This window comes from Lytechinus variegatus, chromosome 11 (assembly GCF_018143015.1).
Source record: "Lytechinus variegatus isolate NC3 chromosome 11, Lvar_3.0, whole genome shotgun sequence".
Lineage (NCBI taxonomy): Eukaryota > Metazoa > Echinodermata > Echinoidea > Temnopleuroida > Toxopneustidae > Lytechinus > Lytechinus variegatus.
This window is the reverse complement of record NC_054750.1, coordinates 8,285,967-8,358,055: the sequence shown is the minus strand read 5'-3', so window position 1 is coordinate 8,358,055 and position 72,089 is coordinate 8,285,967. Positions and strand designations below refer to the sequence as shown.

At 36.4% G+C, this 72,089-nt stretch overlaps 1 protein-coding gene across 1 annotated transcript; it reads right to left on the bottom strand.

The window, feature by feature from the left end:
* Positions 1-13,674: 13,674 nt before the first annotated feature.
* On the bottom strand, positions 13,675-56,294 carry LOC121424307. Its single transcript, XM_041619940.1, has 14 exons — positions 56,139-56,294; positions 37,666-37,860; positions 33,801-33,911; positions 33,106-33,342; positions 28,919-29,158; positions 27,776-27,893; positions 25,651-25,802; positions 22,654-22,805; positions 21,742-21,907; positions 20,121-20,218; positions 17,513-17,681; positions 16,366-16,482; positions 15,839-15,957; positions 13,675-15,552 (listed from the first exon to the last, which is right to left on the bottom strand). The coding sequence occupies exons 1-14, from the start codon at positions 56,197-56,199 to the stop codon at positions 14,044-14,046; spliced, it is 3,444 nt and encodes a 1,147-aa protein (XP_041475874.1). The 5' UTR covers positions 56,200-56,294; the 3' UTR covers positions 13,675-14,043.
* Between the last annotated feature and the right edge of the window lie 15,795 nt (positions 56,295-72,089).

The window sequence follows — 72,089 nt, the reverse complement described above, 5'->3', positions numbered from 1 at the left end:
CCTACACTCTAAAAAAAAGTTGATATATCAGCACTTTTATGAGTGCGTGTATACACTCCAGGTGATGATTTGCAGCACTTGAAAAGCTTAAAACAGTTTGTGACATACGACACTGAGTACCCAAAGTGCTGGAAATCAGCACCCCAAACTGCCAAAGTGCAGTCACTATTTAACACTTTATTTTACACCAACAAATTCGACTCCAGACCGATCAAAACTATTATGGTATTTCGAATTGCATTTCATTGGTTCGTGGAGTCGGTCGCACGTAGCATTAAAAAAAGGAATATCACCTATCAAAATTTACACACAAAAAACACTCATTCAAACGAAATAACAGAAGATGAAGGAGGCATTCTGATGGAATATGTTGTTGTAACCTTGGTACCAGAGGATGATTGCTTACAAGATTAGAGGAAAGAGCGTGTCATTTTGAGTAACCTTTCTAAAAAGGATAATGGTTAGGAAAGAGAGAGTAGTCACGCACCGAGTAGCAATTCGGCCTGGGCCTATCCTTTAATTTGTGGAGACGCTCATGCAGTCAAAATTTCAGATTTGAATCTTGAATTTGTTGCAATAAAAAAAAATGTCAACTCTTTGTCCAATGTCATGATGGTTTTGTGCAAATGGTGATAGCTCTAATTTTGGTGTGCGACGCATGGTCGTAATAGAAAGCCAACGCGCCCTTAAGACACAGATCCCATTCGGGCATGCGGCAGCAAAGGGCGGGATCGAGGGGCATGGGTGAGACTCTTGCCCACTCCCCCGGAATATATTTCTTTCTTTTTTTCAGGTGAAAGGTCACCTCGGGATATTCATGTATAGGTATCCTTATACAAGGATTCTGTGATAGGCAAGATGCCTTATTTTCTAAATTGTAGGAGTTATAGAGTTACATTCTCTGTAAGTACCTCTCTTTTCTTATGTCTTTCCTCTGATCCCTTTTCTTCCAATTAGTCTTCTGTTCTTCCTTTTTCAAACTTGAAAAAAAATCAAGGGGTGATCACCCTTGCCCTGCCCTGTAGCGCTACCCATGTATATATACCTGGCGCTTTGTTAAGATAAATCGTCGGCAAAACCTTATGTGAAAAGAATACCAAACCTTTCATACACCCCAACTTTTCGATACAGGGGGGCCGAGTTCACGAGACGCCGGGCTATACTCGATTAAGCAATTATTGTTTGGAGAAAATCAAAATGTGTTCTGTAACGATATTGATTATTACGGTGTGCTTGCCTGGGGAACCACAGCCAAATCTTACTTAGAAAAAATCCTGCTCATTCAGAAGAGAGCAGTGAGAATTATCTCGGCGGCTGATATGCGCGCTCACACTGATAAGCTTTTTTACGAAAACAAAAATGCTGAAGGTCCAAGATATATATCGTCTATATCTCGGATGTCTCATGTATCAGTTGGAGAAAGCTGGTGTACCCATGGCTATAGCATCTATCTTTGTTAAGAATAACCAAATACACAAATACTCTACGAGGCAAGCTGCTTTATACCATGTATCATCAGTAAGAACTCAGCTCAGAATTAATTCACTTGCATATGCTGGACCAAAATATTGGAACTCTCTAGACAATTCTATCAGGCAGTGTGTCAGCTTATCTGTTTTTAAACATAAACTAAAATTTTGTATATTGTACACCTACATTGAAACGTGACATTTCGTGCTACATGTCGTGCTGCATTATTGATATTATTTTCCTTTTCTTCTGTTTCTATATCCTACTACAAGTATATGGATTATTTATAGACTGTTTTTTTTCTTTTCTTGGATTTATATATGTAATGTAAATAATGTATAATTTTAGACTTATATATATAACCTCTGTAGGCCTAAACTCCTCTTCAACTCTTGATTCTGTATAATGTATAATTTTAGACTTATATATATAACCTCTGTAGGCCTAAACTCCTCTTCAACTCTTGATTCTGAGTGTCTAACTAAAAAAATCCTCATAGCGATATTTAAGTATTAATGCTAGATCTGTTATTTATTCATTTATACTTACTACAGACAACTGGATTAGTACCCCCCCCCCCCGCCCCTGTTTTGTCGTGTGTACTTACCTTCCTCTACCCTACTCTAGTTAGTTGTTCTTTTTTATGTTATTACTGTATATATATGTATATATACTTTTTTTTTCTTGCTTCTTATCTGCTTTTTTTTCAATGCAGACGTTTAATTATATTGTATCATACATATTTTGTTGTTGTATCAAAGGTGATCTGTGCTTAACAAGCGTTGCTTCTATACAGACCACCTCTTTCCCATATTTTCGATATCTTTTTAGCTCATTGTCCATAAGCTTTTATTCCTGTTGTGTTTTTTCTTTTAACCTTATTGATATCGTACATGTATGCATTGTATTTTGGTTGTGGAAAGAAATAAATGAACTTGAACTTGACTTGATTTGTTTTCTGTTGTTCTGCTGACATATGGCTTTCGTAAAGAGGTGGCGTGATATGTTTTTTTTTCCATGCAGAATACGTCCCTGCTAGGATTTTTAATTTAGTCTCGCACTAAGATTTGTTTGGTAGGGAGATTGATCAATATTTCCAATCACTCAATCTCCCCAACCCTCCCCCATTCTACCCTGTAACAATCTTTTTCTCTCTCCCCTATTAACCCGCCTCCTCTTTCTCTCTCTTACCACCCATGTCCACACAATATCTTTGTTAATTATGGTTTGCGGACGTCAAAAATGAACAAAAAAAAAATCGTGATTGGCATTGGCCCTGATAAACGCAGACCTTGTATAAATTGCTCGCCCTTTTATAGAAGGTGCTGTATAAAACTTATCGGGTTTTCTCGCAGACATTTCCCCTCTATGTACAACAAATCCTGTTTATCGCCATGCATGCTAAAACCCATCATATCGCTTGATCGATCTCATGAGACGTTAGGTCCTTACATGGGAAGATCAATAAAAGTCATAAAATCAAATATTTGAGCGTGATCGTATCAGTGGCATTCAGATGGGGGCGCTTGTCCCCCCCCCAAAAAAAAACGACTAAAAAAGAAATAAAAGATAGAATGGTGAAATATGATATCATTTTTTTTTTATACTATGTCAAAACCTATTACAAAATTTGATATTTGCAATAAAAATGTCGATATTGTTGCTCGCTTGCACGTTTTCATAGATTGTGACCGATATGCCATATCTGACCGCCTCAATATTTTTGGCTCATTCCGCCACTGATCTTGTAAAGGGCAGTAGGCCTAAGTTCCATGAAGTGACAACCCCCATTTTTTGTTACAGTCTTGGCTATTTGTTAGAATTTTTAATAAGACTATTGATTGGTCTATTATCTCTAGTGTATTTCAAACGTTCCTCTCCCCCCCCCCCCCTCAAACTCCATCTCCTTCAATTTCTTCTTCTTCTATACACCTTGTTTCTTTTTCTACACCTTTCTTTTTCTACACCTTCTACTACACCTTTTCCTTTTCAACACCTTTCCTTTTCTACACCTTCTACACATTCTTCTTTATACCTTCTTCTACACCTTGTTTCTTTTTCTACACCTTCTTATACACCTTTCTTTTTCTACACCTTGTTTTTTTTCTACACCTTCTACACCTCCTTCTCCACCTTTTCTTTTTCAACACCTTCGTCTACACCTTTCTTTTTATTTACCTTCTTCTACACCTTTGTTTTTACACCGTCTTCTACACCTTGTTTCTTTTTCTACACCTTCTTCACCATCTTATCACTCTCCTCCACTTGTTTTGATTTCACCGTGAAATTCACTCACCCCTGTTCAGCCGCGATTTATCCAGCAATGTTTCACTTCTTTCAAGGTATAGACACCAAAAGGTCATCGCAGATACGCTAAATAAAAAAAAACCATAACAATCACTCCCATTCCCCTTCTTTCCTCCAGTTCCCATCAACCCACGAAACTGAAAAAACTAAGCTTAATTTCTTACAATAAAAAAACACCAACAAGTCGTATAAAGTGAATTTAGTTTAATAGATCGCCTTTGACAAAAAAACATCTTGTGACACTGCTTTCGGCTGCACGTGAACATACATGTAGATGAATCCACAACATATTCTACTTGAAAAGATACAGTCGTCCTCAAAATTATTCATACCCTTGTTGATAATTGTGATTTTTCATGTTTGTGATGAAATGAATGCATTTTATCAAGTTTCTCTATGATTTATATGTGACCTACTAGTGAAAGAATAACAACAATGCACAATTCAAGAAATTTCTCTTTTCAGGGGTATTTTATTCATAGATATTCAAACAATGTCATGTTCAAAATTATTCATACCCTAGGCTTTCTGAGTCCAATGTCTTTCATTAATAGTCAATAGCACAGCCTTTGTTCTTTACGACTGCTTCTAGACGATTCCTGTAAGTGTCCACAAGCTTCCTGCACGTCTCCTGTGGGATGTTGGCCCATTCTTCCTTGGCGTAGGCCTCAAGCTGGGTCAGGTTGGTCGGGTTCCTAGCCATCACTCTGACTTTCAGGTCTCGCCACAAGTTCTCGATCGGATTCAGGTCAGGACTCTGACTTGGCCTTTCTAGGACGTTGACATCATGGTCCTTGAACCATTTCTTCACCAGCTTGGCGGTATGCTTTGGGTCATTGTCTTGTTGGTATTTCCAGTTGGGGCGAAGCTGGAGTTTTTCGGCAGATTCCTTCAAGTTCTCATCAAGGATCTGGATGTAATCCTCCTTTTTCATGATTCCTTTGACTCTAGCGAGGTTCCCTGTGCCACTGGAAGAGAAACATCCCCATAGCATTATGTGCCCACCATCATGCTTGACGGTTGGCACAGTGTTCTTTGGATTGTATGCTTCCCCTTTCTTCCTCCAGACGTATTCAACATCCATATGGCCAAATAACTCCAACTTCGTCTTATCAGACCACAGGATGGTTGACCAAAAGCTTGGATTTTGCTTCAGATGACCTCTAACAAAGGCCAGTCGAGCCTTCAGGTGTTTCTTCCTGAGCAACGGTGTCTTCCGAGGCCTGCGTCCATGGAGACCTCCTTTGTGCAAGACTCTCTCGATGGTGGACTGGGACACCTTCATCCCTGACCGGTCAAGCGTTTCAAGTAGGGCCTAGGTTGTGGTCCGGGGGTTGTTGTTGACCTCTCTGCAGATTTTCCTGGCAAGTTTAGGGGACACCTTGCACTTCCTGCCACGCCCACTAAGGTTCGTAACGGTGTTGTACCTCTTGTGCTTCTTGATTACGCTCTGGACTGTTGCCACAGGGACGTCATACTGCTTTGAAATGGCCTTGTAACCTTTTACCTCAATGTGGGCATTCACAGGACGTTGCCGTAGGTCCTCACTGAGCTCCTTCTTCTTGGCCATGATTATCAGAGACTGAGAATTACCAGAATGCTTTCCTCTATTTATACCCTTTTAGAAAGATGCCATTTTCCATCATTGTTTAATGGCTTGTTTAACAAAGAGGGGTATTTAATTCATCGGAACATCTTAAAATAACTATAGAACAAAGAATAGCACATTCCCAGACAGTGAAAATGCGCATTGTCATAAAAGGACATTTTTGTTGAGGTATTGGCAAGGGTATGAATAATTCTGAACAAGTGCAAAAAATAACTTTCGACCCGATCTATTATTATGCTAATGAAGACTTGCCAGCTCATATGTCAAATCATGCATAGCAACAAGCAGACAAAAGATACAAAGAAAGTTACATCATAACAGCTTTTACAAGTAAAGAATCTACCAAAGAATGTTTTTCCACAAGGGGTATGAATAATTTTGAGAAAAACTGTATGTACAATTCATAAATCATTTGTTTCAAATACAAATTTCCCTTTGTTATAAAAAGTATAATCTCATTACACAATGCATTAATATTGACATCTTTACATTAAAACATGATTGATAAAATTGGAAAGAAATGTTAACATTACAATAATATATTAATATGAAATTATAATATTGCTTATTGCAGCTGCATGTATAAGCATATTTGGTAAGAAAGAAAAGTCGTCAGAAGAAACTTATTCCTCCTTAGCAGGGCATTATATCTGGGCGCCGGTGGGGCAAGACCAGAGACCAAGATAGGGGAGGAGCCAGTGACATACCCCTCCCCCTCACACAACATCACTGAAGGTGATCAATACCAGCCCTATTAAGACGGCCTGTTACGAGATACCAGGAGCATTACAGTAACACTATAAAATGGCATTATAATGGCAATGTCTCTCAGCTAGTTTTGCAAGTACATGTGGACCAACTAACCAACCATGTCAACTGTGCGCTGATTCCTATACGTAACCCCGTCAAACTTTATTTAGTGGTGTATTATAAAGTATGTCCCCCTCCCCATCACATCCCCTGTATAAAAGCTCCGACCAAAGCAATTGAGGGGTGGGGGTATTGTTTACACACACAACAATCTAGCCCCTCCAATCGCTTTGTTATCTAAGTAAGATGTTGACCTCCTAAAAATACTTCTACTTCATTCTTTACGAAACGTGCCCAAATTCAACTCAAATACTTTTCAAATAAATGATAGAGCTATTCAAGTGCATTTGAGGATTAATTGGCAACACTGATTACAAGTTCAGCTGTACATATATTTTTTTTAATATTTTTTTATAAAGTAAATGGCTTAAACCGTTATATATTTTGAAGCTCTGTGCTCAACTTCTTATTATCCTTTGGCAAGATATTAATATGTGTTTGGCAATCTCCAACTAGGTGAAACTCAAAGTCATTGTGGAGCATTGTGGCCCAGTGGATTAGTCTCCGGACTCTGAAACAGAGAGTTGTGGGTTCGAATTCCAACCATGACGTAATTTCCTTCAGCAAGAAATTGATCCACAATGTGGTGCACTCAACCCAGGTGAGGTAAATGGGTACCTGGCAGGAATTTATTCCTTGAAACGCAGCACGCGTAACAGCTGGACTGCTTAAGCCAGGGTAATTATGCTGCATACTGTAGAGTGCTTAGAGACTTCTGACAAAGTAAGTATTAAGTGCTATATAAGCAAGTATAATTATTATTGCAGATTGCATTAGCAACATGAGCGGCTCACACGATGATTGGCTGGGTTACTCCCACACTGTGTGCGGGCAGGGGCTTAATTGCCATTTTCCACCAGGTGATTGCTGGGCACCTAGCAAGATACAAAAGTGATTGTAGACTGCCCACTGTCTGAGCACCTCATATGGTGACTGCTCAGATCACTCCCCTGGGAGTGGACAATGTGCACAGTCATGCGCACATTGTGTGTGTTTAAGACTGAATGGCCCGAATTCACAAAGGTGATTTTGAAAACCCACGGTTGAGTCTATGGTTTATGCGGATTTCCTGTAAAAATTACAACAAAAAAAATGCCCAATGCTGATGCGCGCTTTTGTCACAGTGCCAAAAGTGACGCCTGTTACCATGGTTAGATATGCTATTTTATTCTTTAATCCACTGTTTTAAGTAATGAGTCTACTCTTCAAACAGTGGACTCATGAATAAAATAGCATGGATAACCACAGCAACAGGCATCAATTTGGCACACTGTTACAAAAGCGCGCATCAGCATTGGGCATTTTTTATACATTCGCCCAATACACGCTAAATTAAACGTAATTTATACAGGAAATCTTCATAAACCATGGACTCAGCCTTGGGTTTTCTAAAACGACCTTTGTGAATTTGGGCCATTAGATCTAATTACAAAACTTGAAGAGTGCTTATATAGATATAACACTGCAACTCATAACTGGATTAGTATCATTCCTAATTTTAAAAAATCACAAACAAATTTGAATTTACAAATAATCTAAATTCAAGAAATCAAGATAATTGTTCCAGGATGGCACTTAGAGCAGGGGTTCTCAAACTATGGCCCGCAAGACTCTGCTGGTTTTTTTTTTAATCACATTTAAGTCACAATATAAAACAGAGCTCAATATGATTACATCGGTATCCACGTAGACCTAACCGTAATAAAAGTAATGGCAGTCAAATTAATTTGACTTTTAAACAAAGTTTAGTTGAGTCTTTTCTGTCTGTTCGATCTACTTTTCTACTTTCTTATTAGATGACCAGCGCTGTTCTCACCATGTTTGGATCTACATACAGGTGCGAAAGTGCATTTTCCACAATGAACATTTGAAAGAACTATAACTCATACTGAAGTACCTTGACAGGGGCCGTGGAACAGTTTTCAAAGTGGGGGGGGGGGCTGGCCATGCAAAATATCACAATGATATGGTCAGTTTTACATTTTGTACATGGCTTTGGAAAAAAAGCCCCCCCCCCCTGCGGCCCCTGCCTGACCAGTGAATATTTGCACCAGTGTCTTTGTCTGGCAATTACACTTTTTGTGCCAAGGTTCAAGCAACTTGCTGCTAACAGACTCATTTTTCCCATATTGAAAGTGACTATGAGACTGACATCCTAGTTGGAGTCTACAACAGACATGCTCTATTATTCATTATATTTTGACTACAAAAAAATATTTATACTTCACAACATTATCTGTCTCCCCAATACCAGATATGTGGAGGTACAATCTAGATTCCTTTTAACAAAGTACTACAATTTTGTTATTAATATTGACTCTCGCTGTATTTTGAAATCTTTTCTAATTTTGCCTGCGTTCCATATCAAACTGTTAAAATTTTTTTTATCAAATGCTCTCAAAGGGCCAGATTGCACAATAGATCATCTAGGACCCCGACCGCAAGGGTCTTTGCACTTCGCGCACATTTTTTTTTATAAGTATCCACTTCACCCTGGCCCTTTCAGGCTTACATGGAGTCTCATCTGGCCCTTCAAGGAAAAAGTTTGAGAACCCCTGTTGTATAATGATGTCAAACAAGCTAATGTAATCTTAAAGATATAAATATATATATAAAAAGGAAACCATGATTCAGTATGATTTTTTACCTATCATGATCTTACATTTGCTTCATGAAATGTACATCAATGGAAAGATATGCTTCTTCTCTTTAATTTGAGAGCTATCTGAATGTTCATAATGCATGCATGATTGAGTTAGAACAATGGAAAGTGGTGCTGCCAAATTTTCATTTGCACCAGCAAATTACGATTTTGTGCGGGTTTTTTCTGGCATCTACTGCAACAAATTTCATAAATTGAATATCCATATGAGACATCATGCGAAACATAATTATGAATGTCACATGGTCGAGAGAAAGTTGCATGAAAACATGCTTAATTTCTACTAATTCGACGCATCGTTGAAAAACAAGCATTTGGTTTTTCCAACACAGCAGCAGACAATAGGCTAACCATGCTAACGGTGAATGTTGTTCAGGCCGGGGAATGAAAACCTTATTTTGTTGCGAGCTGGAGTCTATGACTGTGGTAATTAAATGTTACAATTGCAATAATTTTTTACAATTTTAATCTCAAACTTCTCTCAGTCATTTCACTCATTGCTACATTTCACAGGGGAGGAGGAGGATGTTTGACGGGGGCAGGTCGAAGCATATAAGGGGTACATCACTTTTTCTATGTGTAGAGGAGAAAACCATGTTTGGATCATCAGGTTTTTTTTTTTCTTTAAGTGGGGCGATCATCCCTTAATCCAATATTCTGCTGCCCCTGCCTCGTTTAGTCATTAATCAAGCAATATTTTTTACAAGTTTTACAGAAAGAATTCAAAATGATTATTATTCAAGCTAACCACAAAATCACACTCACCGCACATAGCCCATTGTCTGCCACTGATGGAAATGCTTATTTTTTAATGATTCTCTTTCTCCGCAACCATAAGTCACTTTTCAACCACATCTGGATGGTATATGGGCTTGGGGGACCTACATGCTAGGGTCATTGTCGCCATGATAATTGTACTTATTTCTCAAATTTCTGTGTGAGCTCTATAAATCGCTAAGAGGGGAAGCACATCATTCCATTGATGTACATCTCATGAAGCAAATTTATAATTAAGTCAAAAAATTACACTGAAATACGGTTTCCTTTTTGCTGGGACGCAATGTATATGTAAATGATTGATGGTCTTTGTTTTTGGCAAAGTACATTTCATTATACATCCATTATATGAATAGATTATCAGCCTCATTGTTTTTTATACATACAATGATATACGAGGATAAGGGTTATCATTAAAAATTATCATTAAAAAACTTTTGCTTAAAGTTGAACACATACAGTGTATTCCACTTACATTGTAATACAAACAATTTAACAAATATAGGAAACAAGGTATGTCATCAAGTTAAAACAATGAGGTAGAAAAATAAACAATTTTGTTGCACATCACATTGTATATCATACAAAATAAACAATCTGATGCATACAGTAGTACAAAATATTTACAAATACTCAGTCACAATTGGATCGAAGAAAATTTCACAATGCAAAATGCAATATGTAAAACAACCAACTTCACTTCAGTACTACACATGAAAAGACAAAAATCTCATATCACATAAAGACACTAACACAGTTACAAAGATACAACAAATTTCAAGAAATTTAACATACAATTTCAAAATCCTCTTAACTCAATATGCCTAATTGAAATTTATTTATAATTTTCTTTAATAACACAATATCATGCCAATCTTGTAAATATATAATTATATTGATATATTTCAACAAACAACACAAACAAATACTTCAAGAAATAAACTTGAATTGGTAAATTCTACATATTGTGAGATTGTATTTAATGGAATGTTAATAGAATTTCAGGTATTTGCAATGAAAGCTGACTTCCTTGGTCATTTCTTTTTTTTTCAACATGGTTAAGAATATATTTCAATATATATGTTTTATTTTCCAAACAGGGATTTTTCAAAGTATCCCTTCTTTCTGCAGTAATAAAACTTAATTCCAGACATAATTGAAAACACCTTTGAAAATGAAAATGTAATGACCACACAAAATACTTCAAAAACATCTAATTAGTTAAAGTATCAATTATTCATAGTGTTAATTATATATTATGTTTCAATGGCAAAGCACCATCTTCTTTTAATGTCTAACAATTCAAAAGTAATAAAAGAGTTTCACCCAAAAAAAATTGAATGTGGAAATATACAAAATACTGTTGCCAATTTCAGATGCAAAAAACGGGTCAGTTTCATAAAACCTGTTATCATTCCAAATTTACAATAACAGTTGAAAGCTACTAAAATCCTTCAATCTGATTGGCTGATCATAAATTTGTTGGTGAAATTGCACATTTGTAAACGGGACCCAGATTATACTAAACCAGAGGAAACTTTTAAACCTCTAGGAATAATATATACAGTGTCTTAAATGTGTAATGTGGCACCCGCAATGTAAATATATAAAACCTTTACCCATGGACCCTACCACAAATGCTCTACCCAAAAATCAAAAACTATTCATTAAAATCAGGGCAATTCCATATTATTCATTTTTTTTCACATCCAACCCATTTATCTCCATTCTTTCTTGACTTTATCCACTGCTCAGACCATGATAATGTCACATGTTATTATTTCATGCAGGTACCACATATGTACAGGGTTGGACATACTGTACATACTTCATGGAATTGCCCCTTAAGTCACAGGATCTTGCCTCTCAATCATGAAAACATGCAGTTTTTGGCAAGAACTTCCATGCTATTCAATTTTACTCAGCTTGATTATCCAAAGCCAATTTAATTTCTTGTATTTTCTTTCTTGGATGCAGAATTACTGTGATATATTTGACTCTCCACTTCACTCAGTACAAAAAATTTATGTAATTTGAATGATGATTCCAGCGAAATATAAGGCTAATGATGAATTTTTACGTGTGAAACCACACTAGAATCACAAATGCTAATCACAATCCCTAATTCAAATTCTACTCGGGAGGCGAATTACAGTTAAGTTCAAATTACAGTACAAATTTTACGTGTGAAAGGCTTGACCTCCAAACATTGGCGGCGGAAGCCAAAAATTTTAGGAGGGGACAACCAAAAAAAAATTGAGAAGCAAAAAAAAAAAAAAAAAAGCTTTTCAACCCAAAAATTTTAGGGGGGGCGTAGGAAAATAAATTGACAAGCAAAAAAAAAAAAAAAAAAAAGGTCATCAACAACCAATTTAGGGGGGGACCGTCCCCCCCTCCTCAAATTTAGGGGGGGACACGTCCCCCCTGTCCCCCCCGCTTCCGCCGCCTATGCCTCCAAAACATCTTTTGGGGGTGGAGCTTACATGTCCTTTCCAGCACCTCTGTAGATAATACAAATGTCACGCACTCATCTTACCCATGCAGGGCTTTGATTGACAAGTCACCGAGGACACGTTCGGAAATTCGAATTCAAATGACCGTTTTCGAGTGAGCGTGTGAAAGGTCCAATGATTCTTAAGACGAATTGCAATCATCAATAGCACGTTGATTCAAGATTCACATGAGAATTGCCCTCTGATTCACAGAAATAAACAATTATCTACTTCAAACCTTCTTCTATTACTACATGACTAATGGTCTATATACTTTCCGAGTCCGCGTTCTTTTCCTTGATCTGCTGTATCAATAGCTTTTTCTAATGAGACTTTCTCCAAGCCAACTAATTCTCCACATAAAAACTAGCAAGGCATTTCAAATACTTTAACTTTCACTCAAGTAAATACACTTACTTTCACTTTGTGGCATGAGTTCTCTCTAAATTAACAAAAAATATATATTTCAATAATATATACATATATGTACATATATTCCTAACATTTATACAGATACATTTAACAAACAGTATGGAACATAAAAATAAGACAATACACCATTTCTCAAACATATTAACTTTAAAGACGTTCCTGTCTGACAAAATTCGGGAAATGGCTGAAGGCAAGTGTGCTGTCAGTACTGAACATGAGAGCAAGAAGGCATGAAACAAGTGGAATTCATAATCTTATCAATTCAAACAATCGTGTAGTAAAGTGATTAGAAGCAATAAATGTACATAGATTCGTGAGCACATGGCACAAGGATGAAATGACAATAATATTCAATGTCAATAGTTGAACAGCAAATGCCTCTTGGCACTTTTTACACATTTATATTAGACTGCATGCAAATTACTTAGCGAATTTGCAGATAAGTAAAGACTACATATGAGACTATCTTTAAATCATCATTCTAGTGTAAACAGTTCTCTAACCAGATAATGCAAAACAATTTTATTCTTCAAAATTTACTTCGTCAGAAGTCAAAAAGATTTCAATGAGATCTGGCCGGCGTCAACTGAATATTCCCAGCTGTACATACAATAAAAAGCCTGAAAAAGCCTGAATTGTGAAAGTGTAAAGGCCACCGCGCACCTTACGACCCGACCAGTAGGCAATTGGCTTGCGACTGAGTGAGGGGAGATGAATCGCAAGGCAGTCATAAGCCTCGACACCACACACCTTGCGATCCGATCTGCGACTCACGCATGCGCTTTTTGGCATAGCATCTGAGAAATTGCGCTTACTACTGCGTATGCGCATTGTTTATCATAATACGTGTTATGCAACTCTGCTGTCTGATTGGCTGGAGGTTGGATTGAGCTTGTGATCCAGTCATAAGGATTCGACATGTCAAATCCTTCTGATTTTCCTTGCGACTTGTCTCTGACCGGTCTGCGACGCTCAAGCTGACAAGAGCTGTGACGTCACATCTCCCCTCACCCAGTCGCAAGCCAGTCGGCGACCGGTCGGGTCGTAAGGTGTGCGGTGGCCTTAAGAGCATGAAAATAAGCAAAGCCCTGAACGATGGCATCTCTGTTTAAAATACAATGTCAAAGGCCCGTGTTCTGATGAACAGTTAAAGTAAGGAAAAGATCCAACATTCTTGAAGTATGGAAAGCCCAAAAGATTCAAAATTATTTTTTACATCATGTGTTTCTTATCTTTACTTGGTTCTTGGCTCATGGTTTAATGATGAAGAGAACTGTTTCAGAAATGATTGCCCGTCGGTTCTAAAAGAGTGTCAAATGAGCTACACTGTTAGAGATAAGTGTCACAATGGGCTTTCCATTACCGTAACTTTAGACCAGAGCTTAAATTAAATCCAAGTACAGGATCAGGGCCAATGGAGATTGCTAAAGTCCTAGATTAGTACTGGATAAGTCATCCACTGATATGTACCCTGATGGATTTTTCCTGGAGATTGGTAGGCCTACATACCCACTTGCATTTTGAAAGGGTGTAGGAAGAACTGTCCTACCTATAGGATTCTGCAAGGGCTGGTTAGGCCGATGGGTGTCTTCAGCAGCAGAAGACAATTTGAGTGGCAAGAGTTGCTCAGCCTGGACATACCCAAAGTTTCCATTCAGTGAGGGAACAGGGCGAACCATCTCAACTGTAGGATTCTGCATGGGTTGTTTAGACTGATGGGTGTCTCCAGCGGCAGAAGACATCTGGAGTGGTGTTAGCTCCTCAGCAGTGACATACCCAGTGTTGCCATTTGGTCTGATTCTGGGTGAGGCAGAGGTGGGTGGACAGTCAACAAACCCATTATCCGAAGGTGTCTTTGAGTTACTCCTGGCTCCACATGAGACAAGATTATCAATTGCCGCTGACGATGGACCACTTCCGATGTTTACTGGGGCATTGGTTAAATCTGAAACGAATTCGTCATCTATGCATTCATGTGGAGATTTAATATTCTCAAGGGGTTTGGGGTGGATGATGACAGCATGTTCTGGGGATGACTGTGAAGAAGAAGAAGGGTCATCGTTATGACATGATTCATGTTGTGTGATAGCTGGCTTTCCCAAAAATACATCATCATGAGCCACGTAACCAGAGTTACAAGCGTCAGGGGATTTGGATTCAGATCCAGACGGGAGAACATACTGGTCTGGACCTTCTACAATCGTTGTTAGGTTCTCAGACATTGGCAAACCTGTGCAGGGATCAGAGTGTGCCAAGGAAGGATGTTGGCCTGCTGATTTGGAACGATCAGAAAGGGAGGAAAAATACGAACAATTAGGTAGGGCTGGGGTTGGAGGTTGACTAATCTCATCATCAGCGCAGTCATCGCATCCAACTGAGGAGCATTTCCGAATTCTAACGGATGCATATCCCGAATCTCTGGGTGAATCTGCAATTCTCACAGGAACCATACCAACCATAGCGTAGTAAGGATTTGGAAAGGACGTATCCCTGGTGCTCTCTAGCTGGTTGTAGTCAGAGGATCCTCCCAATGACAGACCCTCTTCAGAGAAAGAGTAATGTCCACCTACTGGCGACAAAGAATCCAAGTCTGTTTCCACAGCATCAGGTGCCATCTGAATAGGGGGTCGGGAAGGCATCAGTTGAGACAGTACGGAATATGGGTGATTCTTGTCGGTATTTCCACTGATGCATGGTATCTCCAGAAGGGGAACTTTTTCAACCATCCCACTGTGTGTGCCAGGAGGGTAGGTACCTCCCCTTGAAGCACTGCTGCCTGTGCTGGAAGTTCTGTAGCCTTTGTCTTCCAGTTGAGAGTCTTCGGACTCTATAGACATGCTCATCAGAAGCCGTCTCTGGGACTCCTTTAACACTGATGGGAGTTCATCAAATACCTCATTCTCGATGGTAGTCGGCTGTATGTTGCCCAGATTCTACAAGAAATAGGAAGAGAAGATTTGTGTTGATCAAGTATTTTCTTCCAAGCAATATTAAAAATGGCTCCCTGAGGATGTTTCAACTAAGATGTAAAGGTTGTACTATAGGGTTCTATTCTATTCAACTCGGATTAGAACATGTGGGATGAGACCAAGCGGAAAGTAGACAAAGCGAGTATAAACCAAGCACCAATTTAAAATTCAAATGACACTGCAGGTATTACTGCTACTCATTGTTCCTACTTCATTGTGGCAAATGGAAGACAAAATCTAATGAACTTACTCCATGATATACAGGCGCTGGCATAGGTTTTGAATTGTTCTTCAGTCTCTGGAATCCAAATGCAAGAAGGGCCATGATGAGAAAGATGACGAGAATGCATAACCCAGCAACAAGACCTCCTACAAGGCAAAATAAAGATATAATGATGATAGCAGTAATAATGAAAATAATGTTACAAATGAAAATAATAATAAAAATAATAATAACAATAACAACAATAATAAAAATGATAATAATAATATTAATGATAATAATGATAATAATAATAAATGATAATAATAATAACAATTATGATACAAATCATGATAATTTTACTACTACTACTACTATTACTACTACTACTACTACTACTACTAATAATAATAATAATAATAATAACAATATTAATAATAATAATAATAATAATGTTACCCTTTTAGCATGGCTAACCTGATTGGGAACTCATGTATTCAAGGAATTCCTTGATACCAATTCCTACAAAAGCACGTAAGAGGAAGGAATGCATAGTAATTAACACGATTCATTACCTGAGATTTTCACAGATTTCTCCTGTAAAGCAGACACTTTAATTTCCTGCGGGTTTGAATATCCATTGGAATTGACTGCTGTAACAGAGATTGTGTAGTTCTCATGCTTGGAAAGGCCTATTCAGACAAAAAGTGACAAATGTTCAAACAAGACAATAACTTTCATGACAAAGATATCTGATTGTGATTATTTTAAACTGAACATTCAAGACCCACCTTCCAATAATATGACCCAGAGTCAACTTTTGAGGATAAGTTAGAAATGTATATATCTTCAAGGCATGTTTGGAGACATTACTGTGTTTCTTTCCCTCAAAACCGCATAGGTGCCATGATGGATGTCTGTTTAGCACCATACCGGCCTTTTGTTTGGTTTAGGACATGGTGGGTGCTTGTCTAGCACCAACTCAAATGTCAGTCTTTTTGTTCAGTTTGGGTGTCATGACTGGTTTTGTCAACACCCTACACTAAACAGCTTTTCGTCAGTTTAGGTGCTATGGCTGGTGCAAATTTTGCCCCGACCCCTAACGCTAGCCTAATATTCACTTAAAGAGAAATGCCAGTAGTTGCAGTAAACACTGATTTTGTGAGTAAGTCTGTAAAACCAGGCTTAATTGTCAGAATATCATCGAGGATCTAGATCTGGTACAGTTACATAATCTGAACTTTGTGTAATCTTGAAATCTACGCTGAAAAATGTCCACACTGAAGATCACCAACACAGATAGGCACACGTGGGACGGTGTATATTATATTGCTGGAATAAAGATCCGACGGAAGTGACCGAATCCGCGCTTATTTTGCTTATTTCTCAGCAATTACACAATTTCTTCCAGAATCCTTTGGCACATAATTTTTTATTCATACAAACAGACACTTGGGTGGTCATATTATTAGATTCTGTCAAAAGTCATTTTGAGATCGTTACAAAAACTGGAATTTATCTTTAAAGTGGCAATGACTCATGTCAGTTTTACCCCAATCCCAATACCAGCTTTGTGTCCAGTTCAGGTGTCATGACTGGTGTGTTTTTCTCATTTTTCTCATAACCCCAACCAGCCCTCTATGAAGTTCACAGTGTCATATGACTGGTGTTTGCTAAGCCCTAACCTCAATACAAGCTCAAAGAGAGAATTAATGGTTGTACCTTTAATAGTGTAGTTGAACCTGTCTTCAGGCAGAAGGTAAAGATATCGATCATCAATGTTATAGGTAAACACAGAAGCGTTGGTTCCATTTTGGGTCTCATCATCCAGGCTCACTTCAATTTTAAAAGAACTTATTCCCTGGAAAGGCTGCTCGCTGTTTTTATTTTGCTATAAGGAAAAGAAAAGCAATGAACATTGGAGAAATTGAAGCCAAATAAGACCGTAAATCCACAAGCATGACAAGCTGTATTACAAGGTAAGTTGTGAATATATTATCTCCTGATTAGGAGAAACAAATTAAAGTTTTCATAATTTATAGAATGATTATCAAAGATCAGAGAAAGTGTATACATTACAAGCTTGCCAATCGGGATCTAATGACCAGGGTAATAATATATCTAGAGGATATGATTCAAAGTATCAAGTGATATACAAAAGCAGAACATTATTATCATATTGTGAGATATTAACATTGACCATGGAAAGTAAATCACCCCCCCCCCCCATGATAACGGTCATTGACTGCACGATGAAACCCTTGGCATAGTCTATAAACTATAAGCTCAAATTCTACAAAAAATCTCATTAATAATGAATTATTCTAATATATCCGTAAATTCAAAAATTTGTTCGAATTAACTAAATTTAGTACCCAAACAGCTACTTTTTATTCACTTATTCTTTGTATGATTTTGATCAAATGCACTTATAAAAAATCAAGTCACTATTACAAAATTTTCCTTCTGTATATTATTGTTTTGCATTGTTTTATTATTTCTTAATTTTCTTACTTTTATTTTTTCAATGTTTTTAAAGGAAATTATTGGTGATATAATTCTGACCATAAACACCATAAATTTAATTGAGTATAAACAGTTGAAGTAGAAATAATGATAAGTTTACAGTAAATATACAATTTGCATTGGATTTGTTTTTAAGCAATTTGGGTCGGACATGCACTTACATAATGTCTTGCAATTTTGGAATTGTGTATCCGTTGAACGCTTATTTGGTCTCACAAGTTACAAAATACTTAAAACAAAAACTCATCATGAAAATGTTGAGGGAGATGGCTGAATCAGCCCCCACCCCCTTCTTTGTCTTATTAGGGTTAAAAGTCGAGTCTACCCCTAGAGAAGACGATTGGAATATCAGTGTCAATTTTTTTTTTAAGAGGCAAAATAATGAAGAACCATTTATCATGAAAATGTCAAGGAAGGTGGCTGAATCAGCTCCCAGCCCCCCTGTCTTATTAGGGTTAAAGGTCAAGTCTGCCCCAAGAGAAAGTCAATGCAATATTAGTGTCAAATTGTAAAAAAAAGAGGCAAAATCCAAGAAAGGGCAATTTCCTGGAGTTAAATTGCAAAATACTGAAAGAAAAACTTTGAATGAAAAATGTCAAGGAATCACCCCAATCCCCTTCATCTTATGAGGGCTAATTTCACATAAATTAGCATAAAAATTGTTCTGGTCAAAATTTCAAAATTCTGTGTACAAGATTGGTGAACCTCATGAAGCTCTACCAGATGGAAGCAAAAAATTCAAAATCGGTCAACAAATAAAGAAGCATTTTATTGGAAATTTAAAAAATATGCATAAATTAGCATAAAAATTGTTCTGGTCAAAATTTCAAAATTCTGTGTACAAGATTGGTGAACCTCATGAAGCTCTACCAGATGGAAGCAAAAAATTCAAAATCGGTCAACAAATAAAGAAGAAGCATTTTATTGGAAATTAAAAAAATATGCATATTAGCATAAAAATTGTTCGAGCCAGAATTTCAAAATTCTGTGTAGAAGTTTGGTGAACCTCATGAAGCTCTACCAGATGGAAGCAAAAAAATCAAAATCGGTCAACAAATAAAGTAGCATTTTTTGTGAATTTTGAAAAATGTGAATAAATTAGCATATTTAATGAATTTCAAAATTTTGTGTAGAAGTTTTGAATGCCCCACCAAGTGCTATCATATAAAGCAAACAGAATTGAAATCGGACTTGAAATGGCGAAGTAGTAGCATTTTTAAATTGTGGACGGACGACAGACGACGGACGCCACGCCACGGCATAAGCTCATCTTGCCCTTCGGGCCGGATGAGCTAAAAATCCACGAAAGGGTGAATTACAGGAGTTTACTAACTAATGTTTAGGTGCGGAAATGCATAATTAGGGTATTCTTTTGACAAATGGGGCATGAACATATACTACTGGGGCTCATTTCATAAAGGACTTATAACTGTTGTAACTTTGCCATTATGGCAACTACCATAGTTACAGGGCTCGTCGGCCAATCAGAATCAAGGTCACCATGGTAGACAACAGTTCAGGGGTGTGAGTGGTCAAAAATAAAAAGATCTGAAAACAGCTGAAGAGTATTGAAAAAGTCTGAAATAGAAAGAGCTCCCATACTTTTTGTACAGAGGAAAGCCAAATATAGGCTGTAATTCAGCTGAAAATAAAAAAAAAATCTGAACAGTTGCAAGTCCTTTTTGACACGGGCCCCAAGGTGTCTTAAAAAAACTTGGGGTTACATGTGTGTGTGTGTGTGTGCATTGATAAAAGTGATTGTACTCCCCCACCAAGGAAATCTCCTCTCCTCGTAGAATCTTACATTAACACTCCATGTGATAGTGACATCTCTCTCATCCAGTCTTTCTTCATTTTGAACACTGGTGTAATTTTTTGCAATATTCAGTATCACATCTGGTGCTAGAAATCAAATAAATAGAGAAAAAAAATCACATCTACAAAACATATATTTTATATGGATAGAAAGATCTTCCGCATTACTGTTTCATTCACAAGAGATAGTACATGTAGGGTACTCAGCTTTCAAGTTAAATCTGATATTGCTCCTCAAATTGGCAACTGAGGTACACAGCTTTCAAGATGAATCTGCCTTTGTCTTCAAATTGGCAACAATTCTTCATTTTCATACGGATTGAATACAGACAATAAAATGAAATGTGGATACAAATCAAAACAAATGACAATCAACTTTTTAATCAGAGATTGCCAAATTTAGTTACAGAATTAGTCATTTTCATCAAATCAAATTCATTTTTAATCCAAGAAAAATCAGGAATAAGTCATAATTAGTCGCATATGCATCTTGAGTATTCAAGAGTCTACACACAGCTCTTCAACACAGGGAAGGCGTGTTTTCATGAGCATGATATTGCGAAAATCTGGCAATATCTTTATAATTATTAGTTCACTTGCCCCTGATGGATCAGATTGTGAAAATATAACTTAGTTCCATGAATTTGGTGTAAACATTATTATAATTAATGCATTTTCACTGTTCAAAGGGGTACTCCAGGCTTAGTTGCTTAGTTCTATGCCAACATATTTCATGGTTCCATTGTTTTGAATATTCTGTTTTAGTTCAAAATCTGAAGAAAACTTCAGTTTGAAAACTTCGCGCTTGTTTACTGTTCTCTATTTAAAATATGTTTAACAAGTCCGGTTTTCAGGTCCAATATCTCAAAAAATATCAGCTCGTGCTTTGTGCTTGGTCTATTTGATTAGTGAGAAATTTATTATATTCATGAGTCACTGCAACATGTCCTCTTTCAGAAAGATTAATTAAAAGTATCAGCTCGCACTCATTACTATAGATGCATATTATGTTCAATTTTCAGGGCTAAATATATACAATATCAAAACAAATTGAGTTCCCGCTTCGCACTTGCATGGTAATTTATATTCAGGCCATTGATCGATCGTCACTGAAAATGCATTTTTTTCAAATCTGGTAAAAACATGTTCAGCCCTTCCGCTTTGACTTAACCCTGAAGGGATAATATCTATTGTTCTCTTGATATTTTCTTTGAATTTTGCTTTCCTGCACAACAATGGATAATGATTGTTATTTTGTAGATGTTATTGAAGAATTATTGCTATCATTAAGTTTCAATCAGAGATGAAGGAGAAATCCATTGCTAAATTCAATTTTAGAAGTCCGCAAATTTACAACAGGATTAAAGGAAAAATATAAATAAAATCACAAAATCTGTCATGCGCAAATTATCAAAGTTTATGACTTCATTCTTTGTTTAATAATCAATAATCAGTTTTGATATATAAACTTGGAATAAAACATTTTAATAATGCAAAAAAAAGGCACAGCAGAGAAAGGGTTATACTGTTGCCGATTTGAAGAATCAATGATAATCAAAGTTTTAAATGATTCATTGTGTAAAATAAGTAAGAAAAAGAAAAGCACATACCTGTTGGCAAAGTTCTGTTACACACTTTATCAGACCAGTCTCCTAGGTTCATTGGACTTCCAAATTTTTTTACAAAAGCAACCATACTGATACAGTATTTTGTATTGCTTGTCATACTCCCTAATACTTTCGGATTGGGCTTATCATCAGTCGATGTCAATGTTATCTGAAACAGTTATAGTACAATGAGTAAATGAGTGATATCTTCAATTAAAGTTTGTATCCTGAAAATTCCCATGATTTTGACACTTAAACTGAAAGATACTTGATTACCCTTATATCCACATTTTATTAACTACATCTACAAACTTTGAAAGTTATATCATAATTACCTCCAAAATGGCCATAGTTCAATGACCTTAAATGACCTTTGACCTTTATCATATGACCTGAAACTCGCACAGGATGTTCAGTGATACTTGATTACTCTAGATGTCTCAAGTTTCATGAATCAGATCCATAAACTTTTTAAGTTATGATGGTAGTTCAACAGATACCCCCAACTTGGCCAAAGTTCATTGACCCTAAATGACCTTTAATTGTCATGTGACTTGAAACTCAGGCAGGATGTTAAGTAATACTTGATTAAACTTATGTCCAAGTTTCATGAACTTGGTCCATATATTTTTTTAACTTATGATGACATTTAAAAAAATTAACCTTAGGTTAAGATTTTGATGTTGATTCCCCAACATGGTCTAAAGTTCATTGACCCTAAATGACCTTTGACCTTAGTCATGTGACCTGAAACTCAGGCAGGATGATCAGTAATACTTGATTAACCTTACTCTGCTTCGCAGGTGAGACAAAAATGAATAGGTGGGATGGATTACAGACCACTGATTAAAATAGATAAATTTTCAACCATTTTCTGTAAAAATAATTTTTTTTAAAGAATGTTGATATGCTTACATTCTGTATTTGCCCTGTGGAGGGATTTTCATAACTGAATATAAATCCATATGAAGTTAATCTATGAATACCGCAGTCAGATAGCGTCCAATAAACATCCAATTTATTGGTGAATGAGGCGATCCTGATAATACGGGGTGCAGGAAACCTGGCTAAATGAGAAGAGACAAAAAGACTGTAAGAATATTATAACATTGCATTTCTGAAAAGTTCTCATATACATGCACATGACAATTAATAGGCAGTGTTTTCTTTTAAGTCTAAATATCAATAATTTTCAGCCCGCACTTCAGTCAGTCGGCAAGCCCTGAAAAAGTGGCTTCTTTTAACCAAGTGATATTCATGACTAGAGGGTTTTTGCATTGTTAATGAGCTTGGTGCGAACCAAAACGCCCCTTTTTATTCGGCCATTTCTGCTCTAAATATTGACCAAATTTCATGTTTTTGGTATCTTTGTAATGAAGAAGAATCATTCTTTTATGTCATGTGTTTGGACTTTTAAAAGAATATTGTAATATAGGGAAAACTTTTGATATAAAACATGAAACAAAATATTTTTTTCATGCAACAAAAGTTGTTGTTTTCACATTTAATTTCTGTTTGAGCACAAATGATTCTTAAATCATGATAAAGCTGAAGATCTAAGCTTTAATATGATATAATTTTTATAAGAAGATGTATTTTAGATGGGTCAGCAGCCAGCTTTTCATAGGCCAAGTACTTTTAGCAGCTAAAAAACAAGAATACTGCGCTCTGATTGGTCATAGAGACCACATACCCACACAAATTCCAATGTTCCCCACACTGGGCCTCTGCAAGGTCACACTCACCATGTGGTAATCTCTTCAAATTACCCGCGCCTGTTGTTGTGAAAACATTATTCAGCCAATCAGAACTCTGGATTTTATGTTACTCAGAAATTTTAGAAATCTCGTCTTGCATCTTTATGGAAAAAGCTGGCTGCTGACCCATCTAAAAGATGCCTCATATTAAGAGTGACATTGTAAGAAGGTATGGAGTTTGAGGTTTCTGATGATATAAATAATGTTGGTACCTAAAACACAAAATGTTGCACAATTTCCAAGTGAAAACAGAGGAAGAAAATTCTGTTTGATGCATCTTTTCAGGTAAAAAATTAACTTATTGATCAAAATATTTCATTCAAAAGAAATAGCCAATATATAAAAGTAACATTTACTCTTCCCCATGGTACAAAAATAATCAATTTTACTCAAGGAGAAAGTGGTTAAATTCTCTGAGAAAGAAAGTCTCACAATTCACGAGATTTTGCAGGGACATGAATTCAGCCACGAGAGGACTTGGATAAATCTTGCCCATTTGCTCATTATCTCAGGGGCTTGCCGACTGACTGGCACTTCACGCTCGCAATACTTGTTTAGATATACATCATGTTAATGACTACAAAAAGTGCCTGAATATCAATAATATTCAGCTCACGCTTCACGCTCACATTCATTGTAAGTTAGATAAGCATCATGTTTATCTTTACAAAAAAATCCAACATAGAATAAATACATATATATATATACATACATATATATATATATATATATATATACATATATATATAAATATACATATAGGCGTAAATAATTCAAGCATTGACGCTAGATGTAGCTTCCAAGTATCTATTTTATTGTGAGCTTTCGGCCAGTAGGGCCTTTATCAGGCCTATAATGCATTGAAACAAACAAAATAGAACAAAACCATACAAATAAAATTGTAATAAGAACAAAGTATATAATGTGTAACAAAGGGTACAGAACAGAAGGATTACACTAAGATAACAAAAAATAACAACAGAGAGGGTTGAGTACAGAATAGAAGGATTACAGGTTGTCATTTTTTGGTTATACTGTAATCCTTCTATTCTGTACTCAACCCCCTCTGTTATTTTTTGTTATCTCAGCGTACTCCTTCTGTTCTGTACCCTTTGTTACACATTATATACTTTGTTGTTATTACGATTTTATTTGTATGGTTTTGTTCTATTTTGTTTGTTTCAATGCTTCATAGGCCTGATGAAGGCCCTACTAGCCGAAAGCTCGCATAAAAGAGATACTTGGAAGCTACGTCTAGTGTTATTGCTTGAATTATTTACGCCTATACATAGAACATGACGCACTGCAATACACGTTGTGCAAAGGGCCCTCTTCTTTATATATAAATATATATATATATCACCATACATTACCCAACACAGTGCACAGTGGACCATATGTTGCCCAACATTTTAAGTGTGTGTATATAATCCCCTCAAAAAACGTTTGGAAATCTGTGTGTTGCCATTAATTTCTCTCAACTCCCAATTTTACACAATGCATATTTGACATCATTCAAAACGATCACAACGAAAATTTGCATGATGGTAGAGAATGACGTAATTTATGCAGTTGCATTGGTAAATTTCACTGAATTCATATATTTCTATTTTATATGAATTAATTATGCTAATCCATTCATGATATCATACTTTTTGCTCTGATTCACTAAATAAATCTAGTAGAATGCTATTTTTTGGTAAAAATATTCTTAATAGCATTCCTAACAATTGTGAATGAAAACAATTCATTATGTATTTTATTGTTTTTTAATTTCCTATGTATTTTTTTGTTTTTTTACTTTTTGTTTTTTATTGTTTTTTTCAATGGAAATCGTTCCAGACTTAATTCTGATCATTAACAAGGCAAAATTAATTACGTTTAATCAGTAAAATTAGAAATGATACATTTATGAAATTTGGCTAAATACACAATATGCATTGGATTTGTACATGAAATCACATTTATGAGCAATTTTGGGTCTGACATGCACTTACATTATGTTGCGTAATGCGGTAACGCGCAAAAATTTGCGCGAGACTTGAAAGTAAAAAGTCTGTGAGCGGCGAGGTCAAAAAATTTTGCGCAGCAGAAATATCGCGAATATTGTTGAGGAGGGGGTTAACATTTTCAACAAAAAGGTTTTCTCCCTTACCATGTAGGAATTTGTTATACTCGCCGTAGCTCGTCACTCTTGCTAAATCATTAGTGATGGTCAATCTGAGAGAATGGTCACCAGCCGTATGGACATCACATCCATTTCCATCAATTTCACATTCATACCATTTAGGATAGAGCAGATTGTAACTAAAGAACATTGAAATAAAAAAAAAGAAAGGGATCATTTGAATGTTATTATATATAGTTAAATTAAAAACTGAATCAGTAGACCATAAAACAATTGTGTTTATATGGATTAAAGCCCATCTTCAGTTTTTGGTAAATACCCCAAAATGCATGAAACTAATCCAATTTGAGATGAATGTGAGTCTTAAGAGGGTTATGATATGAATAATCGTTTTATCGGATAACTTTAAAGATTATATGTTTTAAAAAATGAATGCCTAATTAAAATCAAATATCTGCAGATAAAATATCTGCATCTGCATCTGGTCTGTATAAAAGGAAGTTGGAAGATGTATCTACCGGTTTTTGCTTGATTTCATAAACTAAGCTAATCAAATATATATATATATATATATATATATATATATATATATATATATATATATATATATATATACAAACATTCTTTGTGCATCAACAAACACACTTTCCCCAGGAGCAAGAATCAATATTCTTTGTTCCCTCCTTTTTCTCAAATAATATTTAGACTTTGTATAAATGTCAGGTACTCAGTTTTGCTATGTATGCAAAAAGCAAATTTCTAGAACCAGTACCATGTCTTACAAAGTTTTATGATTGATCAAATCAATTATAACTCTATGGAAATCCAATCAATTATAACTTTATGGAAATCCATCAGTGTCTTAATTTTTTCTACAGGAAATTTGCAAAATGTCCTTTGTAAACCAAGGAGAACACACCAAATTGTCAAGAAATCAATGAATTTATGGATATACATTCATATCTAGAATTAAAAAAAAAACAGGCATTTTATATGTTGACTTTGCTGGCTTTCCATAGTTGCGATTGATTGGATCAATTGCAACTCTTTTTTTAAGACGGGGCCCAGGAATGATAGAAGGTGCAATGGTAAAGATCCAGTTTATGAATCTATGAGGGCAATACAGCATAATTTTGTACATGACACTCATAACATCCTTCCACAGGACTTTGATGATAATGTTATGTGTAATTCATATGATTGCACCGTAAAAACGGTGGTGTTAAAACTGACACCTATTGGTGTTAATAGAGGACCACACCCTGAGGTGTTAAAATAACACCCTAGAGATTGAACATAACGCCAAAGAGTGTAAATGGAACAACCATAGATGTTGTAATAACACCTATAGGTGTAAAACTAACACCACCAATTTAACACTGGTGTAAAATAACTGGTGTGGTCCTCTATGTACACCGGTTAACACCACAGTTTTTGTTGTGTGTGGTAGTTTCATTCTTGATAATAATAAGAGTTCTTGGGCCCGTAACACAAAGCCTAGCAATGATCGTGGAACATTTTTCTACGATTGATTCCATAGACTACAATGTACAATCATTCGTAGAAATCAAGCGTACGACTAATCACTAACCTTTCTGTTACGGGACCCTGGCCATGATAATATTAACATTCATGTTATAAAAGTAGCAATTGTCTTGTTAGCGTAACCATTAAGTAAAATATTTAACCTCTTCATTCAGTCAGGTCTATACTCCTCTAGCATGAACATTGCTAGAGTTGTCCCAGTATTTAAAAAAGAAATAAGGATTTGTTGATCAATTACCACCAATTTCAGTATTATCAGTATTTTTTTTAATATTTGAAAAACTTCAAGAGGATGTATACTCGTTCTGTTACTTTTTTTAACTTAAACATAATATTCTTTAACTAAAACAATTTGTATTTAGAGAAGGTCATTCTTTATATATGGCTTTGCTTGAACTAACACTGGGCAATATAAGTTTTATCTGATATAAGTTCTATCTGTTTGTGCTTTAAATTTTTTCTTTTATCCAGGATAAATATCAGAGCATTTTAGTTTTTTTACAATTTCTATGATAATCACCAGCTAAAAACATGCACCTGCTTATTCCTGGTCTTGCGATTTTAGGAAAACCAGCATTTAACTTAAAAACATTTTGCTGATCCTTACTTTTTATATTCAAAGGTGACCTCAGTTGGCAAATGAGTGTCAAAAACCTCTGGCCATTCGCATCTGTATTCATACGTGTTGCATCCAGAACATACAAAATTGGGCACCCGTGGTTTAACTGCAGAGAAAACATGAGAAGAACATATAAGTGAATTTATATTATTGGAATGCTACTTTAAAGAAAACCAAAAACCCAAGAAGTGAAGTAATCTTATTGGAAAGAGTAAAATGAGAGGAACAATTAAAAAAAAGTTTCATAAAAATCGGTTATGAAATAAGCAAGTTATGGAAGTTTGAAAACTCTTGTTGTACTTTCTATGGGGATCCTCAAATTGGCATACGCGCTTCAAAATGGCTGATTTTGTGGACAACTCTCCATTTATTTTGCACACAAATTTTCAGATTTTACTCATTATCTTTCAAATTGCATCTTGCCTCCTCAGCACAACATATGTCATGGGAAAATAACATTCACATCACATATGTCAAGGTCAGGAGGATAATGTAAAATATATGTGAAATAAAGGGGAAAATCTTTACAGTAATTCAGGTATGAAAAACAAAAATTTTGATTTAAAAGATTTAGTTCCCCTGATTTTGTTCATTATGTCCTAATTTGTCTTTCTGTTTTTTAAACTTGTTCTTCTTATTTCTCATTTTTTGATAGTTTTTTTTTATTTAATTGCTTTCTTTTTCTCCTTTGACTTTATTTATTAGAACTTACTTCTAAAATAATGTAATACTGGTTGAAAGCTGTTCCTTCAAATGTTTATTTTGTTATCACAAGAGTAATATATTTCTATGCGTGTAAAGAGCCATGTAACCTAAAAAATACGATCTGGAAACCTAAAAAGTTCTGGCATGTTAAAGTTTTGTTTATTTTCATCAAACATACATTCACATATTATGCAGTATGAAAATTGAGAAGCTGATAGTGCATCTATTACATAAAATGAAAAATGTTTCAATATTTTGTAGATTTGATGATAAAGAAAATCATCGACGAATAAAAATGAATTATGATTTCTGAATATTGATTTGTTTAAGGAATTAAACAAAATTTTCAATATTCGAAGAATAAAAAGGGTACACAAGATAAAAGAAAACGAAGAGCTTTTTGATACCGTAACACCGGGTACTTACATCCTATTGAGATGTTAAAAACCTTAAGGACGTCTCCTTGTGAGGACAAGCATTTGTATACTCCAGTATCGTTTAGTGTCACTTCATGTATTATCAACTGTGATGTGACATTATCAAGTTTAGTGATGTTCCAGTCTGATTTAGGGCCGTTGACACTGTGTTTCCATTGGACATTGGTGGCAGCGGTGGGATCGAATGTACAATTCAGCTTCAGAGTTTCATTAACTGCCAAGACATTTACTAATGAACGAAAAAATGGGGGAAAATACAGAAAAGGCCTTTTGAGGAAAGGGTTCCAGTCTGTGAAGAATTGTAAATTTGTATCTTAATGCAAAAATAATGGTAAAGCTTGATTTCCACAAAAGCAATTCAATAATATGTGCACTCAACCTAATTGAGGTGAATAAGTACCTGGTGGGATCAATTCTGAAGTCAGGGTAATAATAGTTGTGCCTTGTATCCTCTGGAAAAAGTGGGAATAAGAACCATGCAAAAACTGTATTCTGCATTAGAATAAAGACCTGTCCTACATGGAATTGCCAGAGTGGTAATCAGAGCTATTTGCACAAGCACCTCTCAACATCTAGAAATTGAAAATCCTCTACTCTGATTAAGCGATTCCCATTACGGGTTTTTTTTCGGATTGGTCAAAAACTAGTAGGTCCAAAGTGGGGCCTAGGGGCGAAGCTCCCAGGCTTTATTAGATTTCAAAGTATTTCAGACCACTCCTTTTGTTAAAAACTCTGGATTAAAAAATTTTGTTTGCATTATGGTTTACAGATGATGATTAAAACCAGTTATCACAAGAAAATGTCCACTTTTTTATGTTACTCATCATTCTACCTTAAATCCTATTTATTCCAAAACCTAAGACAGAATTTAAGAAACAAACTTTTTCTTTCATTGCTCCAAGCATCTATAACAATCTACTGACTCATATATGCACGGCAACTTCACTCCAAATGTTTAACAAGTGGAATGCCTCTGGCCGTCTCACCTGCATCACGCGGTTCAATGTAGCAGCAGTGCTGACTTTGAATACTACTCTAACTCGCACAAGATGTTCAGTGATACATGGTTACTCTTATGTCCACTTTTAATGAACTAGACCAATAAACTTACAGAGATATGATGGTTATTCAACAAAAAACCCCAACATGGCCAAAGTTCATTGACCTTACATGACCTTTGACCTTGATCATGTGACCTGAAACTCAAACAGGATGTTCAGTGATACTTGATTACTCTTATGTACAAGTTTCATGAATCAGATCCATAAACTTTCAAAGTTATGGTGGTAATTCAACAGATACACCCGATGCGGCCAAAGTTCATTGACCTTTGACCTTGGTCATGTGACCTGAAACGTGCACAGGATGTTCAGTGATACTTGATTACTCTAATGTCCAAGTTTAATGAACTAGACCAATAAACTTTCAAAGTTATGATGGTAATTCAACAGATTTCCCCGATTCGGCCAAAGTTCATTGACCCTAAATGACCTTTGACCTTAATCATGAGACCTGAAACTTGCACAAAATTTTCAGTGATGCTTGATTACTATTATGTCCAAGTTTCATGAATCAGATCCATAAACTTTCAAAGTTATGATGGGAATTCAACAGATATCCCCAATTCGGCCAAAGTTCATTGACCCTAAATGACCTTTGACCTTGGTCATGTGACTTGAAACTCATGCAGGATGTTCAGTGATACTTGATTAACCTTATGTCCAAGTTTCATGAACTAGGTCCATATATTTTCTAAGTTATGATGACATTTCAAAAACTTAACCACAGGTTAAGATTTCGATGTTGATTCCTCCAACATGGTCTAAGTTCATTGACCCTAAATGACCTTTGACCTTGGTCATGTGACATGAAACTCTAATAGGATGTTCAGTAATACTTGATCAACCTAATGGCCAAGTTTCATGAACTAGGTCCATATACTTTCTAAGTTATGATGTCATTTCAAAAACTTAACCTCAGGTTAAGATTTGATGTTGACGCCGCCGCCGTCGCCGCCGCCGTCGGAAAAGCGGCGCCTATAGTCTCACTTTGCTTCGCAGGTGAGACAAAAACCAAATCAGGCCATCCACTCCCTCTGTCATTTTAATGCATACACTGCTGCCTATTAACAATGTCTTTTTGCCATAGAGTTTAGATTATATTTTTTGGCATGTTCATGATGTATTTTTCTGATTATCTTTGTATGTATTTGTAATAATATCTCAAGTCATGTTTGTTTACTTTTACAACTTACTTATTCATTTGAAATATTAAGATTTTTACTCATGTTTTGTGCATATTTCATATTATTCATTGCACAATATTGATTATTACTAATTATTATTACCAATATCATCCTACTAAAAAGGAGCAGTCATGCAAGCCTAGTCCAAACGTATGGCAAGCCTTTTTCCTCTTTCCTCCTGTTTATAGATATCAGCTTAGTAAATTTGTTTATCAAGAATGGCTTTATGTTAGCAACACAACATATCAATAATCATATTCTTCGTATCAAGAATTCACTTTGTGTTGTTAAAAGGGAAGTTCACCCTGAAGAAAAGTTTGTTGTAAAAAAAAGCAGAAAAAATAATGAAAAATATTGGCTAAAGTTTGAGAAAAATCCATTAAAGATAAAGATAGTTATTAGAATTTTAGGTTTTGGAATTGGGACATAATAAACAAGCAGCTGCCCCATGTAATATGCTTAAACATCAATGCTTCATGGTTTGTGATAATTCATTTTTGTTTTCTTTTTAGAAAAAATGTAGAATGATTAGTTTATTGATATACTGAAAGTACAGTAAATACCATTTTCAATTTTCTGTGAAAATGGCATTTAGTTGATTTTTCCCATACGATGTGTAAGGAAGCTGATCGCATATGTGGCATCACTAATCAAATAAGAAAATATCTAATAACTTTTTTATCTTTGATGGATACTTTTTCTGAAACCTCTGATAATTTTTCAATAATTTTTTTCTGCTACTTTTACAATAAACTTTTTGTCAGGTTAAACTTCCCCTCTAACAATTGTTAGCAAATCCTAATATCAAGAAATAGGATTTTGAAAGAAAAAATGGCTTGTCATACATACTGTATGTCACCATACACTTGCTATCCAGGTGGGTGTTTCATAAAGCTGTTTGTATGTTGAGAGCGACTTTTATGAACAAATGTTAAACATTTTTCATGTGCTTAATAATCACCAATTAACAATCAATGGTGAATATTTCCTGACAATATTTCATGGGAGAAAATACATTGCAATAACTTCAAATGTTCGATAGACACTAAAATTTGTTCCTTTTATTTCAAAGTTTTTCACAAATGCATTGCTTTTAATGATTTTCTTTTCAAGATTAAAAGGAAAGATTCCGCTTTGTGTGAATTTTGCAACAAATTCCCTGAAACATCTGTTCATATATTTTGTGTTTGTGAAAAGGTTTTACCCCTGTGGCAAGATTTATTGACTATTTTAATACAGAAGTTTGATTCAAATTTTACTTTATCTAATTTCAGTAAAATGTTTGGTGATCCAGATGACAAGTTCATTTCCTACTTATTTTTATTGTTGAAGTACTTCATTTTCATTTGTAAATTCAGCAAAGTTGATCCAAACTTTGGAGCCTTCAGATCATTTGTTAAAAAGCAAAGGGAAATTGAATATTGTGTGGCCAAAAAAAGACATAAACTCATGGCTCATTTTAAGAAATGGAAGTTTGAATTATAATTTTTGTCATCTTTACATGTATCACTATATGTACATGTATCATGTTTACCCTGTATATATGCATACAAATACTTGCCATCAAAGTTGTATAAGTTATCATGTCTGTGCCATTGCATAAATCTTTCCGCTCTTTTTTTCTTTATTATTTATTTTTTCTTATTTATTCTTTTTATAATTATATATGTTTTTTGTTTTTTGTTTTTTCTAATGATGTTATGATCACTTGTAAATATTTTAATTATGTTTGATTTGTTATTTTTGTTTATTTTTGGTCAGTGTGGACCCAATAAAACACATAAATACAAAAAAAAATCAATGGTGAATATTATTTACCACAAGACATGATCACAAATCGTTCTTAGTCACGTTTAACTTACGAACAGCTTCATGAAACGGCCCCCTGTGGAATCCCCTTAATATTTGATGAGGTGATTACTTCTACTCACCATGGTGATAATGAATGGTCCTTCTTTGCACCACAGTTGTCTTATTTACGCATTCAATGACACGTCCATGGTGAGTGTGATTCAGGTTGGGAATGCTTAACCTCGAGCCGTTAAACCTACGTGTACCATCAAAAAGCCAGTAAGTCTCCTCCCGCACTCCATTATCTTCCTCCAAATAGCAATCAAGGATAAGAACCTCTCCTTTTCGGATGACGACTATATCATTCTGATCAGCATCTAAAGTTAAATTCCATTAAAAGACCATCCAAGTGTCTGATTGCATAAATAGAAAATATGGGGCAATTAAATGATTCTGGAAGAAATTGATAATTGCCGAGAAAGAAGCAAAATAAGTATGGAATTCGAGCAAATTGTCTTTTTTTCCGAGCAACTATAATATACTGTCTATATGTCTTTTAATATCTGTGTTGGCGATCTACAGTGAACGTTTTTCAGCTGGGACTTTATGATTTCAGTTCAGTAACTGTACCGCCAGATTGAGATCCATGTTGATACAGTGATAATTAATCTTGGTTTACAAACTTTCTTGAGAAATCAGAGTTTACTGCAACTACTTCCATTTAATACAATTTATTTTCCATCATTAAATAATAAAAACGTATGCCCATAAATACAGGTAATTAACTAGCAATGCCAGATACCATCTCCTCAAGGGCAATCATTACAATGTATACCTGGAGTTCTTGTCACCATTGTAGGCCTAGTTGTGCTAGCTGTTCTTGTGGTAGTTGGAGTAAAAGTGGTTGCTGGCATGGTGGTCATGTCAACCCCAGTAGTTGTAACCTCTGTATTTGGGGGAAAAAATGAACCGACTTCTAGTTTTCCATCATCGAGAAAGACACATATGATCAACTGGTACAAAACGAAAAAGACCTTTCATTCTCAGTAGCCTATACTTTCTTGGATAGTTTCACTTATACCTTGTTCACATTTGCTCTACGGCGGCCGTACGGCAAGTCAGAAACAGCCGTTTTATAAATTTTTATTCAAACCACCTGTATGTAGTTGGACAAAAAATGTTAAAACGGCTGTTTACAACTCGCCGTACGGCCACCGTAGAACAAATGTGACCATGGTATTAATTAGTAAACCAGTTTTGAAGACTTCCTTGCTAGATTCTCATCACCATCTTCTGAACCACTTCATATTAAGCAGAATTGTTGCTAAGGGCGCACTCTCAGTGGGGTCACATGGCTCACACCAAATTTGAAACCACAGCATAAGGGCAATTCCACACTAGAACTTCAAAAATATCATAAATTTCAACATGCATTCAATAAGTCATAAGTAGTGTAATATTTTACTATGATACCTAAATTTTATGAAAATTATGAGTTTTAACCAAAAGTGAAGACAGATATAGTTTTTTGGGGGGAGAACAATGGAATTTTAAATTTTCAATAATTTTGCTCATTGAATAGTCAAGTACAAATTCCACCTGAAACAATTATTTGCAAAGCAAGAGAAGATTGAAAATATTGCAGGTCAATAGAATAATATATCATTGATGGTTCCAAATGATATCTACAACATTTTCATGATCCATAATAGGGGCAGCCCTGATTTTTCCGAACCTATTTTTGGCAATGTCCCGTACGACACATGACAATGCAAAAGTTTTTCCTACAATTTTATTTTTGATGATGCAATTTCATAAAATGAGTTTCTCTTTGTTTGACCCATGGGTGATCGATTTATCCGATAAGAATCTAATTACTGCCCTTCATTTTTCAATTATTGTCCTATTAAAAAATGTCCCGTACGACACACGCTGTGTCGTACGGGACATGTCCCGTACGACACACAATATAATAATGCATTTAATTGCAGGATTTGGATTCAGAAACCATAAATAGTAGGCATATTTAAATTCATTTAATTGATTTAACATAAAGTGAACTGAAAAAGTACTTTGTTTATCTCCACAGAACATGAAATAGGTGATTCTAAACATTTTAATTGATTTCATGTAGGCTTATTCTTTTGTGAATCCCCTCAGCTAAACTGGTGATTTTCACTGATCAGAGCAGGTAAATTTTTTTCATTGAGCATGAAAAGAAAACTTTTATAATTATTTCAACCTAGCCTGGAAGATGACTCCCTCTTGCATGCTAATGTGGAATTATTATAAGATGTAAAAAAATACATATCAATCATCATGATCATCTATTTGGACTTCCCTTGATGATCACTATTTTTTATATACAATATTGAAACTCCTTACTTTTTTCAAGTTGTAAAAAAAATCTGGAAATTAAGACAAACCATATGGTGTCATGAAGTGCAGATGGGTTTGAAAAAGTAGAACCGCTTTTCTTTAGAAAAAAAATTGTGACCCAAAAAATAAAAAAAAGTGACAGTTGTGACATATATCATGTACATATACATTTTATATAAAAAATCATAAGGGCAATTCCACAGGTTGGGACAAATCTGTAACGTGAGTAACCGACACATTCCAAAGATTTGCCAGGAGCATAATAGAATTTCCCAAGTTTTGTTTTTATACAAAGGATAGTCAGACTGTGTACTTTGTTGTGATACGGAGATGTTTAGTTCCTATCAATAATAATGGAGTTACAGCTCCAAGTATAAGTCAAGGTGTCTCCAAATGTAACGTGAGTAACCGTGGAATAGCCCATAACACCATCATTTTAGCCCCATAATTATATACAAAGTTTCATTCATTTATTGTTTAAATAGTGTTTGGAAATCATCAATTAGTTCCCTAAATATAACTTCACACAAAACCTGAAGTTTTTCAGCTCGTAAAAATGCTGTGAACACTTGTACATTTCCCATCATGAAAAAAATTATAACACATTGCTCCCAATTGTATATATTGAGGTTACTTAATTGTATTGTCCTGAATGACTGCTTATAAAAGATTATTCATAAATAAGCAAGAATTTAGGGGTATAATGCTCCTTCTGATTGATAAAAAGTTCATGTTTATTTATTCAGGCTGCCCAGTACAACACGCAAGTGCCTGTACAACACACAAGTGTCCCGTACGACACACAAGTGTCCCGTACGACACAGAAGTGTCCTGTACGACACATAATTGTCCCGTACGACACATTATTTTGTTTATGATATATTGACAGAAATGTTCACCTAATAGCGGTTTCTAACCTAATGAATGTCTTAGTTTGATGGGATTATCATTATCATCAGCCAAATAATGTGATTGAAGAAGTCAAAGTGACATAAAGTAAGAAAGTTTGGCTTCAATTTAGAGATGTCCCGTACGGGACATTCAAAATGTGTCGTACGGGACATCTCTAAATTGAAGCTAAACTTCAATGGCTGCCACTGTAGCCACAGTTGATGAGTCGATCACACATCACAGTCTGTGAATGTGACCATTGGTCAGATGCAACAGACCAAAGTGGGCCAAATTAAATTAATTCGCCTCCCAGTCACATACAACATCAAATAGAATAATAAGATCTACGTCGAGATGTCATCACTGATGTGGTCATTTCCACTGTGGCGTTTTCATATGTGATTGTTGTAATGGCTGTGTCATCAAAAATTGTTGCGATTTCTAATGCTGTGGCATCAATCATATATATAAGAATTGTAAGAGCAATTACATTCATTTATTTAGTTATTTCATTTCCTCTTTGAGGATATTCATAGCATAGAATGAGTAAGAATGTTACAGAAGGCTATATATTACAGCTTTGTTAGAGATGAGAAATCTTTGAGTACCCTTTGCTATTTCTGAATAGAGATTAGAGATTGCTACACAATAAGATTCCCTGCCTGCGCACAGTGAAAGGGACAATAGGATTAGCTTTTTGTTTTTTAATACAATTGTTAATTTCACTGAGGTCATTCAAGAATGTTTTAAAATTTGATTGCTCCAGAAAGAAGGAGAATGTTCTTAATGTAGACAATAAAACAAGCTTCCAAAAATCATGAATACTAGAAACTTCCCAAATAGTACAAATTTATATAGGCTGGCAGTTTCTTCAAGGGACATCATCATATCAGATCAGAACTACAGACTTTCACGCCAGACTTTATGTCAGAGCAGACTTTATTTCCACCTGGAATATTTATCTTCTGTGGAATTATTTGCTTGTCATCAATGAACTGTTTGCAGTTATTTTGAGAGAGGAATTCTCAGTTCTCATCGAGAACATCAACCCGTTTAATGAACGCTTTTCAACCAATGGATTGCTAAAATTGACTGTTAATCATCATCAACATCGTCTTCACGGACATTTCGACATTTCATCGTGCTTCAACATCAGTTTCATCATCGCCATCATTGTGAACTCTAATTTACGGAAACTTCACCAACCAACTTGGAGTTTTATTTGGACATAGGATCTCACTTAGGATTACATATCTGTCACTTCAAGAGATGTACATGTAAGAACAATATTTATTTGTGTTTTGTTAGTTACAATTGTTATATTTCCTGAATACAAAAAGGAAATCAAATTTAATCTTTTTTTCTTATTTGTTGCAGTATCGTAACAACATACATAACATCAAATGAAATAAAATAACAATAAGACCTACCTTGAGATGTCATCACTGATGTGGTCATTTCCACTGTGGTGTTTTCAGATGAGATTGTTGTAATGGCTGTGTCATCAAAAGTTGTTGCGATTTCTAATGCTGTGATATCAATCATATCAGCTGTATCTTCAGTTGTGTTAATTGCTAACATAGTGCTGCTAGCATCACCCGTGGTGGCTTCAGAAGTCATAGGATCTGTAGTTTCAAATTTCAAATTCACACAAACAAAACTTATGCCTCAATCGACAATTGCCAGATCAGGAATACAATGTATATTACACACTCGTTAACTTCTAATATTTTCAAAAAATGACCTCTCTGTCCTTTACCTAGTAACAAAACCTAGACAGATCTAGTCACTCACATAGCAAAGTTTTCAGAATAACCAATAAACACTTATCAAAAAGCCAATATATATATATATATATATATATATATATATATATATATTTACATATATATATATATTTCATTGGCTTTTTAATAAAATATAAAATATTATTGGCTTTTTTTATAAGTTTTTATCATATATATATGGTAAAAAGATTCCAAAAAGGCATCGACTCACAATCTGGAAGTCAAACTGTCAAACAATATATAAACCTCTTCATGTTTTATATCCTTTTGCTGCCCTCTGTTGTGCAGAACATGATTCTTATAACTTGGTCCATGTAACACTAATCCTTAAAATAAATGTATTTTTAATTTTGGTAAATCCACCCAGAAGTGTATGTTACTCTTTCATTTCATTACCTGATTATATGAATTCATGTTCCCCTAAAATGTGCTAAAATGGCAAAATAAAGCAAATAACAAATGGTGATTACACTGTAGCAGAGATTGATGAGTACAGGTAATCTTGATATGCCCATATTAAACTATTTTCAAGGAACTTATGATGGAATCTTGGAGTATTCTGTATACCGTCAGAACAAATTTTTAACATATAAAGCCTGTCTAAAACTTGGTAAGGATTCAATGTATTATATCAGAGTATGATGTAAGATGTCAATCTTGCAACAAAACCGTTCAAATTTTTTCACAAAAAATTTAAATTTGATAAGTGATATTTATAGCACCAGGGTGGGGGGGGGCTTATTTTTTTTCCTGTCAGATTTTCAGGGTGAAAGTAAACATTTCAACCCATTCTATCGCCCTGGTTGCCCGTTTTTCCCCCATTCCCACTTGAATCACCGCATTTATGAAATCCTATCGGCCGCTGGCTTCACAGGCCTATACTCTATTTGAAATAGAAATAAAATAAACAAATGAAATTAAATGAAAAAATCTAGAAATTACATTTTTTCACAATTCTTCTCTAGTCTGCCCCGCAGACTCTGAATGGCTCGTGAGGTGGGATCTTAGCGCGGAGCGTGTGCTGCTGGTTTGCTTTGCAAACCAGCCTTGAAGGGCGAGCGAAGCGAGCCGCTACTGTTGACCTAGTCTGCTATGCAGACTCCTTGAATCAGCTGTGGTACACACACTGCAGATGTGGTCTACATTTGTAAACTAATTCTTCTCAGCCATCAAACTCAAAGTTCAAGCAAGAATCAATTCAAACCATTACAGGTTAAAGAATGACAATCTTAAGCAAAGCCAATTCTACATGTGATATTTTAATTATCATGATTAAAATCATGACAATTTATGATCATTATCAAAGCCATGTCACCAAAACAGTTCAAAATATCAACAGCTTATTAATTACATCAGGAGCCTATCAAATGTTAATTGCACAGCTGCAGGTAGGTGTCAATTCTCTTTATCTTCAGTTTAATTTTCCCATATGTTCACAACCTGAACATTGAAAGCAATACTTCCTTCATGATGATAAAAAAAATGTTGCACATGAATATTTTCTTAACCATGATAGCAGGTTAAAGGGCAAGTCAACCCTATCAAATAACTTGATCTAAATGAATATAGAAAGAGAGAAAATATAATAAGCATAATGTTGCAAATTTTATCAAAAGCTGATATAAATAAGACATTTTATAGTTTTGCATGTTTTCATAAACACAACACTGACGATATGGAAATGAGATAGTCAATGATGTCACATAATCCGTACTTCTTTTGTATTTTTATACAAAATCAATGTACAATATTTTATCTTCGCAGATTTGACAAAATAACGAAAATCTTCATTTGGTCACAATTATAAGTTCAACTCTGGCAATTCCAAATATTCATGAAGAAATAAGTCATTGTTTAACTTTAATGTTTCATAATGATAAAATACAAAAGAAATACATGTAGGTAATGGTCGGCATCATCAGTTCCCTTGTATGCACACAGACCAGGTAGTGCATATAACTAATAATTTTTAATGTCACAACCAATTTTGATGAAATTTGCAGGATTTTAAAGCCTTATTTTATTTTTTTTCTCATTTCACCAAATTCTACTTTTTATTGGGGTGGACGTACCCTTTAATGATCATAATCATCATATAATTGATCAACAAACATGCAGTGGGCCAATGAATGAGAGATGTAATCGAACAAAAGCTACACCACACATGAAGGTTCCTTCTATTGACATAAAACTGAAAGAAGAACTAAAAGAAAATTATATCAAAGATCAAATATTCTATTTTCCCCAAAAACCTTAATTATATGTCTTTTTTTATGTTGATGTTATCATTACCCTGGTGTACTCAGATAAAATACTCAATACAATAATTTACTCCCTATTTCTTAGAAAAAAATATCACTGGCTAACCATGCAACCCCTTACCCTGATGCTTATGCATAATACCCCTTTCATGAACCAATCCTCCAATTAGCCGCCTAAGAGTAATGCGGATAATGCAATAAAAATTGCATTCACAAACCCCGAAAATAATCTGCATTATTTTACGAGCGCCCGTCCTGAAAAAGGCGGATAATCGTCATGACAACTGCACACACCCCCTCCGATGCAGTTGTGTTGGAAAAGGGTGACCTTGTGACCGCACCATGGCAATCATATCCGCATTACTTTGAAAATGCGTTCATAAAGTCGATATCTGGTCCCGATGCCGCTATTATGCGGATAATTGCAACATCAAAATAATGCGGATAACTCTGGTCCTCCTCCGATTTTACGACCAAATTATGCTGCTATTAGCCGCATAATTGGGTTTATGAAAGGGGTATAAGAAGCATAAATCTTTTGACCCTTATCCTTGAAAGGGAGAGGGGATAATCCACCAAATACATTTTCCTCTGACAATAAAAACTACATGTAGATCCTTGACAACGAATTTGGGAATTCCCCTCTTTCAGCCTTGTCAATTTGTGGAATGTTTCCCTGCTTTTTGACAAAGCCTGACCTTTAATTACACTCAATGCCTGACTGAGGAAAATCCCTATTTATGGTTATGGCCTGGTTCAAATGTTGGGAACCAGGCCAATAATACAGTTGACTTCAATGGGGCTAATTATGTATTCATAAAGTCATATCTTGGGGCCCCATGGACCGATTCCCACCAAATTTGGGTTGTGGGTTTTTTTCCATCATGCTCTACCAAAATATGGTATCAAAAACACTGATATGCAACAGGTGAAAATTTATGACATCACACTTCGCTACTCTACAAACCTCAAATCCATGTCCTTATCTAAAAGCTACTTGGTCTGTACACTTCAAATGGAACAGGAGCTGAAAATTTCAATTGGACCCTGTTCTAACTACACTCTCTAATACTAGGTAACTGGAAACCTGTCCATGAAACGGGTTTGGTAGTGTTCACAGCTCATCATCAAAAAATGATATTCAAAACCACTTCACGTAAGACAGTCTTGTTGCTTTGGGAACCCTCTCAGTGGGGTCACACACAATTCGGGCAAAATTCGAAATTCAACATTCTACAAACAGTGTGAGGAGTATTGTGCTCAAAATGTGTGGAGAACGGTTGTGTCCTCACTTACCTTCGAACTAGTTGAACGAGGCAAAGTGATCGTGAAAACTACGGTACATCGCAAGGTGGTTTTCCGAACCGGTTTGGAAGATCGCTCCCATGATCACTTTGACCTTTCTCATTACACATCAAACTATTTCTACTATACTAGTTTCCAATAAACTGGTTTTAGGACGGTAAAGAGAATGAGGTCTTAAATTCAGCCACACACTTCTAATTTATGGTCAAGTCCTCTTTGTTTTGTTCTTGTGTACATTCTTCCTATTCTCTTCTCCATGTGTTACTCCTTGTTCTGATTTTTTTTAAGTTGTCTTGTTTCCACATGCAAAATGACAACAGTGATTCTCTGAAGAGCAGAAAGGGGGCTTCATTATGTACTTCCCCCAGATACGTGTATCAATAAATGTTCTTGATTTTTTTCTCTTTTCTTCCAAGTATTATTTATCCATATTTTCGCTACTTTAATGCCATTCTGATTTGATAACCAATAAACACAGATATAAGACGATAGGGATAGTTCGTGTGGAAAGGAATCATCTAAAAATATAGGGGTAATAAGCAGATATTAAAGCCGACATCAGCCTCTAATGGAATATCCGTCTCTACGGTCCCTTCATTTCAAATGCAGATTAGGAGTAATTAATTATATACAACACAAATCTAGTGACGGCTTGATTAAATGTGTATGCATGTGTCATGGGCTATTAGTATTGACCAACTTCATCAATCTGTAAAATGTAAATCATTTGCTTCAATGTGTAGACATGTTGAAATGACCACATAGGCAAGTGTGACTTTGATGGAGAGAACAAAATATTGGGAGAACACAAATAATTTGGGTAACTTCTGAAGGTGCAGTCATAAATTGATCAATGCAGAGGTTTCAAACTAATTTTAACCAGAAGGCCTAAAAGATCATTTGAATTTGACAAACGATAATTAGATCGGTTATGAAAAATACAAAGATATTGATAATGAAGAGACACTATTTCTTGATATATTGAATTTCTATATACTCTTCATTTACCTATATATAACAAGGGTCACATATAAATTAGCACAAGGGCAAGGGAAAACTCACTCAAGTTCAAAATGTGAATTAAAGGTCAAGTCCACCCTAGAAAAATGTTGATTTGAATAAAAAGAGAAAAATCAAACTAGCATAAGGGGGAAAACTTTCATTAAATTTGGATCTAAAATAAAGTTTCACTTATTTTTCACAAAACAGTGATATGCACATCTCAGTATCATGCAAATGAGTCAGTCGATGATGTCCATCACTCACTATTTCTTGTTTTTTATTGTTTGAATTATACAATATTTCATTTTTACAGATTTGACAATAGGGACCAACTTGACTGAACCATATAATATTAAACAATGCTAATTCCACATGTTCAGGGAGGAATTAATCATTGTTTCACTTGACAATTAGGAGAAAATTAGAACATTTCACACTTCATATAATAAAATATAAAAGAAATAGTGAGTGGATGACATCATCAATGTCTTCATTTGCATACCAACCAGGATGTGCATATAACTATTTTGTGAAATTAAACGAAACTTTAAAATGACATAACTTTCTTATTTTACATACGATTTTGATGAAATTTTCAGTGTTATTTTTGTTGGATCTTTCTCTTTTTATTGAAATCAACTTTTTGTTGGGGTGACTTGTCCTTTAAGTTCCTGAAATCAAATCTTTAATAAAAAACTTTTACTGAAAGATTACACTGTGTGTAGAATGTCTACAGTGCGGTGTCAAATTTCATGGCCTCTTGAACTTAAGCCTGGAGAAGATGCCCGGCAAAAAAGTAAAAAACTAAACAAAAAAATATTATGCTGGCTCTTCTGGAAACAACTTTCAGATGTTTTGGGCTGACTTTTCAGGCAAAATATCCGGCTACAGCAAGAAATAAGCCAAATATTATCTGACCAGGCTAATTGGATCAGCAAATTTATTGGCTAGAAGCATTAACTTTGTTCTGATGAAGATAGTCTTCAAGAACTGTCAGAGCAAGAAAATCAAAAAAAAGAAATGACTTTATGATTATATAGCCACTTACTTCTCCTTCTCAAAGAGGTCATCCAGAATTGTCTCTTCTTTTCTCCCTTCTTTAGAATGCAATTCATTTATATCAGGAAATTTATCAAGTGAATGGCAGGATGATAATCAGGGACTTTGGATCGGACAAACAATTAAAATGAAGGAGCTGAGAAGCGACGATATTGCTTCCCGTACCCGCCTCTTCAATTCAAGTCATTTATTACATTTGTCACTCCAGAAATACACACGAGAAGAATTCAATTAGCGATTTTGTTGTCTCTGTAACTGACTCTCTCTCTCTCTTCCTTCCCATCTCACTCATGCCCTTCTCATCGAGGCAGTGAGTTCTTCCCCATTTTCCTGGCAAAGTTCATCGCTTAACCTGTTGTCTGCTGAATCCTGTAAAGCCCATGTGCTTTGAACAGACATAATCAGGTTCCAGCAGGCAATGGATTAACTTTACAAGCAAGCATTCTTTAAAGATAAATTCCAGTTTTGGTAACGATCTAAAATGACTTTTTACAGAATCTAATATAATGACCACCCAAGTGTCTGTTTGTATGAATAAAAAATTTGTGCCAATGGATTCTCGAAGAAATTGTGTAATTGCTAAGAAATAAGCAGGGTAAGCGCGGATTCGGTCACTTCCGTCGGGTCTTTATTCCAGCAATAATAATACACTGTCCCATGTGTGTCTATCTGTGTTGGCGATCTTCAGTGTGATCGTATTTCAGCTTAGATATTAGGATTTCACAAAGTTCATTTTATGAAACTGTACCAGATCTAGATCCACCATGATATAGTCATACTTAACCTTGGTTTTACAGACTTTCTCACGAAATTAGTGTTTTACTGCAACTACTATCATTTAGCTTTATGTTTTTTCTGAATTTTCTGATTACAAGGAGGCATGGGGTTGATCTGACTTTCAACATCATTAAAGATAAATTACAGTTTTGGTAATGATTTTTTACAGAATCTCATATAACGACCACCTATTGAGTGTCTGTTGTATGAATAAAAAGTATATGCCAAAGGATTCTGGAAGAAATTGAGTTATTGCTGAGAAAGAAGCAAAATAAGCGCAGATTCGGTCACTTCTGTTGAATCTTTATTCCAGCAATAATAATACACTGTCCCACGTGTGCCTATCTGTGTTGGTGATCTTCAGGGTGATCGTATTTCAGCTTAGATTTTATGATTTCACAAAGTTCAGTTTATGTAACTGTACCAGATCTAGATCCTTGATGATATACTGACAATTATTAAAGCCTTGTTTTACAGACTTTCTCATGAAATCAGTGTTTGCTGCAACTACTGGCATTTCTCTTTAAGAGTGAAGTTCACTGCTAAAGTTACGAGTGGAACTTTTCATCTGTTCCTTTCACACTGCGCCATTTCACCATCTCTCCCTCTCTCTATATCTCTACATTACAGAAGCTTTAAAGAGCCATCGCCTTGTGAGGATGGCGAGATACATTGTTTTGCCAAGTCAAAAGTTGTATGTCCAGTTGTCAACATGGCAAGATTCTTTATCTCGCCATTTTTGATGCATTTAACGTAAATGGTGAGATTCAGCATGCATGTGCAAAATCAGTTGGAACGAAATAAAGGCTGGCTAAAGATCAACATCCACATGTGTGCATGCTGTGGATAATCTGTCAAGTTGGCGAGATGACATATCTCACCATGACAACACAACAAATTTGTGTACATGTCATCTTGCCATGTTGACTATAACATTATTCTGTCGACTTGGCGGGAAAAATTATTTTGCCTTCTCAACAAGTACTTTAAAACTTCCGTAGTTCATCTACTGAGGTCTACACCTCTCCCTCTCTCCCTCCCATGCTTTCTTCCCCCCCCCTCTCTCTCTACCACTTTAAACTTAACCCTTGATAAATCAAAGTGGATGCCCAGGGTCTCATTTGTTAATTAAACAAGGGAGAAAAGTGGAGTCCTATCTCCCTGGTTTTATGGAAGGTTGGCTAATGATTCCATCCTGTATTTTACCTCATCTGTACTTAAGTAGACCACTCAACACTATTCAAGCGGACATAATTGCGTATGAAGCAACGCTTTTTACAACTTTGCATGTTTCTGACTGACGAATGAAAAACACAATTCAAAAGAATAACAGATTGAAACATAACAGTATTAAAGAAAGATTACATAATAACATTGATAGATAAGAAGTTATTAAATTGAGTAAATATTTTTTTCCAATCCATCTGCATACATTTCTTATTTGACCTTAAACGCTGATCATGAATAACTGGATGTTCCAGAATACTGCAATTACGGTGACAAAAGAAAGTGTCAGAGGTTATTGTCTGCCTTTAACAACAGGTGAGACAAAAATCATGCATGAGATTTCATGATTCCATTTGTGTATTTTGTGGTGAATTTCAATATCTGAAATAATTCCAGTGTGAACACTCCAATAATAGGTCCATGCTCCAATCAAGGTCTCTGCCTAAACTATCACCCCCCCCCCTGTTCAAACATGTGACCTGCCACCCCAAAACCAACAGTAATACCCCTTTCATAAACCCAATTATGCGGCTAATAGCAGCATAATTTGGTCGTAAAATCAGAGGACCAGAGTTATCCGCATTATAGCAGCATCGGGACCAGATTTTGACTTTATGAACGCATTTTGAAAGTAATGCGGATAATTGCCATGGAGCGGTCACAAGGTCACCCTTTTCCAACACAAAAAAAAAATGGTGCGTATTATTTTCGGAGTTTATGAACGCGATTTTTATTGAATTATCCGCATTACTCTTAGGCGGCTAATTGGAGGATAGGTTTATGAAAGGGGTATAAGTCGACCGAAATGAATATTGAGATTTTTATTGAGCTTGAAAATTCATTTCCTAAGCTTTAAAATCATATATTATATGTTAAAATTGCCCAACAATAACCATTACAAGTATTTGATTGAATGCAGAGGAATTTCAGCTAGATCTTTACAGAAATTTCTGTAAAGATCTAGCTGAAATTCCTCTGTCAAAAAATAAGGAGAAAACATGGATTAAGGTTTCGGGTTCATTCAAGCATGAGATGTGCATACTGTGTAATCTCTGTGAGACTAAATTCTAAGCAGTCCTAAATAATGGTGTAATGAAACTCTTGTATCTTTTCTTTTATACAACTTTACGACTTCATATTTGATAAGCTATTTTTGTAATTTTTGGTTACAGAAGAAACTTATTTCTAAAAGACATTTAGTTCAAAGCACAGTTGTGCTTGATCAACATTTTATTTTTTAAATATAACATCTTTACTTTACAAGTGTTTCAATTTGTGATGGAGGCCCGATTGCTCACTCGGTATAGCATAATCTTGGATTCAGGTGATCTGTGTTCGATTCCCATTTGGTGCGCTAGTGCCCTATGGTAAGGCTTTAATCCTCATTACCAGATCCTTCGGAGAGGACCTCATGCCAATGGTCCTCTGGTTGCTCGCTTGCCAGCATTCTACAGCAATCAGGTAAAAATCTCCACAATTCACCAAATTTGAACAGCAATGTTCAATTTCCACATTCTATGGTTTAAATCATAGCTGACTTACACATTCTAAACTTTTGTCTAAATTTTCGAACCATCCCAGAATAGTTCATCATTCATGTAGTATACCTGGCTGTGTTACAAGATGTTTCATTTTGGTTTAAATGTCCAAAAATTTAGCAAACAAACTCATTTTGATTCCATTTAGATGATTTCATGACTTTCATGTCTCTGCAACTTTCTTTAAATCTTATTTCGTGCAAAATTTCAAAATATTCTGGTTGGTGAGTAAATGTCTCCAGCCCAATTCCTGAAACCTTCTTTCATACCTCATGTTCCATTCCCTTATAAAACCCCTTATGAATTCAGCCCCAAATATTCTGGATCGAATGAGGCACAGCAATAAAAGTCATGTCCATGATTTCAGAAATAGTCCATATTAGTTTTTAATAGTGCAACAAGGAAACGGATCAGCCAATTATCATCGTGCAAAGTCCCTGCAGTTCCTGCATATGGGGAAACAACACCTTTTGACTGCAGAATAAGTGCATTAATTATCATCGGCATACTTAAAAACAAGATTGGGTGCAGATCGAATGCGGCTTGGGTAATTAGGCGTATAATGCTCAGCAAAAACAGATACTGTATTTACCTCAATGTGCAATTAACATTTACAACAATTACAGTTTTGTGAGAACTGTGCTGATGAGGGAAATGCGAAACATATGTCCATTTTGTCAGGTTTCATTATTCTAAAAGGAAGTGAGAATCACCAAGGAGATAAGGAAGCATGACGAAAATGTTGCTCAGAGTTCGAACACCATGAACACCATAATGTTCTTTGGTGATATGAAATTAGTTTCGATTTCTGTGAAACTAAATTTCACATTTTCTTCCTGTTTTTGCATTACTTGACTGTTTCCTGTACTGCATACAGAATGGGGGCTGAGAGAGGTCAGGTGTTAACCCTAGCAAGTCCCGGGGGGGGGGGGAGCAGGTGGCTGTTTTTGCCCCCCCCCATCAACATTTTTCACAATGAATCGATAATATGAAAATATTGGGCTGTGACGTTTCTTTACCTATTTTCCTTAAGTCTCGCTAAACTATTAAGACCAAATTCGCAACACGGGGGTGCATGGTTCTGAAGTTACATAAGATTTTGTAAGTGAATGTCAGACCCAAAATTGCTCAAAAACATGATTTCATGTACAAATCCATTGCAAATTCTGAATGTAGCCAAAATTTATAAATGTGTCTTTTTATTTTTACTGATTAAAAGCAATAGATGACTGAAATAGTGTTGCTGATGAAAAAAATAAGAAAAAAATCAAAGAATACATATTGTCCTCATATAGGTTAAGTCTCGGATGACATATATTTTTATTGCCATTTGCTTTCACACTGCAAATATCCCAATAGAGACATTGGAAAGTTCTTGTAATAATCAAAAGTACTTATTAATATTTGCATGGGTTTCCCGTATGGGGCAGGTGTGAATATTCTTTCTGTGAACAGGGCCATGTGCAGAAATTTTTAGCTAAAGTGGCAGGACACATAAACTTTTTCGAAAAAAACTTTCGAGTGAGGGAGTGGAGCGACAAGCTCATCATTAGGGCATTTATGCATTTTGTATGAAGGATTTTGTGCATATTTTTGGTGAATTTTGTGAAAATTTTAGGTAAAAAATGTTTTCAAAAATTGGGAGGGGGGGGCAACTACCCCTGAGAATGGCCATGACTGTGAACCTAATCTAAATTAATTGTGTCTTTAAAGTCTACAATACATTTTAGCTTAAATCTTATCAAATTATATAGAGTCAACCACTTGGAGATGCATATTGGGCCTAGCGAGTGAGCTTAATATGGGCCAAGTTTTATCAAAATTATCTAAAATATTTTTTGTCATTAATGTGAAGTCTGAAGGCCAAATTTTACTCACTCTATAGGTGGTTTCAGACCACCTCGAAGTTCGTCAGTTCCAGGTATTCTCTGATCGGGAAATTTACCCCAATCAGAAAATACCAGGTAATTTGGTAATGTGAAAGCAAACTACGTGTAATTTCCCCGAAAGAAAATACCCGCTAAATAGTAGGTACTTGGCAAAATTACGAGAACTTTCGCGGGGATTTTTCCAAGGTCGCAGGTATTTTGGCAATGTGAAAGCAAAATTACGGGAACTTTTAGCCCAGCGTGGCGCCGTGGGTGGCTGCTGGGCTAGTGAGTTTGAATCTCGCGCCTTGCCTGCTTATCTGACCATACTGCGCATGCTCGTAACTTCAGGAACTTATTCGGAAGGGTATGTTCCAGGGCGGTGTGAATGCAGGAATAATTAATGGGTATTTTTCAGCCTAAAAAAGATTATGTAATTTAACGGGGATTCTTGTGATCGAGGCGGTTTGAAACCACCTTATGATGAGTCAACTGATTTCTTGGAGCAACACATTGAAACACTTATATGTCTAAAATATATATTTATATAATAGACCCTCCCCCCCCCCCATCTACCCAAATCCATGATCAAAGGGTTCAGGCCAGGCGAGAGGGACAAATACGTATAGTAGTTGGAACAGAGATGGAAAGACATGGTCATCATTTTTTGCTCTCACTTATTCATATTAAAAAATCAGAAAAATGAGCAATAAAATATACTGTGAAGGGCCGTCTGCACCATCCCGAGTTTTCAAATTAGCGCGCTATTTCTGATCCGGCAAATTATTCCGATCTGAAAAATCTCGAGATAGTTTGTAATGCAGACGCAATTATCGCGCTAGTTCGTAGGATTAATCTCGAGATTGCAATCCCAAGTCAACTCGGGTTTATTTGCAAAATAGCGCGCTATTTATGAATTATCGCGCTAATTCGTAGGTGCAGACGCACTCGGGTTTGGACTCGGGTTAATTTATTCATGACCTTCAGTCCATAATGCAATTCGCGTTCCATTTCCGCCTTGGTAAAAACATAAACAGCGATTATACCGAACGCATGCGAAAGTCAACTTTATCATAGCGTTCATCAATTCCCCAAACGATGGTGTCAAGCCCCCTGTGAATGGATTTTGGGAGAGACCAGACCGATGGGAGAGGCGCTCATTATCGACGATGGTCATAGTCAATAACAATACTGACAGCATTGTCGTCTTATTCCTTTGCAAAATGTGAGCAAATAGCATTTCTTTCCTCCCCTCTCTCTCTCTCCCCCTCTGTCGTTGCCTCGGAGTCCGCCATCATATTAAACGAAGAATACTTCACTCGCTTATAATTATAGCGCGGCTGAGCTGAGAGGATTGTTGCATAACAACGGTCGAATTCGGCGAAAGAGTACATGTACTTGATTGCATATCGCGGGAAGTTATTCAAAAGCGCGGGCCGTTGAAACTCGTAGATCAAAAGTGCGCATGCTCGGAATATCGGGCTTGTTGCCTCGCTCGAGCAAGAATCGCTCTTCGTGCGATGGTGGAGACGGGGTTTCTTGAATCTCGAGATTAATCGCGAAGAGGGCTTATCGGGCTAAAATCTCGAGATTGAGCACACTCGGGATGGTGCAGCACCGCCTTGAGATACAGTATAGACAGCCATCAGAGACATTACGTCAAACTTCACTTTGAAACAATACCGCAGTTCAGATTGCGAACTGCGGTGTTGTACCCCATTTTCCATTTGGATCTTCTAGAAATCATTTCCAAGCCCTTATGGTAGGGTCCATGCCCTTATCAACCGCGCTTGGCCAAGTAATCCAGGGGTAATCCCCGCTGTCTCAATTTCACCCCCACAGGCCAGTATATCAGCTTTGAGCAAAGGACGAAAAGATAAACAACAGCTGCGCTATTACGTAAGACTTCTCTGCCTGTAGTAGGACCTTCGGAATGAAATTATTGTATTCCATATTTAATCACGTTTTCAAAGGCATATTGTATTCAGTAACCCAATGTTAGTTCATTTTCGATTTCGAACGAAGAAAATCGACCTCGGAATAAGAAAAGTAAGCGAATAAAAATGACGGCATGCTTACAGGGACCGCAATCAGCGCTGCGCATGCATCCCATTATGTGTGGCCCCGTGCTGTGACTGTATATGCCGGGCTGTTGTTTTATCTTCGGACCAACGTCAAGAAACAGGTGTTTTGATACTTAAATTGCTTTCTCGAGGCAGTTATGGCTGGAGAAGAGAATTGATGAGAAGGGGAACTGGGGTATAGTGTTCTCAAATGGGAGTTTTTCGTCATGGATAAGCCTACCGTAATTCAATAAAGTTTAATGTTTCTGTTCTTTCTTCGGCTTCTCAAGAGGCAGGTTTCCAAAGTCACTTTTTTTTCTTTGTGATCCTCAAAAGGAAGGAAATTGGCCTGAATTTCAAGTAGGCCTAAAAAGGAAATGTGCTTTAGCAGGTGCTCCCAAAATGACACATGAATCTCCCCCCCCCCCCAAAAAAAAAAAACCTACAGGGAAAACACCAATGTAAAGGTCACGTAAAAACAAAAGGGCACAGCTAGAGCTTGATCCTCAACCAAGCTCTCTTCCAGTTTTGTCTGGAAAGTCCATTTCTGGAGGTGGAGACCTGTAGGTTGAGTATTACTGGGGTATATACATTCTTATAATAAAATTTGCCAATAATAGAGCCCTGAGATGTCCTTGCATCAGCAAATTATCCCAATTCCCAAATAAAATAATCTTGCGTCCATTCATAATAAAGATGATATTACTTTAGCCTGATTTTAGACTGTGGGGGGGACTCAAATTATATTTTGATGGAAGTCAGCCTCACAAAAACTTGTCTACAGAACGGGATCGCAGTATCAGCATGTAGGTACAAGTGCAGGTATCATAATTGTGTAAATCCAAAGCTTGCCTTCAAACCTAATACCCCTTTCATAAACCCAATTACTATGAATTAGGCGGCTAATAGCAGCATAATTTGGTCGTAAAATTGGAGGACAAGAGTTATCCGCATTACTCTGATGCTGCTATTATCCGCATAATAGCGGCATCAGGATAAGATTTTGAGTTTATGAACGCATTTCCAAATAATGCGGATAATTGCCATGGTGCGGTCACAAGGTCACCCTTTTCCAACACAACCGCATCGGAGGGGGCGTGTCCAGTTGTCATGGCGATTATTCGCCTTTTTCAGGACGGGCGCTCGTAAAAATAATGCGGCTTATTTTCGGAGTTTATGAACGCAATTTTTATTGAATTATCCGCATTACTCTTAGGCGGCTAATTGGAGGATAGGTTTATGAATAAAGCCCAGGTTTTCTCCTTATTCTTTGAGGCCTCTGGTTTATTGCTTATCAATTTTGGAAACCTAAGACCTTGATCATATGGGGGGGGGCACTCGACTACAAAAGTACAAGACTAACACAAACCTCTAACTGTTACCTTCTGGATTCACAACCACAAAACGTTTTCCATAAACTCCTATGTTAAAGTGACACTTCAAAAAAAAATCATAAAAATAAGGAGGAATTAGAGGGTCAAATGTTTTCTACCAGTGGATAGGAGACAGTCTGGAGATATTTGATTTTCCATATTTGACCAAAGAAGGGTACTTTGACTGGCTCATTTTAAAAATAAATTGGCATTTATGAAGATATCTCCTGATGATCAAATTCATCACCTGAAACAGTAAAATAGCCCATTTCTATCGCCAGTCAAAATAGTTCAAAAGTCGTTGATATATCGTTTGGGAAAAGGAAGTTCAGTAGGTACCATACCTAGAATCAGTGTTATGGGCAATGGCCAATCAGATTCATACACTTCTGTCACTCAGCTATATCAAATTAAAAATTTGAGAATGGGTATTGGCTTGAACGAATACCTTCTGCCTTCCTGTTGTTTGTAAATAGGATCGTGCGACCTTCTGTATGCAAGTAACTGCCAGGGACATTGATTTGGGATGCGAATTCAGACCACTTTTCTCCCTGAGAAGGGTTTGCACAAAAACTAGGTCACTTCTACCAAATAGCAAGTAGTTTTCCAACTTATTAAGGTGTCAGGAGAATCACAAGGTGGTGCTGCACCAGCCTGAGTTTGCTCAATCTCGAGATTTTAGCCCAATCAGCCCTCTTTGCAATTAATCTCAAGATTCAACAAACCCCATCTCCACCAGCGCAAGAAGAGCAATTGTGCTTGGGCGAGGCATCGATGCACTAATGGTGTGACACCATGAGTAAATAATCCTGAGTCGAATCTCGTGTGCGTCTGCATCTGTGAATTAGCGGGATTATTCGTAATAGCGGGCTATTTTGCAAATAATCCTGAGTTGGCTTAGCCTTAGGATCGCAATCTCGAGATAAATCCAGCAAACTATCGAAAGATGATTGCATCTCCATTACACATAATCTCGAGATTGTTCAGATCGAGATAATTTGCCAGATCGGAAATAGCACGATTATTTGAAAACTTGGGCTGGTGCAGACAGCACTACTCACTCAAGATTTAGGACTCGATGATTTACTAACAGTAACAAATCATTACACCCTATCAAGCAATGATGCAGCTCCCTCAACCCAAGGTGATATTTATGCTCCATTGAGAATTCCCACTTTGGGGTTGATGGAGATGGGGGTTTCCTCCCTTCCTAGAATCTCTAGATTGGGCCAAAATTAAAGGGATACAAAAGTGGTGGTAATGGACAATAAATCCAGCTGAAAGTACTATCTATTTCTCTGCATGCATAAAGAGATGTGTGTGTGACATTCTTTCCATGAATCCTTGCATATTTAAGTTTTTGTCTTAGAAGAAAGCAATATAGCGGTCCAACTTGTGCGATAGGCTCGGCTGCATTTCTTACCAATAAATTTGGTGTAAAATGGCACAACATGTATGTTATCCGTGCTCATGGGCTCAAACAGACAAAGCTGTTGTCAGGGGACAAAATTAGTTTTGACATTTCAGCCATTTCTGAATTAAAAATTACTTTAAAAATAATGATGGTAAACATATTCTAATTTAGAATTTGAATTGTGAGTGGGTGCTGCTATCGGCTCCCTACCAGAATAATTGTTTTTGAAATAAGTGAAACTTTACATCCAACTTGGATGAACATTTCATTCATTTGAATTTTATTTTTCTTTAAAATTAACTTTCGTTGGAGAAGACTTGATTTGTGATGAGGGCACCCCTACCCCCCCCCCCCCCCCCCTCTCCCATCTGCAAGAACCGATATTTGACACTTCAACCAACAGGTCTAGAGTGGAGACTAGACACCAAGGACTCTGTCTCAAATGTTAAGAGTCAGTCACAGTACATAGTGAATCTAGTCCCCCCACTTCAAACTCTGCATTATGCGCTATGAAGTGGCGAAAATCATTAAGGGCCTGTCCCTGCACACTACCCCCCCCCCCCCCCCACCCCCTCCTCCTCCCTTTCCCAATCTATCTCCACAGTATCTCTCAAACCCCATCACACAAATGAGGAACTTACATTATGACAAACCATACTTAGCCTATAATAATAATAATAATAACGTTTTATTTACCCAGGGTAGCCACTTCAGTTAGTAAACTGCTCTACCAGCGGGCCCTGCTTAACATAACATGTTCTTATCATCCTTCTCCAATCTAAATGCTGAGCGCCTAGCAAGAAGGCAGAAGGTCCCATTTTTGTAAGTCTTTGGTATGACTCCGCCGAGGATCGAACCCACGACCTCCCGTTCATGAGGCAGACGCTCTACTGCTGAGCCACAATGCCAGGTGACAACATGCTCTTTCCATGCGGAAATGACGATTTGGTTGCTATCAATTGAAGTCATAAAGGAGGGATCTGTCATAAATGATTCTCCGTTCATTGTCTGCGTACCCCCTTAGAAATATAGAACAGACATTCATCTAAAAATAGACTTAGAGTTGGCATTAAATGCTTGACGGTAGACCAATAAAGTTTTGCTTATTGTTTTTGGTCGGGTTGCATATAAAAAAAAGAAAAACTAGTCAGACCACCTCAATTTCACATTCGTAACATAATTGACAACCTTCTTTTTCCCAGAAAGAGTTCTAATCAGGAACAAGGAAGCTAGCCCATCAATGTTTTATTGAAGATAAAGGGCATATCGAATTATTTTTCCAGATTTGTCTTAAAAGTAATCTAATATTATTCAAATTTTTCTTTTCAACTCTTGTCTACTAACTGAAGCTTCGGTAAAGGTTAAGATTGTGAATCATTTTGAACTATTATCCTAACATTGCAACTCCAAGGGGGAGTTGTGAGAAAATATTTGCAATCAATTGCAAACTTATGATGCTCATTTTCAAATGATATATCAATTGTAATTATAACAAAGTGATGGTTACTTCTCGTTTCAAAGATTAGACCAGGGTCCCATCTTGAAAAGAGTTACGATTGATCCAATCAACCTCAACTATATGGAAATCCATCAATGTCATAATTTTTCTTCAGGAAATTTGCACAATTTCCTTTGAAAGCAAAGAAAAGCACACTGAATTTAAATAAAACTATGAATGTATGACTTCACATCATATTTCTATTAAACAAGCATTTTAGATGTTGACTTTGCTGGCTTTCTATAGTTGCGGTTGATTGGATCAACTGTAACTCTTTGTAAGACGGGACCCAGCAATAAAGTGCAAATTTGCAAGAAATTCCAGACTTGTGATTAAGATCCCACTTGCAACTGCTTGCTTGTTTCTTGCAATGCACCATTAGTAAGACAGATGTGCAGTGACCATTATCATCTTTCAATGATAAGTTATAACATAGACTGACCACCCTCTCTCATGTTTTCTAGCTTTTAAAATAAAGATCCTCTTAACACTAATGTCTCTCAAATTTTTGTGATTAACTGACAATGCGATAGCGAAAGAGAGAGAAAAGGCGGTCTATGCAGGATAAATCGCTGTTCAGCAAGTAAAAGGGAATATTGCTGATATTACAATTTTTTCTGTTTCTTCACATTTCAAATTGCCCCCCAAGTGACAATTTTGAAAAAGGGAAGGACAATATTGTATGTGCCCTTATTCAATCCAGAAATGTAAAATTTCAGAGCGGGACTCACCTGCCAAGCTCCATGTCAAGAGAGCAAACAAGAGGAAAATAGACAGAGGAGGGGTTGCCATTTTGAGGATGCTGCTGATGTCAAGACGAAAGATTCAAGGACTAGCCTCCTCCCAAGATGGTCTTCAAGTACTCTGCTAACATGCACTCTCCCCTAACTTAATGGCTTCTGTTGAAAACAAAATAAAGCATGAAAAAAAAATCATCAAGCAATTTTCTGTTTACTGTAAAGAGAATTACATCACATTTTGATGCATGTTAAAATGCTGCCCATGTTAAAATAAAGCGATCTAAGACAAGCATCCTGGTGTTCAAATAATGAGCTACTATGTTATTCTTACATGCACCTGCTGGGAATTGAAAATTCATCCAAACTTTTTTATTTGAATTATAGCACTCTCCAATTTTTTTTCAATTGATTTTACAAGAATAACATTAATAGTATCCAACTTTCATGATTGTTTCTTAGCATCAGCACAGCTATTTTGATCAGGCCCTCAAGCATTCAATTCAAGGAAAATTTTCCTAGTACCGGATACCCATTTACTACACCTGGGTGGAGATTAGCAAATGTAGATATGTGCATTGCCAAAGGATGCGAGTGCTGCAAAGGGATGTGAACCCCAGACCTAGTAGTTCAAAGTCTGGAGACTAATCCACTAAGCCCCAACACCTCTACATGGTATGGGCTAGATGGCAACAAAGTTGCTTCTCTGCATGAGGGATCCATGACTAGAACCTCAAAAGAACTGGGGCCGATTGCACGAAAGGGTCTTTCCAAGGACCGTCTTTCGTGTCGCCCATCTTTTATGATACGCTATAAGCGGGGTGTTTCTGAAATCTATGATAAAGAATAAGTTTTGTTAGTTTGCTTTTAAATCAAATTTTATACAATTTCATGATATATCATATTATTTTATAAACAAATATTCTGTTAATTTTAACGGACGAATGAAATATGTTTGGAGATGATTTATTTAAAATGCGTTTCACATGGCGCATCATAAAAGATGGGCGACACGAAAGACGGTCCTTGCAAAGACCCTTTCGTGCAATCGGCCCCAGAAAATTTAGGCCTATGTAGTCACCTCAAGAAAAGGCAAGAGGAGACTGATTACAGCTGAGGTAGAGGAAAGAAACAGTGAAAACAGTCATTTGTACCAACTGAAAACCTTCTTTTTCTGTCATTTATTTTATATTGAAATAAAGTCATGTTTTCCTTAATTCACATATTAGCTTGGCAACCATACTGGAAGCCAAAACAGCAACAAAATGACGGCAGGGAAGTAGTATCTAGATAAGGTAGGTGAGTAAGTATTAGCATACGTAACAACTGAAGTTGAAATTTCCTTTAGGGACAAACAATATAGGTCTATATGTCATCAAGCAGTGTGTAAAACACTGCTCCTATTTTTTGAGGAAATGGAATTCTAAAGGGCAACTTATGCCAGAAATATCAGTGAACTACTTTACGAGCTCTTTTGAATGTCAAGTACACCCCCTAACAAATGGTTGATTTGAGTGAAAAGAGAAAATAAGTATAATAATAGTAATGACAACAAAAATTCATCACAATCTGATATTCATGAATTAGGAAAGTTTGAAGTTTAAATGCAAAACACAGTGATATGCCAAAGAGAAAATCGATGATGTCACAAACTCAACTATTTTCTTTTTATTATTTACTGATTGAATTATATTATATATCATTTCATATAGAGTTTGGTTATATCAACTTAGACTTCTATTTCACCAGATATCAAGACCAGTTTAAACTGGTCAATGGTCAGCCCTTCCCTAATTTGACTTTTCCTCCCTGTTCTTATCTGTTTATTGTGTTCTCCTTTTCTTCTTGTCCTGTCTTGTCACTTGTTTTGGTTCGTCTTCTATGTATGGTATATCTTTCAGGGGCCGATCTAGGTTTTTTCAAATGAGGGGGGTTCGACCAAGCAATTTGATAAGGAAAAAAAAAGGTTTATCATTTTGGTACCAAGAATTTTTTTAACAAGCAAAAAAAAGAGGTTTCACTTTGAAATAAAGGACATTTTGAAAGAGGCAATTTAGCCCCACCTATAAGTTTAGCCCACTTTCTTTTTACACAGCATTTTTGCAAAGTGGGCTAACCCCACCTATAGTACGGGATTATTTGGCCCTGCGAAAAGCAGGGTTATCCCACCAACTGCGGTGCTAAGGGAATAGTACGGGGTTAATTAAGATCGCATGTGTAAAACGAAAGTGGGCTAAGCTTAATGGTCAAGTCCACCTCAGAAAATTGTTGATTTAAATCAATAGAGAAAAATCAGACAAGCACAATGCTGAAAATTTGATCAAAATCGGATGTAAAATAAGAAAGTTATGACATTTCAAAGTTTCGCTTATTTTCAACAAAATAATTATATGAACGAGCCAGTTACATCCAAATGACAGAGTCGATGATGTCACTCACTCACTATTTCTTTTGTTTTTTATTGTTTGAATTATACAATATTTCAATTTTTACGAATTTGACGATTAGGACCTCCTTGCCTGAAGCACAGAATGTTAAAATAATGGAATTCCACGTGTTCAGGGAGGAATGAAACTTCATTTCACATGACAATGACGAGAAAATTAAAATATTTCATATTTCATATAATAAAATACAAAAGAAATAGTGAGTGAGTGATGTCATCAACTCACTCCTTTGGATGTAACTGGCTCGTTCATATAACTATTTTGTTGAAAATAAGCGAAACTTTAAAATGCTTTAACTTTCTTATTTTACATCCGATTTTGATGAAATTTTCAGTGTTATGCTTGTTGAATTTTTCTATTTTTATTCAAATCAAGTTTTTGTTGGGGTGGACTTGTCCTTTAACCCCGTACTATTGGTGGGGCTAAATGGCATTTAGCCCCACCTATAGTACGGGGTTAAGGAAATTGTAGCATGTGTAAAAAGTGTACGAGTGAAGTACTTGTACTACGAATGATCGACAAAAACCACTAGTCCGGGGTTAGCGAGTTTCGTGTGTGAAAAGCAAGCATTCCTTATCCGGGGTTAGCAATAACAATTTGGCATGTGTGAAAAGGAAAAAAAATAGTACGGGGTAAAGGATAGTACGGGGTTAGCGATAGTCCGGGGTTAAGAAAATCCTGTGTAAAAAGGGCAATAGTGGAGACCTCATGTTGTGCGACTGAACTTGCATGTGGTCTAAATTCAAAATATTTCTGATTTCTACCATTTTTCTTCAGTGCTCTTTCAATGACTCCTACGCTTTTTTTAAATATTGTAATGTTCAATGATAGTCGAATATATTTCACATTGTCCTTTTGCCAAAGCTTTAGAATTAGGCCTGAGTCGAAACGGTTCCCCGACCGGGCCCCGCCCGTCGCTCTAAAACCCGGTTTTACTTTTTCGGGTTTCGGGTTTTCCACATACAATAACTGCCCATAAAATCCTTTATCATTCCTCAGTGTTTTGATTTCAAACATTCTCCTACCTTCTCAAATCACTGTCATGTACTTTGTGACCAGTTAACCGCCTTTGTGCTCATGCGAAAGCAGCGAAACTTGTGAACTTCATGACCAGAAGACAGAAGTATGTCAACGTCAAATCAATTTGGAAGAGCCGCGCCGATCTACGGCCAGCTGTGCCAGCCTTGCCTACGCCACATCGCTGGCGCGCCTACCGTACCCACGCCTATATCTCTGGCCTGAGCACGCAGTTGCGCTGAAGCGGCAAGCGTGTGCGGCCGAAATGAGTAACATTATCTAGAAATACATGTAGTTTCAAATCTAATGCGAATAATGGAAGAATTTATCATTCCATTTGACAATCAATTGCAATGACTTTTGAACTTGAAGGGCCCCACGTCTAAACAAATTTGGTTTTAGTTAAAATAGACTTACGACGGCCTATGGGAAGTTTTGTAATCATGCTTCTCGTCGAAGAAAATGGAATATGATAAATTCGGACGAGACGGAAGAAGAGTATAAAAGAAAAAAAAAAAAAAATCTGGGACCCTATGCCAGACGAGAGACCTCGCCCAGGGAGCTCAGATTACGAATTTAGGGTCGTGCTCAATAATGCAGCGGGCAGACATAATCCATATGTTTGGCGAGACAGAACAAGCGGAAGGCGTTCATGTTAATGTCTCCCCTTTGCATGATCGCACGTGCTCTGCTTGTTCAATCCAGGGACCTAACCTTTCTTTTTTCGGTTTCTGGAGTGTGGTTTCGTTCTTGGGGCAATGTTATGTATTATTATTCATACAGACAATTTTAGAGCCCAAATACAAGTGTTATTTTGTTGATGCACTCGACCCACTTAAAAAGTTTGTTGAACTCGCCTAATATTTTTTTCCGAGGTGACACAATATCGAAAATATTGGACGACTAGAAGGGGAATCCCCGAAGTTTGTACGCACCACTCATCGCGCGCGCATGCAGTTTTCAATGGCAAATGCGCACTCTGTGTGTGGAACTGTGACTGCAGAGTGCAATTCCCCGGGACAATTCCTATTAAATTTTTTCTACAGAGGCTGCAGTAAATCTCTAAATGCAGAGAAAACCAACAACTGTTAGGAAGTTTGGAGTTATTTTCGCTTTAATTTCATTTTATGCTATAATAATTTGAATATATTTTAGAAATTAAGGCACAGGAAATACTATTTTTTGCATGATAAATCGAGTGCGTAGCTTTAGGACCCCTTGTACATCGGGCGGCGAAATCAAGAGGTGTTCGAAAAACACGACAAGATTTTCGTATTAGTGAGTTTTGTGATATTTTCTACTTGGTTAATGATATTAAGAATGTTTGCCACAAATTAGTGAAATATAATTTGTTGAAATATTAAAATTGGGACAGTTTTTATTGTTTGAAAACAAAGTGCGTAGCTTTAGGTCCCCCCATCATACAGCAGAGTCAGAGTCTCAGGGCGGGAGGGTAAGTTAAAAATTATTTGCTAAAATTCTCTGTATGAATAATAATCATAATACTGGATGTCCCATTTTTCGGTCAATACAACTGTGATTATATGTGATTTTGAATACCAATAAAACACATAATTAAAAAAAAAAAAAAATATTGGACTCGTCTTCGACTCGTCCAATATTTCCTTGTATTAACCTCAAGGCCATCCAATATTATATAAATGTGTTAGGTCATGTACTCTGTTATCATGTTTCGTTCAAATTCAGAAGCGTTTTGCCCTGGCTTATCATGAAATTCTTTATTTCCCTTCACTACTATTTCGATCCTATCCTAGGCCCTAGCTAGAAGTGCAACTCTGACACTACTTATTTTTCCAATGGCGATCGTATTCGTTTGATCATTTTGATGGTATTCATAAGTGGTTTTCAAAAAAATAATAAAATTTACTAGACAACTAGTATATTGTTAATAAATGAGTTTTGACTTTTGAATAATGGCAAATTGGCAATGATTAATGAAAATGACGAATATGATGATGATAATAATGATAAGATAATGATGATGAATGATGGTGGCAGCGGTGGTAGCGATGATGATGTTATCAACTGAATCATGGTTGCAATGATGATGGTGGTCACTGCCTGAATGGTGAAATTGGTGAAGATGATCATGAATTGTGATTTTGGAGATGGCCATGCGTGGAAAGTGATGGTGACTGTGATGAGAAATGATAATGATGTTGCAAAAATAAAATCAAGAGCTACATGTGGTTTGGAGTTTGGACAAAGACAGTCATTTCCATGACGGGAAGGCAAAAGTTGAACATGAGGTGCATGGCTGTTAAATCAAAGGGCAGACATAATCCCATTCCATTGTTTATGTTGTGCACAAAAAACCCCTCTCTTTCATCCATGTGGTTTTTCGGGCCTTTTTGGGTGCGTTTATTCGACACTTTTTTACCCTGGAATCATGATCGATTAGAATCATGATTCAAATCACGATTCTGCAGAATCACGATTGCGTTTAGTCGAAATTGAATATAATCATGAATAGAATCACAAACATGAAACACGAAAAAAGGGGCGTTTGGAAAGACGTTTCTGTAGAATCACGAACGAAAAAGGTCGTATGAACGATATCGTGATTTGAATCATGATTCTATGACGTCATTGTGTCGTGCTTCTTCCGGGTTCGACTCAAAGGCGCGCGCTGTGTTTCGTGCAGGTTAATTTTCGTGTAGCAGTATTGCCAGCATTTAGGAATTATCATTCTGTGTATTGTACCCCCGGGTTGTACTGCATGTAGCGTCATTTGTATATTTCATTGTTTTCATCCATCATTTCTTCAAGTTCCAAAGGCACAAATTGGACTGATGATGAACTCGGGGCTCTGCTTGTGCTTTGGGCTCAGCCTGAAGCACAAGCATCCCTTACCGGGATTCACAGAAATAAGACGATCCCTTTCAGCGGCGCTTGCGAGGGAGGGATTTCAACGGAGATGTGGCACCGCCTGTCGAGACAAAATTAACAGAATTCGTGCCCAGTACAGGACCATCACAGACAAGAAAAATCGATCGGGAGGTGGGAGGGAGGATGAAGACCCCTTCTGGTTCCCGATCAAAAACAATACGAGGTACAATACACGGAATTCTGGAAGTAAAAGATTTATTTTTCGAAAGCCGAGTAAGCGTTGCACTTGCACAAACGATTGCGCGTTAGCTCCGGCGGCAGCAAAAATCTAGCAGCCGACGTGAAGTTAGAAACACGTGCGAAAATGTTGACCTATACTTCCTGGGTCAAACTGCGCACTGTGATGCGCACTGGATCGGCCCGAATTCAAGGAGAAACAGCGTTAGAAAGATGGTCGTATAAACGCTGATTCTGTCGGATCGTGATTCATGCTGCTGTTTTGAATCATGATTCAAATGGTGATTCAAATCATGATTCTGGGTCGAGGTCGCATAAACGCAGCCCTAGGCACATCCCGCCCCGCCCGCCCCCCCCCCCCCCTCTTTCTCCTTCTCTCCCTTTTCCTCTCCCCGCTCTCTTGCACTCCGCTCATTGCACTGTGCGATATCCAGAATCATGACTGGGCGAGTTTAATTTGAGGTAGGTGTGTTTGCTAGCACATGCGTAGATCTTTCTCCTTGTTCGAGTTTATTGGGATTATGCATAACCAAGATCGTCGATATCGCGTCGGAAGCAGGCATTGCCAGGCAAGATCGAACATGACAAGAAAAATGTAAGCTGCTGTGATGTTTTTTTTTGTGTGTGATTTAATATTTCATATTCAAAAATAGGAATAGTTGAATTTTGCTTAACTTTTTTTAAAAGTTAAATCTTGTCCGAATCATCGCTTTCTCGGCGCTTGCTTCCCCCGCGTATCATCGGTTCTCATACAGGCAGCGCCATGCGCCTCAATGGCATAAAAATAACAGCAGTCAAAGTTTCAAAGAAATATGATTTTAATTTTTCGGGTACCCGGTCCCCGCCCGTTTTTCCCCACTCAAACCCGGTTTGAGGAAAACCCGTGATGACTCAGGCCTATTTAGAATGCCTTAATTGAAGTTCTGCATTATCTCAGTGAAACATTTCTTTCAATGCAATGAGCAGGACAAGGACATATCCCCACTTATTCTTTTGTATTTTAGTATATTCATTCTTAAAGCCTGTGTATAGCTTTGGTCATGTTGGTAAAGGGTCAATAATGTGATTGATAAATGAATATTATCTAATATGACAGTCTTACCGAAGCGTAGAGACCGTTAGATATTTTTCAAACTGCACTTCTCTGAGAAAATTTCAAATATTCAAATTTTGGATATATAGCGCCCTCTCTCGGCGATGCTTGTTTTTAAATAAAAAAATGGGCATTCAAGCACTTATCTTATAAATTTAGTGATTAGATATCCAAAAGTTACAGACAAAGAACATATCTTGAAAGTTTCAGCCCATTCCATGATTTGGAATAGGATTTAATTGAAAGACAAAAACACACAGATATTTTAATTTGATCGGGTGACCCGATCAAGTTAAATTTCCATGTAAAATCGCAAAATTTATCCTGTAAAACACATTTTCATTTCATATCCTCCACATCATAACTGTTATAGGGCATATCCATTCATATTAGCTAGCAATGAATTGGAATAGTGATAGGTGCATTTTGTCGGATTTACCAAAGCTATACACAAGCTTTAATTGGACCTCCAAGAATAAAGAAAAAAATGATTGACAACTAATTTAATGTGTAAGATAATCATTGCCGTAACTTGCTTTGTTACCAGAGACATCACATACACAAAATAAAAAAAGGAAAGCGGGGAAATGATCTCATCATCGGCTAACATAGCATATTCATGACAGTGTGTAACTGTGCATATTACTGTTTTCACAACAATATTACAAAACTTGAAGTAGCTTTATCCTTTGTTATCAGATTGTGATGAAATTTTCAGTGTTTTGCTTGGTGAATTTTACTTATTTTAGGTACACTATCAGCCCCAAGTACCCCTATTAAATTCTCAATCCCTACAAAATAATTAAAGTTACAGGACAATCCACCCCAACAAAAACTTGATTTGAATAAAAAGAGAAAAATCCAACAAGCAAAACACTGAAAATTTCATCAAATCGGATGTAAAATAAGAAGGTTATGACATTTTAAAGTTTCGCTTCATTTCACAAAACAGTTATATGCACATCTCGGTCGGTATGCAAATGAGGGAACTGATGACATCACTCACTATTTCTTTTGTATTTTATTATATGAAATATGAAATGTTTTGATTTTCCCGTCATTGTCATGTGAAATGAAGTTTCATTCCTCCCTGAACAAGTGGAATTCCATTATTTCAAAATTTTTGTGTTTCAGGCAAGGAGGTCCTTACCATCAAATTTGTAAAAATTGAAATATTGTATCATTCACACAGTAAAAAACAAAAGAAATAGTGAGTGAGTGACATCATCGACTCTCTCATTTGGATGTAATTGGCTCGTTCAAGTAACTATTTTGTTAAAAATAAGTGAAACTTTGAAATGTCATAACTTTCTTATTTAACATCCGAATTTGATGAAATGTTCAGCATTGTGCTTGTCTGATTTTTCTCTATTGATTCAAATCAACATTTTTCTGAGGTGGACTTGACCTTTAAGGGAAAACCCCTTACACCCTCCAAGTACACATCCAAGATGCTTCAAACTTTATTTGCCTTACAACAAAAAAGTACCATGCAAAGAATTTTTATTTAAATAAAACACTGAATGTTTACATGAAAACTCCTGGTGAAACTTACCATAGGCATACACAAAGCTTGCATTTAGGATACATGGTTTACACTACATCCTCGCTTGAATGCAGAATGCATTATCTGCGACAAACACAAGGGAGAAGTTGTTCAAGCATACATTATGATCACTGTTCTCATAAAAGAATCGCCAATGACATAAAATATCAAAAAAGCAACCCTCACAGCAATAGCCATAAAGCCACAGACTCCTCTTTCAGGCATCGCCCCGCATAAAGCATATACTAACTCCAGCACACAATATATTTAATTGTATTGATATCACACTTGACTTCATTATATTATCCATTAAAAAGCTATAACCTGGCACCAGAATCCCAAAAGTAATTTCAAAGGGATCGCATTTCGATTCAATGTACGTGCAAAGCTAAGCAGTAATTGAATTCAGATACAATGCTTAATAATCAAACGAACAAACAAAGTCAGCAATGATTTGATTCTCTTGGGCAAGTTACAGTTAAGTTTATCTATGATTTCTTTGTATGTCATTTTATCAATTTATGTATGTATTTCCGCAATCGTATTCTTCAACAGGGAATAACTCCTTTAAAGCTCCTTGTAGCTTTTTGGTTTTTCCCATATTTCTCTTATTTATAAGTTTTATAATCTCAAATTCATATACCGTCCTGTTCACTATGTAATTCAATTATTAACTTTTAATCTTAGAATGTATATATTTTGTTTGTTTTATTATCATGAGAAATAAAATTAATCAATCAATCAATTATCATATTATTGTCAGAAACTGATGAATATTGACTAGAGCTCTTACTATTAATGTCAAAAACCATACTGTAACTTTTCTGTTCTTTTAAATTAAATCTAGCAGTATAAAATGTATGAAGAACTAACATGACCATGACTCAGAACACAACTGACCACAATCTAAAAGGAAACTCACAATCCACATGAGATCAGATAATAATATAACGTATAAAAAAACAGAAAAAAACTCACCATCAAAATTTACCAAACTTAACAAACAACAAGAGAGATCAACCATTACAATATCTGCCACCACATCCATTGACTACTCTGACTAAATTGACTGACTGAGCACGGGTCATCCGAAGTGAAGAGTTATCCCGTCAAAGATGCTCGCATCGCACAAGTATCATCAAGGAACAAATGCAGACCGTCAGCTAAGTAGCCAATCAACTCAATGAACCAGCTCACATATTCCAATTGCTTTATATACCATGGAAACTCTAGGAATGGGAAGTTGATTGCATACGCAGGTTGTAGTGAAACAGGAAGAAGAACACATATTATAACCGACTTCCAAAGTAAAACAAAATTAGCAGAAAGACAGGATGAATGCTACTGTTCGACTCCGAGAATGAGGTTTATACCTTCTTTGAACTTTTTATTGAGGGTGGGAGTTATAAAATCAATCAATGACTGAACTTATTCAATTTAGATAAAGAAGGAAATAACATGGACAGAGGAAGAGATTCTTAATCAAAAGGAATTCCATGACAGATAGGCAAGAGAAACATTTAGAAGAGTCGGCTGGATATAATGGTTTTATGCATGTGAGATTATAATACATCCTCCTCAATAAAAGGAAGCACTAAAATTGTCCATTTCAGGGTGTGTTTATGCTTCCATTGCGAGGACAGAATCAGCGATTTCAAACGTCGATTCAAAACGCCGATCGTAAACGTGGTTCTGGGAGTGCTGTTTATGCTTAACTTTTCAGAGCAAATCATGATCTCCAGATGGCTTCGCATCGTAAAGCTAGGTCAAATTGGGCGCGCCTTTTTTCGAAAGTTTTTTTTTCCGATTGTTGTTATTACGTAGAGATAACATGGAACAATACGACTGTATTTGCCAGCGGATTTTCATCTCACCAGAAGCATGTACCAAATGACGTCATTTAAACACGTTTACGATCGTGGTTCTGTTTATACTTCCCCAGAAAGCCTGATTCTGGTCAAACGACGTTTACAAACGCACCTTTTTGTGAGTTTACGATCGGCGTTTTGAAACAGAGTTTAAATGAAAGCATGGACGCAACCGTGTTTTGGACTAACCATGTTTGGAAACGCTGATTCTGGCCTGAAAAGTGGAAGCATAAACACGGCCTTAATGTGCCTTGTGGGGGGCTTAATTTGGGGGTAATGTCCGAAACCTAAGTTGCATTACCCCAAAAAAGAAAAAGGAGTAAAAAATAGTAAATACAGAAAATGGATGTGTCTCTGTACAGAGTAAATTCTTTTGCAGCTGCGTACCACACTATGTACTACAGTGTGTTCATAGTGTGTTCACAGTGTAGAACACAAAGTGAAATCACTTTCACACTTTTAAAATTTGAGCATGTCAACCATGTAAATCACATATTCACGTAGTCGACCATGTGAACAAACTGTGAACAGTCACACTGTCGAGGTGTCTACAGTGTGAACAAATCTTCACACTGTTGAATTTGAGCATTTGAATTGTGTGAATAATTTGTTCACATAGTCAACTATGTGAACACACTGTGATCACACTGTATGACACTGTGTTCTATTCAGCAGGGGTGTGAACATAGTATTTATTAATTTCACCCTGACACCATTCTAATTACCTTACTAAAACTAGTTTACTGGAAACTAGTTTAGTGGAATAAAGTGTAATGAGAATGGTCAAAGCTACCTTCCAAACCAGTCAGAAAACCACCTCACGATGTAGTTCTGAAGATCACTGGTTTTAGAGTAAGTGAAGACACAACCGTTCTTCGAGAAGCAATCTTCACACATTCGAGCGCTCTACTCCACACGCTGTAAGTGGAATGCCTTCGCTGTTGTTATATATAAGAAGAATTGCAAAAGCAATTACATTCATCTATTAGTTATTTCCTCTTTAAGGATAGCCAAGAATGATAAAGAACATTCCAGAATGTCTTTGTAAAAGCTTTTTGTTATGCAGGCCTTGCCTATTTAAAGGCCAAGGACTATTGTTATTTCTGAATAGAGATTACTTTGCAATAGACTTGTATTGGTGTAGATGAACAATAGGATTAGCTATGATTTCACTGAGGTTATTCAAGAGTGTGATTGCTCCTGAAAGAAAGAGAATGTTCTTTTAAAAGAAAATACCAGAAGCTTCCATAATAGTGAATACTAGAAGCCTCTAGAATAGTGAATACTAGAAGGATCTAGAATAGTTGTAATTAGTATATAAAGCTGGCAGATTCTTCAAGGACATCATCATATCATACCAGATCACGTTACCAGATCAGATCAGAGCTAAGAGTTTCACACCAGACTTTATGTCAGAGCAGACTTTATTTCCACCTGGAATATTTATCTTCCGTGGAATTATTTGCCCGCCATCAATGAACTGTTTGCAGTTATTTTGAGAGAGGAATTCTCAGTTCTCATCAAGATCATCAACACCATCAACCTGTTCAATGAACGCTTTTCAACCCATGGATTGCTGAAATTGACTGTTAATCATCGTCAACATTGTCTTCACGGACATTTCAACTAGTTACAGTGACTCTTGTTATTCATCGTGCTTCAACATCAGTTTCATCATCGCCATCATTGTGATTTTCGCCAGCCAACTGGGATTTTATCATTTGGACCATAAATTTGGAATAACCACAGAACTGATTTCAAGAGACGTAAGACCAATATCATTTGATTTGTTTGTGTATACTTAATTATTTCCTGTAATAAAAAAAAGGAAATTAAACCTAAATTTTACTTGTTATTTGTTCCAGTATCGAAACACTGTGGTTTCAAATTTTGCGCAAAATGTGTCACCCCACTGATTGTTCCCACAGCAACAAGACCACTTTACGTGAAGTGGTTTTGAAAACCACTTTCAGCTGATCAAATGTGAAAGCTAGCAAAGTGATCTTCCAAACTGGTTTCCTGAATGGGTTTCCAGTAAACCAGGTTTAAAAAGCATAATGAGAACGTTGTCCTTGACTACATGCATGCATTATAGAAAGAAACCCTTGTCACATTGAGATGAACCTTATGAACACACTACATGTACAAAGCCAACTTCACTTTTTTTCTCCATTGAAGAAATAAACTCAATCACAACTGAGAAACAGCTAAACATCCATTGTCAAACTCCACTCTGACCCTGTTCTCATGACAGACCTAAAACTAGTTTCGTGGAAACAGGTTCAGGAAACCAGCTTGGAAGATCTTGCTTTGCTAGTGTTCCCACTGATCACCTGGAAATTATTTTCAAAACCACTTCACTTAAAGCGGTCTTGTTATTACAGGATCGCTTGAAGTGGGGTCACATGTTTCATGCAAAATTCGAAATTCTACACACAGTGTGAGGACTGAGGAGCTGCATGCCAAACACATTGGAGAAGATTGCTTCTGAAGAACAGTTGGGTCCTCACCTTTTCTTAATCTAGTTTAACAGTGCAAAGCGGTCTTGAAAACCACATCGCGAAGTGTTTTCCAAACTGGTTAGGAAGACCATTGAAGATCACTTTGCATACTGCTTTGAGCATTCCCATTACACGTTAAACCCATAAACTAGTTTCCCTAAACTGGTTTCCACTAAACAAGTTTTAGGACTATAATAACGGGGTCTTTGACATCATGCACTGGAATATAAACTCTGTCCCTCAGAGCATGTGGAAACACAGTAATTGACAGTCTTCAAGTTGATTGCACCAAAAGTACATCTCTCACTCCACATTGGAGTACCAGCTTTTAACCTGAAAAGTATTGATTCAATGTCAGTCATAACTCCTTGACGTAGCAATCAATTCTTCAAAAAGACAACTCAAGGATGTCAATCTGGTATTATGATCCTCTCTCTGAGGCTGCTTCCAGGGTGTCGTCAGGTGCGGACTGGGGGGGGGGGCATCCTCCCTCCCCCCTTCACCACTTGCTGGAATCAAACCCCTTCTCTTCTACTAATATAAGAATTTGTATTATTGCTGCCTGTAATGAGAATCCACTGTTGGCTTGATTTCTGCTACAGAATTCATTAAAAGGCTTATTTTGATGGCAAAAATTGACAAATACCCATCCTTGGATGAAGCATTCCGCTCCACACCCTACATAATCATGAAAAGCAATTGAGCTATAGCTTTAATATGTGTCATCCATTTCCATGAAATTTTCAATAGGGCTGTCTGCACCATCCCGAGTTTTAAAATTAGCGCGATATTTCTGATCCGGCAAAATATCCCGATCTGAACAATCTCGAGATTATTTGCAATGCAAATTTGCAATCTATTCATGGCGTCAGACCATAATGCATCGATGCTTCGCTTGAGAAGGAATCGCTCTTCTTGCGATGGTGGAGACGGGGTTTCTTGAATCTCAAGATTAATCGCGAAGAGGGCAGATCGGGCTAAAATCTCGAGATTGAGCAAACTCAGGATGGTGCAGCACCGCCTAATGCTGTGGTTGTTTAAAAATACTCTTGTTGTACGAAGGGCTTCATCTCAGGCCAGGACAGGGAATCTATACATAAACCCATATCATACTTCCTTGTCAAGAACAGCTCATAAATGACGAAAAAAAGAATGGATTTCACAAAATATCTCAGTACAATCATCAAATCTCAACACCAAATTTGTATTCTATAATGATTGATTTGTTGCATGTCAAATGTATCAGGGTATAACCAGCAACTTTTCCTTTTGCTCCTTTTTTGTAATGCACTCTAAATTTCAAGGATTTAAAAATTTAATATAGATCTAGAGCTGGCAGAGTGGAAATGTATTCTTATCCATATTAAAAATCTAAATTCAAGTCTTCTGAGATTTTAAGATTCAAAATAACCCAACATGCAAGATTGTCTGGTCACCACTATTCCAACCATTCTTGATTCATTCAAAATTGAAATTGGTTTGAATATCAATAGGCAGGCTATAATGATGATTTTTATCTTTGTAAGACTGTTCTAAAAGTTAGATTTCTTCTCAACTAATAACTTTCTCATTGCGGAAAGCTTCATCATGGATCAAAAGTCACCAACCTTTTTCTGTCAAAGAATTGACTTCTCTGTATCAAACAGAAGCAGATTTACAAAAGGTAAATAAAAAGTACATTTTGCCTTTGGCTTTTAGCAGATTTTGATCCAGTATGACAAGTGTGAATTAAAGTGATAATAATGTGTTCAACAATCATGCCATAATGCTTACATAATCATGAAAATATATACAATGTCCATTCATAGTAATTTGCTACACATTAAAATCATTTCAGATGAATGTTCATAGTGTCTACTTAACTAACATAAGAAAATTTCTTGACTTACCTTTGAGTGTATTCTCTAACAAACACAATTTCTTAATTATTTCTATTTCTAGTCTTTACTCTAGACCTATTATTGGTTAAAGTGTCAAATATGAGTCTGCGCTTGCAGACTACAGACTAGTGATCAAGTCAAGTACATTGCCCCCACCCCCACGTCATTCCCTGTTGGTTACATTAAGAATGACAATGGACATTTCGTATATATCTTGGCTCATTATTTTAAGACTACCTCATTGTTTGTAAATGATTTTCTTACTGATTTTCAAATTTATGTCAAAAAAGTTATAGATGTGACAATCACCAAAAATATTGAACATTCAATCATGGACCTACTAGTAGGTCCATGATTCAATCAAACTTTATCATATCAGGTAATAACTTGGTGTAAACATGGACCTACTAGTAGGTCCATGGTGTAAAACACTTGGACTTCATAATCATGTTTGTCATCTAATGATGTCAATTACACTTGAAGTATAAATTGATAATGAAATCTAT

Coding starts and splice junctions, on each gene's coding strand:
- LOC121424307 (XM_041619940.1), bottom strand. CDS start 56,199: ATGGCAACCCCTCCTCTGTCTATTTTCCTCTTGTTTGCTCTCTTGACA. Junction 21,908..22,653: donor CCACAGGGCAAATACAGAAT/GTAAGCATATCA, acceptor TAACTGTTTCAG/ATAACATTGACATCGACTGA. Junction 17,682..20,120: donor CTATCACATGGAGTGTTAAT/GTAAGATTCTAC, acceptor TTTTCCTTATAG/CAAAATAAAAACAGCGAGCA.